At 46.0% G+C, this 71,855-nt stretch overlaps 1 protein-coding gene across 5 annotated transcripts; it reads right to left on the bottom strand.

Moving 5' to 3' along the window:
* Positions 1 to 46,424: 46,424 nt before the first annotated feature.
* On the bottom strand, positions 46,425 to 66,262 carry VEZF1 (vascular endothelial zinc finger 1). Of its 5 annotated transcripts, none has more exons than XM_049771785.1 (6): positions 66,121 to 66,262; positions 60,088 to 60,782; positions 59,300 to 59,363; positions 57,613 to 57,814; positions 55,337 to 55,471; positions 46,425 to 49,112 (listed from the first exon to the last, which is right to left on the bottom strand). In XM_049771785.1, the coding sequence occupies exons 1-6, from the start codon at positions 66,151 to 66,153 to the stop codon at positions 48,685 to 48,687; spliced, it is 1,557 nt and encodes a 518-aa protein (XP_049627742.1). In that variant the 5' UTR covers positions 66,154 to 66,262; the 3' UTR covers positions 46,425 to 48,684. The 5 variants fall into 5 exon arrangements, with proteins under 5 accessions (XP_049627742.1, XP_049627748.1, XP_049627757.1 ...); XM_049771791.1 differs by having other exon boundaries at positions 55,337 to 55,468; positions 66,121 to 66,261; XM_049771800.1 differs by having other exon boundaries at positions 57,613 to 57,796; positions 66,121 to 66,261.
* Between the last annotated feature and the right edge of the window lie 5,593 nt (positions 66,263 to 71,855).

Genomic DNA, 71,855 nt, shown 5'->3' with positions numbered 1-71,855 from the left:
AAGAAGCAGCTCAGAAGCCTTGCAAACAGTCGAAGGAATTCTACCTTGTGTCTAGCAGAGGAGGATTTCTGAGTAACATACTTCCTCAAGGGCTCTGCAACGGAAACTTGGAAGTGATACTGGAAGAATTACTACACACATGCTCAAAAGCACAGTTTTGTTTTATGTTGTTTTGAGGAAATACTTGGTGGTGCTCAGAGGCTACTCCCAGCTCAGAGCTTGAGACTCACTCACTCCTGGTGATGTTCCAGGGACTACACAGTGTTGGACACCCTGAGCCTCCTGTATGCCAAGCATGTGCTCCAGCCCACCAAACTGTGTCTTGGGCCTGTACACATTCTATTTTGTTTTTGTTTTGGGGTCATACTTGGCAGTGCTCAGGGATTACTCCTGGCTCTGCGCTCAGAAATCGCTCCTGGCTGGCACATGAACCATATGGAATGCAGGGATTCGAACCAACATCCATCCTGGATCGGCTGTGTGCAAGGCAAACGCCCTACCGCTGTGCTATCTCTTCAGCCTCACATTCCAAATTTTTGGTTTGTTTTTGGGCCACATCCACCAGAGATTACTCCTGGCTCTACTCAGGAATCACTCCTCATGGAGTTCAAGAACTATTATAGCATGCCGGGGATTGAACCTGGGTCAGGAGCATGCAAGGCAAATGCCCTACCCACTGTACTATCTCTCTGTTTTTTGTCTTTTTCTTTTGTTTGGTTTGGTTTGGTTTTTTGGATCACACCCAGCAGCGCTCAGGGGTTACTCCTAGCTTTATGCTCAGAAATCGCTCCTGGCAGGCTCGGGAGACCATATGGGATGCCGGGATTCGAACCTCCATCCTTCTGCATGCAAGGCAAATGCTTTACCTCCATGTTATCTCTCTGGCCCCCCCACTCTACTTTTTAATGAGGGACACTGATGGGCCAAAGAGAGAGCTCAATGAGCTGGAGCGTTTGCCTGGCATGTACAGTACATGTACATGTACATGTACAGTACATGTATAATTTTAGCTGTTGGCATCACATGGAACCCTGAGCTCCACAGGGGATAGCTCTGGTGACCCCTACTTCTACTGGACCTGCAAAGCACAGCCTGGCTGACCAAGTACCAAACCATGGGGAGAGCCCGGGGCGTTGATTAGAAGACGCCACAAAAGGACAGTCATGTGTGTCGAGAACACTAAGAAATCTAATTAAGAACTGGAAGCCTCAGAGGAAGGAGAGTAATATGGGTCACCCCAGGAGGGTAGAAATGGCCCCACTGAGGCCACTCCTGCTATCAGAAAGGGCCTGAGCAGCTCAATTCCCAGTGGGGGAGGGGTCTCCACCTCTCTCATATTCCCAGTCTGACTCCTTGGAAATTCTTTTTTGTTTTTTTCTTTAGGTTTTGTTTGGGGGCCTACTCAGCAGTGCTCAGGGATTACTACTGGTGGGGCTTGTAGGACCCTATGGGGTGTCAGGAATGAAACTTGGGTTGGCCTTGTGCAAGGCAAGAACCCTACCCACTGTACCATCTCTCTGGCCTGCTTGATTGTTCAATATTTAAGACATAAATAAAACTCAGTTCTGCCATTAAATCTAATAATCTGGGGCCAGAGAGATAGCATGGAGGTAAAGGGTTTGCCTTGCATGCAGAAGGATGGTTGTTTCAATCCCAGCATCCCATAAGGTCCCCCATGCCTGCCAGGAGCGATTTTCTGAGCATAGAGCCAGGAGTAACCCCTGAGCACTGCCGAGTGTGACCCAAAAACCAAAAACCTAAACCAAAAAAAAAAAAAATCTAATAATTTCTCAATAAGCTTGAATTCTGTCTTTTTGTATCCTCTCGCCACAATGCTCCAGACAGTGCTCTTATGCGGTTCCTTCTATTTCAGACTAATCAGAAAAATGTAGAACCTGGGGCTGGAGCAATATAGAGAAGCTAGGGGCACTTGCTTTGCATGTGGCAGGCCCAGGTTCAATCCCTTGCAATCCACTTGGTCTCCTGAGCCCATCTGAGTGATTCCTTATGCAGAACCAGAAGCAGAACCAATGTGTGTGCCCTACCTCCAAAAAAAGTAGAATCTTTTTTTTTTTTTTTGGTTTTTAGGCCACACCTGGCGTTGCTCAGGGGTTACTCCTGGCTGTCTGCTCAGAAATAGCTCCTGGCAGGCATGGGGGACCCTATGGGACACCGGGATTCGAACCAACCACCTTAGGTCCTGGATTGGCTGCTTGCAAGGCAAACGCTGCTGTGATCTCTCTGGGCCCAAAAAGTAGAATCTTAATAGCCTCCCCACCTCCTCTTCAAATAAAGAAGCCACTCCCATCTCCCCCCAGTTCAGCAGCACAGAAGAAAGAAGAATGTACTACTTTCCTAGACCTTCAGAGGCAGGATCAGAAGAGATCCATAACAATCAAGCCACCAGATTTCTTCCCAGTGTCTGGCCTCTGCTTGAAGAGTTTCATGGGCTAGAGAGGAAGCTCAATGAACAGAGAATTCAGGAGACCTAAGCTCAATTCTCAGTACCACATGGATCTCTGCACAAAGTGAGCCAGGAATAATCCCTGAGCATCACTTTTCCTAAAAATAAAACAAACAGGGGGCCGGAGAGATAGCATGGAGGTAAGACGTTTGCCTTTCATGCAGGAGGTCATTGGTTCGAATCCCGGTGCCCCATATGGTCCCCCGTGCCTGCCAGGAGCAATTTCTGAGCCTGGAGCCAGGAATAATCCCTGAGCACTGCCGGGAGTGACCCAAAAACCACAATAAATAAATAAATAAATAAATAAATAAATAAATAAATAAATAAAACAAACAGGGGCTGGAGTGATAGCACAGTGGTAGGGCGTTTGCCTTGCATTTGGCCGACCTGGGAGAGACCCAGTTCGACTCTAGGCATCTCAGATGGTTTCCCAGCCTACTAAGGGTGATTTCTGAGTGCAGAACCAGGAGTAAACCATGAGTGCCGCTGGGTGTGGCCCAAAAAACAATCAATCAATCAATCAATAAAGTTAAATTTTTTATTATTTATTAATAAATTATTTATTATTTAGTCTCTAGGTCATGCATGCAGTGCTCAAGGCTAACTCCTGGCTCTGCACTCAAGGTTCATTCCTGGCAGGCTCTGGGAACCAACCATATGCGGTACAGAGGATTGAACCAGGGTAATCCACATGCAAGACAAAAGCCCTACCCACTGTACTATCTTTCCAGCCTCAAAGGCAAAAAAAAAATTTTTTTTTTTGTTTTTGGGCCACACCCAGCGTTGCTCAGGGGTTACTCCTGACTGTCTGCTCATAAATAGCTCCTGGCAGGCACGGGGGACCATATGGGACACCAGGATTCGAACCAACCACCTTTGGTCCTGGATTGGCTGCTTGCAAGGCAAACGCCGCTGTGCTATCTCTCTGGGCCCCCCCCCAAAATTTTTTTAATGAAGACAAATACATTAGTAAAATATAAATGGTTCATCACAAATATACAGATAATATCTTTTTTTATTTTTCTGGTTTTGGAACAATACCTGACAGGACAGGTAGGTGGGGCCTGTACAATGCTTGAGGCAAGGATTTCTCCCAGCAATGTTGAGGGGATCAAACTCATGGCTCCAACATGCAAAGCCAATGCTCTAGCCCTCTGAACCATCACCCCACACACACCCTTATACATCTTACAAAGAATCTAGGTGTTTAGAAAGCAGACATCCTGCTCTTCCTGATAATTCCACTTGCATGCATTAGCTTCAAGACAAAATGATGAGAGGGAAATCCAGGGACTAAGTTCCCCCAAAGGCAACAAAAGCTATTAAGCCCCCAAGATCAGGTTTCTCAATAAAATCCACTAAGACTAGAGAATGCAAATTGCCAGTGTGGATACGCTGCATTTAATGAATGATTCAGTGTTTCCTCTGAGATTATACTTATTCAACATTCATTGCCAAAGGATGAGCAAGCCTTGAAGGGGTGCTGGGGGGAAGGGACTGAGAGAGGGGGACTGTGGGGAGGCCCTGGCCAGCTAGCTGAAACAGGGCAGCCGAGCCTCCTGTTCCAGGCAGTGGCCTGAAAGGGATTTTTTTTTTCCAAGCTCCCTTACCTCCCCTCCATGACAAGCAGACACTACACACACACACACCCTGTTGCCTGGAGACAAAACACATTCCTCAAACTCCTGTCTTTTCATTCTCCAGAAGCAGGAGCTCTGGAAACAGGGCCTCCAGGAAACCTGGGGGGTGTGGGGTGTGAGGAGAGGGAAGAAAGAGTGACATTTCCTCACCCACAGCCCTCCTCCTCCCTGCTGCCCTCCCTTCCTCTCCAGGTCTGAAAGGGCGCTGCAGGCGGGCAAAGGCTTCCACAGGGAACAAGGCCCCTTTGAAAGCCTGTGTTTACCGCAGCCCAGGCCAAGGGTTGCTATGACCACAGTCCACGTAGGCGCCCCTGCAGGCCTTTGGGCCTGGATATTGGCCCTGATCCCCTTCTAGGGGATCCTACTGGCTCTCCTGAGCCCACTCCCCTCTTAGGGACCTCAACACCCTTTGCCCAGCTCTGAGTCACAGGTTGTAAACAGAATCTGATGGGAATGAAAAGGCTCTAGCCGATCTCCCCTGGGGGCTCTGGGGAGAAAGGCCACAGCACAGACCAGACCACTGGGCTGGCCCAAGGGAGACAGCTGGGCCCACCACACCAGCCTCCAGCCTAGGGTGTGGCCTGCTCTGGCTGGCCAACAGCCTGCTAATGGGGATGACTTATTTATGTAATTCATTATCGCCATCCCTGAGCCAAGCAAGACCGGGCAGGGAGGAGGCAGGAGGAAGGGGGGAGAGGCCTTCTCCAGGCCCAGCCTGAACCTGCCTGCACCCGTCTGCCTGCCACTGCTGCCCAGAACAAAAAGGACAGTGGAGGGGGAGGGGGGTGTTGCTGGCCTGCTTGGGCCCAGGCCCTAGTCCTGCCAAAGCCAAGCCTGGGAACTTCCACATTTCCCTTACCCAAGACAAGTCAGAGGGAACAGTCTCTAAATAATTCAGCCTTCAAACTGCACTGTGATCAGACAATTCTGCAATTCTTTTCTTTTTATTTATTGGTTTCGGGGCCACACCCAGTAGTGTTCCAGGCTTACTCCTGGCTCTGCTCCAAGGAATCACTCCTGGTTCTGCACCCAGGAATCACTCCTGGCGGGATTCAGAGGACCATATGGGGTAACTGCTGGGGACCAAGCTTTATAAGCACACACACACACACACACACACACACACACACACACACACACACACACATACACAACAGGCTGCATACAGAGCAACTGCCTTCCCCGCTGTGCTATCCCTCTGACTCCTGTGCCTTTCTTTTCAGACTGACTTTCCAGGATACAGTTTCACAAGGGGAAAGCACTTTTCCCTCTGCAGTCTGGACCTGCTTCTATTTCAAGCCCACACAGACACGGGAGCCACTGAAGATCTTGCATTCTGCAGAATCACCCCCAAGTCAGCCAATAGAGGGTCCTGGCTACTGTAACTGGGAAGTAGATAGAGCAACAATGGGAGGAAGGGGAGCTTCAGGGTTTGAAACCCCATGTGGGGACCCTCCAGTGCTAGAAGAACGGGAATGAATAGAAAGACCTGCACGGCAGCCTGGAGCATCAGCATCTGCCAGCAGACTCCAGCCTCCTGTCCTCCCTCATAATCCTCCTCCCTGCAACCTCACAGCCCCATAGTGCTCTGCAGGCCCGTTTGAATGCCTATGGGCCATGGTTCCTGGGCATTGCCCAACTTTGGTTTCTATTCATATTAGTTGGTACTTGATGGTGCACTCATTTCACATATTCCTCACAATAATTAGATGAAGTAGTTTCATTATGTGAAATAATTTTGATTCACCAGTGATGAAGTCAAGATTTGAGGAGGTTAAGGAATTTCTCCCAGGACATACAAGTAAAAGACAAGGATTCAAATGCTAACTCCAAACTCCATGCCTGAACTCACACCTCCTACACACACACACACACACACACACACACACACACACACACACACACACACACACACCTCTGCATGCAATATGCTACATATAACAGAACCAAAAAAGCTGGGTGACATGTTGAGAGTCACACTGTGAGCGAGGTGAGTCATCTGAGCTAACATACTTCCAATGTCATATAGTTTCAACTACAGAGGCAAACTTATTTACACAGGTAAGAAAGAATACACTTTCCACTGCTCCAATATCTGCTCCACAATCTTACAACTGACAGCACCAAGTCTTCTCATTTCTTGTCTCATAATCCATCATCTGTCCATCACGCTCAGGCACTGCACTCACCAAGATTTCTAGTGAGCCGCACAAACTCCAAAACTCCTAGGAAGAAATCCCACTGCACTAGGTTGTCTCACATTAGTTCAGAACCTTTTGGTTCTCAAGGCATTTGACAGGCACTATCCTACCAACTCAATCAGCAGTGAGCAGGGGCACTTATTTGTTTGCTTGTTTGCTGTTAGATTTTGGGCCACACCCAGTGGTGCTCAGGGCTTATTGCTAGTCCTGTGCTTAGGGTGATAATGGTGGGGAACAATATATTGTACTAGATCAAACCTGGGTTGAAGGAGAAGGCAAGCATCCTACCCACTGTATTATCTCATTGGCCCATGGGCACTGTTTTTGAGGAATGACTTCACTCCATTTATAGAAAAAGACCCTAACATCAAATGATACAATACAACCCAGGACAGAAGTGAAGGAAACAGGGCCGGAGAGATAGCATGGAGGTGGGGTGTTTGTGTTGCATGCAGAACAAGAGTGGTTCAAATTCCGGCATCCCATATGGTCCCCCAAGCCTCCCAGGAGGGATTTCTGAGTATAGAGCCAGGGATAATCCCTGAGCACTGCTGGGTATGACCCAAAAACAAAAAAAAAAAGAGAGAGAGAGAAGTGAAGGAAGCACTAAACAAATAACACACACACACACACACACACACACACACACACTCCCCTCCTACTTCCAGGCTGGTGTCCTAAAAGTCAGCTGACACACATGGAACATTCAGATTCTTTTTGAGTCAAGGGTGTGAGACAAAGTTGTATCTGTTGATCACTGAAATAAGGATAGGTAGGGCATCTGCATGCATGCCGCCAACCCAGGATGAACGGTGGCTAGAATCCCAGCCATCTGGTCCCTCAAGCCTGCCAGGAGCAACTTCTGAGCACAGAGCTAGGAGTAACCCCTAAGTGTCACTGGGTGTGACCCAAAAACCAAAAAAAAAAAAAAGAAAAAGAAAGAAATAAGGATAGGTAAAATTGGGAGCTGTGGCATCTGTTGCATATCCATGGCAGCAGCTTCAGGCACTGAAGAACAGATATAGTTCCTGTCTTTGATTCTGCCTTTTCCCTGTGACTTCAAACAGCTCACCTTGATTTTTGTTACTTGCAACCAGCAGTGTCTGAACTAAGAGATGCTCTGGATTATGCAATTCTCCTTTTTCTAATGGAAAAGAAGACCCACAGAGATAAAGTGATGAGGTGAACATCACAGGATCAACATATACAAAAGGAGAGGTTAAGAGCTGGAGAGATAGCACAGAAGGTAGCATGTTTGCCTTGCATGTGCTGCCCTACATTTGACCCCCAGTACCACAAATCAGTCCCCAAGCATCACCAGGAGTGATCCCTGAGTGCAGAGGGAAGTAAAGCCTGAGCACAGCTGGGTGTTGGCCCAAACCAAACAGAGAGGTTAAAATCCTTGTTCTGGGACTTGGGAGCTGGTACAGGGTTCAATTCACAGCACCACATACTTCCTGCCCAGCCCAGCACCACAGGGTCATAACACCAAACCACAGACCCTGTTGGCTAAGTGTCACCAGAAATAGTTCATGGGTTCCTTGAGCACTTCTTTGGAGGCCCAAATCCTCACCAGAAACCCCCCCCCCCAAATTTTGTGTCTGTTTTTGGACAACACACTATGTTGCTCAGGGCTTACTCCTAGCTCTGTGATCAGGAATCAGTCCTGGTGGGTTCAGGAGACCATATGGGATGCTGGAGGATCAATACTGGGTCAGTTGTGTGCAAGGCAAGTACCTTACTCACTGTACTGTATCTCTGGCTCCCAGTGACTTTTGATATGGTCTCCCTCCTGGGGTTAACGGAAGTGATGGGTGCTCTGTTCTTGTCAGTGTGAAAAATAAGTAACTGAGAAAACACTGATGGACACACTGATGGACTCAAGTCTCAGAGGAGAGACACAAAATCCTCTCCTGGCAACCATGAAGACAGCCTTTTGCCCTTCAACATTTCCCAGCCTCCCTTGCAGAAAGCAGAAGCCACATGACTGCTTCTAGTCCACAAAAAGTGAATGTGAGTAACAGGGGTCAGCTCCTTGATAAGACAGTTGACAGCTGGGGACTGCCTTCCTCTCTCCCCTTCCTGTGCTAAATGACAGGAGGCCCATCTTCCAGACTGTGGAGCCACAGATGGGCAAGAACTATCTATCCCACATCACAACCAAATCAAACTCAGATTAGGTCAAGTTCCTCAAAAATAAAATAATTTAATTATTCTTTTTATTTGGAGGGGGTACCCCACTCATCTTGTGCTCAGGGCTTACTCCTGGTGCTGCTCAGGGACCCTATGTGGTGCCGAATATCAAACTGGGCTCAGCTGCATGCAAAGTAAGTGCCTTAAATCTCCTACTATATTTCTCTAGTCCAGTTTGATCATCCATATCAACCTTTTTATTTTTTTCTCCAGTGTCAGAAGATTTAACTCTGGTCTCATTTGTGCCAGGCATGCTAAGTCCCAAACACAAACATCCGTCACTGTGAGACCTTCAGCACATTCCTCTGGCTGCAGGAGCTATTTGTGTTGATTTAAAGGATTTGTGGAGCCAGCTGCAGTTGTGGGTACAGCCAAGAGCACAGTCACAAAGAAGACCCAGTCTCTGCCCTGTGAAAGTTCTGTCTCTGCTGGCCCTCAGGTCTCACTTGAGAAAGAAAAAAAACCATCCTATAGGACTGAGACTTACACTGAGCCTGAGACAAGGGAGAGGCTTGGAGGCAGAGCAGCCTATCCCAGGCAGCAAGATGGAGAATTCACAACAGGTTTTACACCCTCATGGTCAGTCAAAGACCACACATGTCGTGTCCTGAACACAGACCAGAAGGGAAAGGACGTGAGAGGCACTTGTGTCACTGGGTCAGGTGACCACAAGAGACAAAACTCATCAGCCTTCACCTTCCTTTGCAGCAGAAGTTTCACTTCTGGAACTCACAAACCTGTCTGACAGCTTCTAGTCTGAATGTCTCTGACAATGCTGCATCTCCTTCTGTTCTGGCCCAGCCCCTTCATGCAGCCAAAGACTCCAAAGTTCTGGCTTTGCTGGAACTGGTGTCAGGCTACTGCTTTCTTTCTCTAAGTGAAAAGACAGGTGGGAGGTACAGTAGGCAGAACCATCAGGTACAGTTGTGCAGGCTGCTTACTGCAAAGTGCCATCTGGGGCCAGAGAGCACAGTGGGTAAGGCGTTTGCCTTGCACGTGGCTGACCCGGTTTGATCCCTGGCATCCTATCTGGTCTCTCAAGCCTGCCAGAAGTGATTTCTGAATGCAGAGCCAGGAGTAACCTCTGAGCGTCGCCAGGTATGGTTCAAAAACAAACAAGTAAACCCCACAAAATGCTCTTCTGAAAGAAGAAACAGGGACTAGCATCTACTAGACTGTACTCTACAGTGAACAGAGCTGCTTTCCTGTACTCCAGGTTCCTCCTGATTTACACAAGGGTGTGAGTAGTCTGCCAGCTCTGGGGCGGGCTCTTCTCTAGAAGGCCTTGATGATGGGTATCTAGTCTGCAGTCTCTCCTCTTTGAGAATACTTGAAATTTTTCAGTTAATGGTTAAAACAAAAAGAAAAACTGGCATTCCAAAGTACTTGGATTACTCAGGTTTCTCTACCCTTTAGCCCTCAGCTCAATTTCTTTCTTTTGTTTTTGTTTTTGGGCCATACCAGATGCACTCAGAAACTGCCCCTGGCATGTTCGGGGAACCATATGGGATACTAAAGATTGAACCTGGGTCTGACCCAAGTTGGCCGTGTGGAAGGCAAACACCCTACCACTGTGCTATCACTCCGGCCCCTCTCAGCTCAATTTCCACATTCATTTATTTTTCTTTTAAGGTTTTGGGATCATATCCAGAGGTGCTCAGAGCTTACTCTTGGCTCAATGCTCAGGGGTCACTCCTGGTAGTGTTTTAGGGGACCATATGGGATACTGAAGACTGAACCCAGGACAGCTATGTATAAGGCAGGTGGCCAATCTTCTGTACTATCTCTCTGGCCCCCATTTCCCACTTTTAATAAAGATAATATTCCCTGACTCATAAGGTTGTTATAAAGGCAACATTAAAATACTTAAGTGAGTGGGCAGGAGCAATGGTACAGCAGGAAGGGTAGTAGCCTTGCATGCAGCTGATCCAGGTTCGATTCCTACCATCCCATATGGTCCTCAGGAGAATTGCCAGGAGCAATTCCTGAGTGCAGAGCATCAGCAGGTGTGGCCCAAAAGCAAACAATAATAATGAATTATTTAAGTGAAATGCTTGACACAAAGTAAGTCCTCTTATAAGTGAGAGCTAATAATAACAGAAGCTAGTGTGGCAGGTGGAAGAATGAACAGGGGAAAACAAGGTACAACAGGGCAGGGGGACACCAGAGTGTAGAGGGGTGTACACTCTGTAGGGAGTGTAGAGGGGGGATGGGACTGGAAATCAGCCACCCTATTCATGTTCCAAAACAAGGCATCCAAAAAGCCAGGGATGAGACTTAGTGGTGGAGTACCTGTTGTGTATGTAAATATTTTAGGAGATTATTATGTTACTGACCCTACCCTGATCCGGTGATTGTACCCTACCCTAGGGTGTGACCTGGCATTCTGCCCCCACCCTAGGTACCTGATTCTGCTTCCACCATTGGGTGGTATCTGATCCCACCATTGGGTGGTACCTGATTCTGGGGGATAAAAAGAAGGGTCTGTGGAAGGCGAGGGGTGGTTGGCTGGAACTGAGGCTGAGACCTTAGACTTCAGTCTTGTCCACCAAATAAAGCTAATACTTCCACAAGCCTGGCTGTCTGCGAGCTGTTTACCTGCCGTTTCACCTCAGAACCGTCAGCTGGACAGGGTGGCAGATGCGTGCTCCGAGCTGGAGGGGAAAGACCTCATCCTCCATCCCTCCATCAGTCAACCTCTTCAGGGGCTGACTTGCAACAGTACCTGCCTTGGATGTGCGAGGCCCTGAATTCAAACCACAACACCAGCAAAAATTTAAAGAAAAAAAAAAAAAAAAAAAAGAATGGAATAATCAGAGGGCTTCTGGAACCCCAGGACTGAGGCAGGCTTCACATCCCCACGGAGATCTACATATGGTGCAGAATTCACATGTAGGCTCCAAGATGTCACTGTACAGAGTGCAGAGATAGGTATTCATTCTCTCCAACTGCCTGTCAAATTCAGACAAGGGCAGGAAGGCTGGTGAGGGATCTGGGGATACAGGAAGTACCCACCCCTAAAAAGCTCCTCTCTGGAGTCCTAGAAGAGAACAAGCAGTCCCCAAAGATGTCCCAGTGGCTTAGGTATTAGCACAGAGAATAACACTAGTTATTTGCAGCCCTAAAGGTCAGGAGCTATTTTTGAAATCTCAGTCTTCCGAGCTATCATTGCTGAGTGTGAGTTCCACCAGCAGTTTGCCCCTTAGAAACAGATACATCGCTAGTCATTTATCTCCAGGACCTGTTCATTCCTCCAGTCTCACAGGGATTGGGGAAGGGTGAGGGTGGCAGGGACAGGAAGCCAGCAGCCCCGAAGGGACTTCACCCTGGAGCGTACCACCCAGGCCCTGCGTGTCAGAGTCAGGCCCCAGCTCTGGGCAGCCAGCCCAGAAGGCTTCTGGTTTCTGTCAAATGCCATCTCTCTCCCACCAATCTTCTCCTTTGCCCTTTTCTGGTCCAGGTTGAAAGTTAATAGCACCATTCATTATCTTATTAAGTCAACACATGAGAAAAAGGGAAATCACCCCAATTCCCAATCATCTCTCTACTGAATACAAAAAACTGCATGGAAAAGTACTCCCAAAGTGAGGTTCCCCATGCCTGCCACCAAAGCAAATACTTCACCTTGTCTTTTCACTGTCGAGGATTCATTATCAGGACCAGAGAGAATATATAGCAGATACATCTGACCTGGGTTAGAACCCTGGCATCCCAGATGGTCCCCCTGAGCACTGCCAGGAGTGATCCCTAAGCATAGAGCCAGGAGTAACCCTTGAGCACCACCACTAGGTATGGCACAAAAGCAAAAAATCCACTATTCTTGCTAGTTTCCTATGCTTGAGATTGAACTTAAAGGCAGGTTTCCAAATACAGTGAGATGTTAGGGGTCAGAGACACACAGTTCTTAAACCCACAGATGGTATGATTCCTCTTGGCAGAGACTGAAACCGCACCCAGAGCATGTCCTCTTTGGTCCCAAACTTAGAAACAGCTGCTTCCCTCTAACTCTCAAAACAGTTCTCATATGCCCTGGCTTTTCATTCTTTCCAGCACTGTGATCTGTACACTTAATCTGCCTCCAGGTTCAGCTTGTCACCTAGGAAGCAGAGGCCCAATACACCCTTCCTAAAGCCCTCTTGTAAACATCTTGGGTAGACTCAGCAGTCCAGCTTACTGTGCAGATGTCAGCTTCTCAGCCAACTAACTACGTAACCCTGGGCAAGCCGATCTAAGCATTTGGCCCCAGCATCCTCCAGGGTGGATGACACTGACCTCATGCAGGCTATGTCCGGGAATATCATTCTCCAATGCGCAGGAAGGGGCTGATGCACATGCAGGAGGTGAAAACAGATTACATCAATGAGACAGAGCTGTATGGCAGAGTTTTTCTTACAAATTGTTCAGTAGTCATTTGTAATCATGGGGTACAAGAATTGATTAAAACATGAAACCAGGGGCTGGAGAGATAGCACGGAGATGGGGCATTTGCCTTGCATGCAGAAGGACGGTGGTTCAAATCCCAGCATTCCATATGGTCCCCTGAGCCTGCCAGAAAGAAAGAGAAAGAAAGAAAAAGGGAAAAAAACATGAAACTAAAGGCTGAAGAGATCACAGACAGAGTAAGGTTTTAGTGGGAGAGACAAAATCTGACTCTGCTCAAGGCTTACTCCTACCTGGTCCTGTGCTCAGGGATTATTCCTCGCAGGACCATAAGTGGGAGACCATATGTGGTACTAGGGATTGAACCCAGGTCAGCTACATGCAAGGCAAGTGCCTTACTCTACTGTACTGCACTATTTCTCCAGCCTCCAGAGAACAAGCTTTGCAGGCAGAGGTCTTAGCAGATTGCACGATCTCTTAAGCATCACTACAAGTAATCCCTGAGTACAGAGCTGGGGCATGGGTAGTCTCCAAGCACCATTAACTTTCCCCAAAACAACAAAAAATGAACAAAATACAAATTAAATAGCATAGAAGTCTATTAGAAATTAAGAAATAGGGCCCGGAGAGATAGCACAGCGGCATTTGCCTTGCAAGCAGCTGATCCAGGACCAAAGGTGGTTGGTTCAAATCCCAGTGTCCCATAGGTCCCCCGTGCCTGCCAGGAGCTATTTCTGAGCAGACAGACAGGAGTAACCCCTGAGCAACACTGGGTGTGGCCCAAAAACCAAAAAAAAAAAAAAAAAAAAGAAAGAAAGAAAGAAAGAAAGAAAGAAATTAAGAAATAAAGTGGGAAGGTCTAGTGTATGCCTGGCTAAGGCTGGATCTCCAGACTTGGACTCCAAATCACACACACACAAGTTTCGCACAGTAACACATTCCCTCGGCAGGGCAGGAAATGTGACAGGCACTGGAGATCAGCGTCAACAACAGCTTTCAATTCTGTAACCTCCACAGAGCAACAGGCTCTCGAGGGAATCCAGCCAGATTTGCCAAACAAAATTCATTTCCACTTGTTTTCATGTTCCAAGCAAAAAAGAGCAGAGCTGCCTCAGAAGAGCGGTTCCGCCCTTCCATGGTGCCACAGACCCCTACAGGATCGTCAGCTCTCGATGGGGCTCCTTGAGGAGGTTCTTCAGCTGTCAGCAACACGCAAGAAAAGGTCAGTGCGAAGCATTAGGAAGCACATTTTTGCAGGCCTGGCCTAAGACACTTCTGTGGACTTCTGCCAAGCCCATATTTTTTCTTAAAAACATGCACTGTCTTCACCCTTGATAAACAGCCAGATGACAGGAAAAGTTCCATTATACCCCAAACTGTGCATGCCATAATTCACTGAAATGACTGTTAACAAATTGACAGGAAATCTCACCCCCACCCACCCCATAACAGCTAAAAACATCCCAACCAAAAATAAATAAATAAAAATAATAGCCTTTGGCGGTTTCCTATAAAAAGGGCCAGGGATGAAGCTCAGTGGTATGTAAATTTAAGGTGCTGATTTCATCCCTGGTGCTTCAAAACAAAGCAAAACACCTTTCCAACAAAAGTAATCCAGGTTTTTGAGAAACCTCTAAACACTAGTCAGCACTATACGTTCTATTAATTATTTGATAAACACATACCCTCACACCTAATGCCATCATTATTAAATGAATCACACCCATTTCTTCTAGCCCTGACAAGAATATTTATTAGAATTTTGTTATAAAGCAGGTTCATAAACTCTCTTCAGATACTTTGAGATTGTGAAGAAGTCAGCTGGTTGGAAAGAACTAGAAATAAGAAGTTTAGCATAAGAGCCCTGGATTGTCCTGTAACTAGCCCATAAACTAGGAGGAGGATAATAATGATATCAAGAGCATTGCAAACAGCAGCAGTTAGAGTTTATTGAGAACCTACAGAAAGTCAAGCCTATGATCAATGTCTGATCTCTGTTAGCAGCCATTTGGAAGTAAGTCTTCCGCCCACTGTATGGATCAAGAAACCAAGACAGGGCCGGAGTGGTAGCGCTAGGTAAGGTGTCTGCCTTGCAAGCGCTAGCCTAGGACGGACCACAGTTCGATCCCCCAGCGTCCCATATGGTTCCCCCAAGCCAGGATTTCTCAGCACATAGCCAGGAGTAACCCCTGAGCATCAACGGGTGTGCCCCCCCCAATAGTAGAAACGAAGACATAGAGATTGAGTAATTCGCCCCAAGAACACAGCCGCAACTCACAGGGGGAGGCCGACTCTGCCCTTCACCACATACCATAGGTCTCTTCAAGGTGCTTAACCCAGGACCACAAATTCCTCTAAGAGCAGAGCGGATGATCTTCGAAATCCTTTTCAGCCTTAAGACTCAACCATTCTTTCAGAGATAAAATGAATTTATGACTCAGAGAAATGAAATGCCAAGATGCTCGAGCCCTGCTAATATGAATGAAGGTCTGCACGCCGAGGCAGAAGACTGTAAATCCTCGAGGATAATGACCCCTTCCGCAGCTACTGGCCCAGACCAGCTTGAGAAACAATGACAGCATGAAGTTCTCAGGGGTGGGTGCACCAACAAGCATAGGTCTGCAAGTTCACAACTAGCAGCTGCCAAACTTTAATTTCACTTAAAAAAAAAAAAAAAAGTAAGGAGTCAAATGCAAACACATTCAGCACCGGGAAGGCTGGTTTTAAGGGTGCCAAAGTGACATGCACATGGCTTTCCTCTCAAGCCTGCACGGGTTCGAGCAAGATGCATCGTACCAGATGGCCTAGGCTTCAGAGTTCAAGAGACCTGGAATGGCAGGGGAAGGGGAAAGTCTTATATCTCCCTCCCTCATCCTCACTCTGACCCTCACCAGGCAGACACTCCATGGTTGCCTTTCTGGCTCTGGCTCCAACTCAGCTCCCTAACCACCCACCTTGCTACCAACCAATACAGCCAACAGGAAAACCTTGCTTTTTGAGCTTTTTGAGGGATCACTGCCAGTGCTTTTGTGTCCATGTGTCTCCCTCCATTCCTCTCTCTCTCTCACTCACTCTTTTTCCCCTCCCCTCTCTTTCGTTCAGCTCCTGGTACAGCCTGAAACCGAAACTAATCTCAGAAGGAAGACAGTGAAATCATTTCCTCCACCCCCATCACGCTATCTGGCCACAGAAAAGCTTCAACACGGCGGCCCCAGCTTGCTGGGTACTGAAGAAAACAGAGCTCGAAGTTCCTCCTGAAAAACTCCTGCTTTCTTATTGCAGAGAGGGAATGGAAGAGAAGAGAAAGGGTTCATGCCCCCCCCCCCCCCACTGTTTTCTGCTACTGCTTCTCTATAATTTGCACAAGTCAATTTAAATTCACTCCAAGAACAAAAGTTCATCACCCTGTATAGTAAACTCATTTTCAAACATGAGCTCATATTTGATTCATTCTTTTTGCTTTGGGGCCAGACTCGGCAACACTCAAGGCTACTCCCTGGCTTAGTACTTAGGGGATGTTCTTGGCGGTTCTGGGGGAACATGAGGTGCTGAGGATCACACTCAGGGGTCCTGCGTGCAAAGCTTGCACTCTAGCTCTTTGAGCCATCTACTGATCCTTGATTCATTATTTTTAATTTGTGTTTGTTTTTGTTTTTGAAACACTTCGCCAGTGCTCAGGGCTTACTCGTGGCTCTGTGCTCAAGAATCACTGTGGTAGGGCTCAGAGGACCATATAAGATGCTGGAGATGAACCTGGTGCAAGACAAATGCTCTATCACTACTGTACTGGTCCCAAAGTTAATTTTTTGTTTGTTTGTTTGTTTGTTTGTTTGTTTGTTTTTGGGCCACACCCGGCGGTGCTCAGGGGTTACTCGTGGCTGTCTGCTCAGAAATAGCTCCTGGCAGGCACGGGGGACCATATGGGAGACCGGGATTCGAACCAACCACCTTAGGTCCTGGATCGGCTGCTTGCAAGGCAAACGCCGCTGTGCTATCTCTCCGGGCCCCCCAAAGTTAATTTTTTATTTGGGGTACCACCCCCATCAATGGGCAGGAGTTGCTCCCCTCAGTGCCGTATCGAACACAAATCTCCTGTAGTATGTAAAGAGTGCTCAGCTCACTGAACTATTTCTTGAGTTCCCTTGGTCTGTCTGAATCAGATTCTCTTCTGAAAACAAACTTTGTTCTCCTCATAAATCTTTGTGGTCTTCTTGCTGAGTACAGCTTAAATTGCTGTTCTGTATACTTCTCCTAAATTTGAAAAATATAGCCTTGACTTTTGTGCTAGGAGCAACAAGTGGAATAAGCAAACAAAAGAAGCCACAGTTGTTCAAGATGAACTCAACAGCCGTCCTCGGTGTTTTTTTTTACACGGGTTATATATTTAGAGAAATATCCTGAACTGTGTCTACCCATACTCCTTGCTTCCAGTACACTCCATCTTTATCACAGATTGGGACATCTGTATCATGACATTCCTGTGGGCTTAGAGATATGGCCATACACCCAGAGAGCACAGCTTTTGTATTTGCTACTATTTACTCTTCACTCAACTAAGGTCACCAAGGGCCTCCTACGTGCACGCGAATCTCTTCTTAGTGCTGGCCAGGGGGCTAAAAGGGGCCCCAGTGGGCCCATCACACTGAGAAATCTCTGCAGAGTAGGAGTTCTAGACAAAAGGTCAATTGCTTCCAACTTTCAATGGCTTCTTCCCAGCCAACTCCACATTGTAAGGCTGTGGGGCGCTCCCAGAACATCCCAACCCGACAAAACTGTAGGGACATGTGTCCCAGCTGGTGGCAGATGTGGATGAGTCTCTCAGTTGGTTCTTTAGTTGCAACCATGGTCAAGAGAGGGGTTGGGCCAGACTTAAGCAACCATCCAGCTCAAAAATGTTAGCTCCAAATTGTCTCTCCCCACCACTGAGCTGCCACAGACGTCAGGGGGCCTCTGTTTCATCTTCCTGTCTCCACATGAAACCTCTTAAACCACAAAGACAAATGCAACATGTTCCCGTTGCTAAAGCCTTCCATTCCCCACATTTCCCAGGAGTCTCCTGTTCTCCGTCTCCTGTCCTATCTGGAAATGCTCCCTTAGACCTCATGCCTGTCCCTCCTCCGCAGCTGACACATCTTTGCCCACAATCTGGAGATCCCAGAATAAATCACGGTATTCTATGCCATAGCTCTGAGATGTTCGTTTCTTCTTGAGCACGCTCACTGCAGGATGACAGCAACTATTGAAAACCACCAAGGCTTCACGGAAGCCAACCACTTCCCAGTTCCCGCCTCACCCTGCTCAAGAGCCAGAAAAACATGACCCTTGCTTCTACTCAGAGTTCAGAGAGTTCCTAGTCTGTGGAGCAGAGGCTGTTCTCCACAGCCACAGACTTCCTCTTTCAAGAAGCCTTCTTTGCCCCAACAACTCTACAGATGGGCAGAACACCCCCTTTTTTAGCATTCTGTCTCATGCCAGCACTTGCTATGGCCTTGGAGTTCTAGTTTGCCTCCTCTCCTAGACCACAGCATCACACAGAGAACTCTGCACTCTATCTGTATCAGGTCCTAGGAGAGTGACTGACCCCAGGTCAGTGATTCTCAGCAGACAGACCAGGTAGGATCCTATTGCCTTGGCAGCTTTTGGAGAAGAGCATAAAACCATTCCAAATCCAACATCTGCCTACCCTATCCCACCATCATTCCCTTCAGCCCATTCCCTAGTTCAAGGTGGGACAAGGTGGATTATCTCCTTAAAATTTAGTATTTCCTTGGAATTTTTCTAAGGCTTCTTGGCCTACAGATCCTGGCCCTGCCCCTTTCCATCTCTTTCCCACACTGAATGACGGAGGTAAGCTCCAGGGTCTTGTGAGGAAGGAATGAGCTAAACCATGGGAGGTATTTAGCATATGTTCTGACCCATAACAAGGACACAGGAAGTGTTGAAATCGAAGTTTCCCAAGTCTTTTCCCTCACAGAATTGCCCCTGCCAGTGTTTCCTATATATTGGGGCTGTCCCCCATGTCCCCCTAAATAAAAACACATTTCTCCAGGGCAAAAAACTAACTTAAAAAGTGGTTCAACTGGGGCCGGAGAGATAGCATGGAGGTAAGGTGTTTGCCTTTCATGCAGAAGGTCGGTGGTTCTAATCCCGGCATCCCATATGGTCCCCCAAACCTGCCAGGAGCAATTTCTGAGCATAGAGCCAAGAGTAACCCCTGAGCGCTGTCGGGTGTGACCTAAAAACGAGAAGAAAGAAAAAAAAAAAAAGGTGGTTCAACTTGAGCCAGAGCAATAGCACGGTGCATAGAGCATTTGCCTTGCACATGGCCAACCTGGGTTCAATCCCCAACATCCTACATCCTCTGAGCCTGCCAAGAGTGATTCCTTATGCAGAGCCAGGAGGAACCCCTGAGCACCACCAAGTGTGGCCCTAAAACAAAAAAAAAATTAAAAAACAAAACAAACAAAAAAAAAAAACTTGTTCAACACTTAGAAGTCAGACAGACGGGCCCGGAGAGATAGCACAGTGGCATTTGCCTTGCAAGCAGCCAATCCAGGACCAAAGGTGGTTGGTTCAAATCCCGGTGTCCCATATGGACCCCGTGCCTGCCAGGAGCTATTTCTGAGCAGACAGCCAGGAGTAACCCCTGAGCACCGCCGGGTGTGGCCCAAAAAAAAAAAAAAAAAAAAAAGAAGTCAGACAGACGCCTCACCTAGCAGTCAAAGGAGTAACTGGCATACATAGGTAAGGAGCTAAATCCCTAATGCTGCATATTCACAAAGCTGGACAGGGTGTAGGCCTGGAGGTGCCCAGTGCCAGCAGACACCACAAGATCCACATAATTCTGCTGTCATGGTCCACAAATTGGTTCATTGCCCCCATTGACTGAGTTGTGTTTGTTTTTGTTTTTTTGGGGTCACACCCAGCAGTGCTCAGAAATCGTTCCTGGAGGGGCCAGAGAGATAGCATGGAGGTAGACATTTGCCTTTCATGTAGAAGGATGGTGGTTTGATTCCTGGCATCCCATATGGTCCCCCGAGCCTGCCAGGAGCGATTTCTGAGTGTAGAGCCAGGAGTAACCCCTGAGCACTGCCAGGTGTGACCCAAAAACCAAAAAAAAAAAAAGAAGAAGAAGAAAGAAAGAAATTGTTTCACAGGGGACCATATGGGATGCCAGGATTCGAACCACCATCCGTTCTGGATCAGCTGTGTGCAAGGCAAACGCCCTACCGCTGTGCTATCTCTCTGGCCCCCATTGACTGAGTTTTGCCAGGAGTGATCCCCCAGACCCTTGGCTCTTCTTGGGAGTGCCCACACACCCACAAAAAAGCCAATCAACACCCTTCCTTGGTTATGATTCCCACCCCATGCTTATAGGGCCCATGGCTTATAAGGCCATGCTGGGCCTTGCTGGGTCATGCTGCATCCCAAAATGCTTCTGACTTTTCAGCCTCCCCCCACTGCCCACTCTGTGGTCCCTCTACTTAAAACCAAAAGCCTTCCCTGCCCCATCTTGCCTCTTTACAAGCCAGTCTTGGGTTTCATCAGACTTTCTTTCTTTTTTTTTTTAATCAGACTTTCTTAACAATATAGAATTTCAAATACCAGCACTCTTGCAGAAATAAAACAATAATAATAATGCTACTTGTTACATGTTAGTCCCCTTTAACTTGATACTGCTAAGGAGTTGAGGAACTTAGAAAGGAAGTGGAGGGCCCGGAGAGACAGCACAGGGGCGTTTGCCTTGCAAGCAGCCGATTCAGGACCAAAGGTGGTTGGTTTGAATCCCGGTGTCCCATATGGTCCCCTGTGCCTGCCAGGAGCTATTTCTGAGCAGACAGCCAGGAGTAACCCCTGAGCACCGCCGGGTGTGGCCCAAAAACCAAAAACCAAAAAAAAAAAAAAAAAAAAAAAAAAGAAAGAAAGAAAGAAAGAAAGGAAATGGAAATCTGGAATTCTTTTTTCTCTTTCTCTCGTTTTTTTTGTTTTGTTTTGTTTTGTTTTTGAGGGCTACACCCATTTTGCTCAGGGCTTGTTCCTGGCTCTACACTCAGGAATCACTCCTGAGTGCTCAGGAAATCATATGGGATGTCAGGGAGTCAAACCTGGATTGTTTATGTGCAAGGCAACGTGCAATATGCAAGCCCTACCTGCTGTATTATTTCTCAGCCCCATGGATTTTGTACCACACCCAGATATGCTCAGAGAAATTCCTGGCAGGGCTCAGGGTACTGGAGATTGAGCCTGGGTCAGCTTGTACAAGGTAAGCACTTTACCCAGTGTACGATCTCTCTAGCCAAACCTGAGATTTTAACTGGCAGATATAACCTTGGATTCTACACCATAATGAAACTGGCAGATATAACCTTGGATTCTACACCATAACGAATATGGACTCAGTGGCCAGATTGCTCGCAGGCAAGTAGAGGAGGTTGGAACTTTGTTAATGCCACACCAGGTTGTATTAAGGGCCCATTACTAGTTCTGTGCTCCAGGTAATTTCTGGTGGTGTTAGGGGACTATGCAGTGCTGGAGATTGAGTCTGGGCACCCAGCATGTAAAGCAGATACTCAACCTGTTGAGGTCTCTCTCTGGCCCCAGGAATATTTCTTCATTGACTATTCAGTCAGTAAATGCTTATCAGTTACTGCATTCACGGAATTAATGCTCAAACATATGTCATTACACTAAGGAAAATGAAATGGTCACATTTCTTTTGTTTTTGTTTTTATTTTTGTTTTTGGGGCCACACCCATTTGATGCTCAGGGGTTACTCCTGGCTAAGAGCTCAGAAATTGCCCCTGGCTTGGGGGGACTATATGGGAGGCCAGGGGATCAAACCTCGGTCCTTTGTGGCTAGCGCTTGCAAGGCAGACACCTTACCTCTAGCACCACCTCACAGGCCCCCATTTCTTTTTTTTGGGGGTGGGGTCACAACCGGCAGCGCTCAGGGGTTACTCCTGGCTCTACGCTCAGAAATCGCTCCTGGCAGGCACAGGGGACCATATGGGATGCCAGGATTTGAACCACCAACCTTCTGCATGCAAGGCAAACACCTTACCTCCAAGCTATCTCTCCGGTCCCACATTTCTTTTTCTTTCCATTTTTTTCTTTTAATTTTTTGACTACACCTGGTGATGCTCAGAGTTTACTCCTGGCGATGCACTCAGAAATCACTCCTAGTTTGGGGTACGACATGGGACGCTGAGGGATCGAACTGCAGTCCATCCTGGGTAAGCCACGTACAAGGCAAACACTCTACCACTGCGCCATCATCACTCCAGCCCAGAAATGGTCACATTTCATGAAAAGTTTCAAACAATGTTATGGTAGTTTATTACATGTTACACAGACATGTAATGGCTGCTTTTCAGGAGGCTTCATGCTCCTGTGACCAGAGGTGCTTCTGATCTAGGAGCTAGGAGCAGAGGGAATCAGAGAAGCACTAAGTAAAGCACCAAAATCAGTATTTACACTCACCTACCAGGACAGACAGATAAGTCCTGGCTACTGAGGACCTAACCCTTTAGTCACTGCCCTTACAATCAACCAGGACAACATCTAAGGCTCAAGTAGGGATCATGGATATTGGACAGAGTCTCCAAGGCCTTTTACGGTTCTTACTGCCTGGAGTAAGTACCAGAAAATCCAGTAAGGGACACACCTCGAGTGGGGAGCACATGATCTGGTGCATTAAGCCCTGGATTGGTGCCCCAGCATGACACAGTCCCCTGTGTGGTCCTGGGAAGCCTCCAAACACCACACCAGGACTGGTCCCACAAGTAAAAAAAAAAAAAAAAAAAAAAAAAAAAAGAGGGGCTGGAGAGATAGCACAGCGGTGTTTGCCTTGCAAGCAGCCGATCCAGGACCAAAGGTGGTTGGTTCGAATCCTGACATCCCATGTGGTCCCCCGTGCATGCCAGGAGCTATTCTGAGCAGACAGCCAGGAGTAAACCCTGAGCACCGCCATGTGTGGCCCAAAAACCAAAAAATAAATAAATAAATAAAAATAAAATAAAATAAAAATAAATAAAAACAAAAAAGAGAGAGAACCAGCTGAAGGAAGATGTCACATCCTATATAGTAAGTGGTTAGCCTGTTTGCCTCCAAGGTGCTAGAACATTCCTGCCTGGACTGCCTATGGCCAGGGTGGAAAATCCAGGAGGAAGGAAGCATTCCAACACACCAGACATCATGCCCATTCAATGAACAAAGTAAGAATCCCCACACGCTGCCATTATTAGGGATCTGGAGCCAGCAAAGTTATCTCTATTTCAGGGGCAGAAAAGTTGCCAATACACGTGAACAGTCTCAATATATATTAAAACAACAGGACTGATACCACAAAGCTCTGGGCAACAGTTTTGGGCACTGTGAGTTACTCTCAACCACTAAGAAAAGAAGGAGGGGGCAGGATAGATAGTACAGTGAGTAGGGTGCTATAAGCCTTAGCACTCCAAAAGGTTCACCAAGCACTTCTAGGAGTAATTCCTGAGCACAGAGCCAGGAGCCACCCTGAGCACTGCCAGGTATAGCCTAGAAATGGAAAGAGGAAAGGAAAGGGAAAGGAAGGGAAGGGAAGAGAAAAGGAAAAAGAAATAAAAGGAGGAAGCAATGAAATAAGAAAGAAAGAAAGGGGCCCGGAGAGATAGCACAGCGGCGTTTGCCTTGCAAGCAGCTGATCCAGGACCAAAGGTGGTTGGTTCGAATCCCGGTGTCCCATATGGTCCCCCGGTCCTGCCAGGAGCTATTTCTGAGCAGACAGCCAGGAGTAACCCCTGAGCACCGCTGGGGTGTGGCCCAAAAACCAAAAAAAAAAAAAAAAAAAAAAAAAGAAAGAAAGAAAGAAAGAAAGAAAGAAAGAAAGAAAGAAAGAAAGAATGAAAGAAAGAAGAAAAGAAAGAAAGAAAGAAAGAAGAAAGAAAGAAAGAAAGAAAGAAAGAAAGAAAGAAAGAAAGAAAGAGGGGCCGGAGAGATAGCATGGAGGGTAAGGCGTTTGCCTTTCATGCAGGAGGTCATCGGTTCGAATCCCAGCGTCCCATATGGTCCCCCGTGCCTGCCAGGAACAATTTCTGAGCCTGGAGCAGGAATAATCTCTGAGCACTGCGGTGTGTGACCCAAAAACCACAAAAAAAAAAGAAAGAAAGAAAGAAAGAAAGAAAGAAAGAAAGAAAGACAGAAAGAGAAAGAAAGAAAGAAAGAAAGAAAGAAAGAAAGAAAGAAGAAAGAAAGAAAGAAAGAAGAAAGGAAAGAAAGAAAGAAAGAAAGAAAGAAAGAAAGAGAAAGAAAAGAAAAAGAAAGAAAGGGGGCTGGAGCTATAGCACAGCAGTAGGGCATTTGCTTTGCACATGGCCAACCCAGGACAGACCCAGGTTTGATCCCCAGCATTCCCTATGGTCTCCCAAGTCTGCCAGGAGCGATTTCTGAGTGGAGAGCCAGGAGTAACCCTGAGCACCACTGGTTGTGGTCTAAAAAGCTAAAAAATAAAATAATAAAACATAAAGGTCAGTTCTTCAACACCCATATTCCTAGAATTGACTCACTGACTGCGCGCAAAAGGCCCTCTCCTGGGACTGGAGCTTTTACAATGGTTAAGCTTGGGCCTAGTATGCATCCAATCTGGGTTCGATCCATGGCACCATACAGTACCCTTAGCATTACGGGGGTGCAACACCACTGGGGTAGCCTGGTGACTTCTCACACCGCGAAGCCAAAGCAGCATAACATCTTTGGGTACATGAACTAATCCACCACTGGGGGAAAACCTAGGGCCCAGAAGCACCCCACAAAAACAAAACGAGATCTGATCGGCATGCCCTAATTTGAACAACAAACTCCAGATCATGGGTCTGCCCACGGGTCCCAGATCCAAGATACTGCAACACCTGCATGTTTAGAGGAGGGGGAAAGCAATTTATAGCCTACAGCCACTCTCACAGGGGCACAGAATTCCACTCTCTGACCCTCAGTTGTCCCCTCAACATCCCACCCCATGCCATCATTATATCCCACCCATAGCATCTCACCCATTCCCACCCAGCCCCCTTCCCAACTGTCCTAAGTCTCCTCTTCCGCCAAGACCTGCCCGCTCTTCACACACACACCCATTCACAGTGGTGCACACCCACCAACAGGACTCCACAACAGAGTCCCATTCCCATTCTGTGTGGTGGCACAGAGCCCCCTTGGCACCTTGAGGTTCTGTCACTCAGCAGTGACAAAACCAGGTAGGGCATGGTCTGAAGGGAAGGAGGGAAGTGGAAGAGGCACGGAGGGAACAAGACATGGGCCTGATGCTACTAATGCCCAGAGTCAGGCAGCAGAAGAGAGGAGAAAAGTCTTCTGGGGGCCAGTCCAACTTCTACAACACCCTGTTGCTTTTTGTTTTGCTTGGGGAGGAGGGGATCCCTCCTGGTGGTGCTGATGGCCCTGGGATCCAGGACACAGAGCTACAAAGCATGTGCTCCAGCCCTTTGAGCAAGCATTCTGGCCCACATCCTATTTCTAAACTCCCAGTCATGAAAGAGAGAGAAAAAGAGAGAGAAAGAGAGAGCTTGCAAAACCTCCCTAAAACTAGTTCCTCCCCAGGAAACTGTATATGGTTATATTCCTTAGAGCTAAAACTTCTTATAAAGGGAAGAGAGACGAAGCCCAGCGCTTGGAGCAAAGGCGGGCCAGAGAGGGCTAGAGAGCTTGAAACTCCGACGCCCCAGCGGCCCCCCGGAGCTCAGCGCCCAGAGCCCGGGACGCCCCAACCGAGGGGCGGGGAGCAGGGGCGGGGGACAGCGCGTGCACATCTTGGCCCCGCGGCTGCGAGATGCAGGTCTCCAGGGGACCGGGTGGCACCGGGAAAGCCTGAGACGACCGGTGACATCGGCCAGGGCAGGAAGCGAACCTTCCTTCCTCCTCCAAGGAGCCTCCTCCTCCTGCAGGCACCCCCCCCTGAACCCCAATCCCGGCCCTCGGTGGCAACCCAGCAGCGCCCCCCCAACCCTCGCCAGCACCCCCAGCCTGGGGAGGGGCGCCCACACAAAAGGGGGAGCGAGCCTGCAAGGAGCCGGGGGTGGGGGTGGGGGGCTGTGGCCCGGCCCCGGAGGACTTGCGTCCCTCCCCAAAGCAGGCCTGCCCGCGACCACCCCACCACCCACCCATTCCCCTTGTGTCTGCACCCGACCCCCGAAACCGGGCACCCCCCAGGGGAGGGTGGGTTGGGCAGCCAGGGGGGGAAAGGGACCGCCGGGGCTCCCGGGACTCAACTCGCGCCCGGGCGTGGGGCTCGGCGATCGGCGCCCGGGAAGGTGGGGCCGGGCCCGGGCGGGGCTCCGCGGGCGGTCCGGGGTGCGGGGCCGGAGGAAGGGTTCTTACCGAGCGGCCTCCACGCGTTGTTCGCGTCCCACGGCCGGTGGGGCCGGGGCTGGGGGGGGGGAGGCGATCCGCGGCGGCGGCGGCGGCGGCGGCGCGATCGGGGCGCGGGGGGCGGAGGAAAGCGAGGCGCGGCCCGTTTCCTAGCGGCGGGCCCGGCCGGGAAATGCAGCGGGGCTGCCAGCGAGCTGGGCTGGGGCGCGGGGGGCTGCACCCCCAAACCCGCTCCCCCGCGGAGGATCGCCAAGCGGAAGAGGCCCCGGCAGCCCGGCGGGTTCTGGGGGGAGGATCCCGGTCTGTCTGTCTGTCAGTCCGTCTGTCCGTCTGTCTGTCTGTCGCGCTGCACCCGCCCAAGGCCCACGCGGGGGCCCGTGGACAGGCGGTCTTGCACCGGGAGCTCCGGCTTCTCCAGCAGCGATCGGGGGGTCGATGGAGGATGCGGGGGTAGGGGAGGCCCTGGACCTCTCACCCCTACCCCCCCCCAAGAGGGTGCAAAAGGGAGCTCGCAGCTGGGTTTGGGGAGCACCCGGGTGTTTGGGTCTGCTGGAGGGGAGCCGTTTGGCGTGTGCTCAGCTTGGGGGATGGCGGGGATAGTGGGGGTAAACCTCAGGGAATCAATCAAAGAGAGCGGCCTGAAGAACCTCCTGGCTCTTCTCTCTCTCTCCTCTCCCCAGCTTCTCCCCAGCCTTCGCCTCTGAAGGGGGAGATATGAGCTTTTCCGCTTTTCTTTTTTTTCTTTTTTCTTTTTTTTTTTTTAGGCCCTGGTTCCATAACCGGGGAAGTCAACTTGGCTGCTTTTTGCCACGTGCTTTGGGTTCAGACTCCCACGCCGGGTGGAGCAGCTGCTCTGAAAGGGAGGATTTAGGGAATGAGAAGGAGGGTGGTTGGGATGGGGTGCATCCCAGCTGGGCCCCCCCCCCACCCAACCCCGGACTGTTTGCAGAGGTTCTTTACCCTCCTTCTCCTCCTCCTCAGAAAGCCTTAGAGCCCTGCTGGCATTCCTGATCCTAGATCTTCAAGAAGCGAGCGGGCACAAAGTCAGTCTCCCTGGCCCGCCTGCTGCGCCGATCGTGCGCTCCCCGGGCCTGGCTGAGACTAATCAAAGTGCTCAGCCGCAGAGACATCTGAGGGTGCAAACCACAAACCAGGGCGCCCCGACACGGAGGTGTTGCCATTATTTGCATGTGGGGTGAGTTTTTTTATTCTGCAAGTTGGGAACTGACAAGGGGGAGAAACCTCAGAACCGCACTCTGCCTGGGGATGGCCCCACTTGGATTAGCATATGAATTAAGTGCCTGGCCTAAGTCTGTCTGCTCACCTCCTCACCCAGGGACACAGGCCATTTCAGGCGGCCTGAGCCTCCCCTGGGTTAAAGATCTTTTGGGGGACTGAACTCTGCCTCCCTGGAATCCTGCCCCCTTCCTGTGCTTGTGGAGAGTTCTGGTTTGTCTCACACTCACTCCCTTTCACTTGCCCAATGCAGCCAGCACCTTCGCCTAGTCCCTGCTGACCAGACAGATGATCCCTCTGCAGATCCTGGCGTTTGGGGACCTGCAAAGTGCATCTGCAATCTTGGAGTTTGCTGCCCTGTTTGCATGCACCTCTGAGCATGCAATATGTTAATAATTTATTATTTTCAATATATTATTAACCCAGTCATTAGTAGAGTGTTCTCCTAGAAAGGAGAACTTCCATGCTGCTTAAGTATGTACCCCCAGTTTCCTTTTTACATCAATGATTGTGGCAAGGGACTGGGGAGATGGGACAAGTGTTTAGAGCACATGTCAAGCACACATGAGGCACTACATGGATTCTCAATCTTTCTCCCCCTACATGTCAGTCTCTTAGGCCCAGCAGGCCTGGTTTATTCAGGTCAAACATCCCTAAGAGTGGTCTTGCAACCCCTAAGCCTCCAATGGGAGTGGCCCCAATTTAAAGGAGAATAAGGTCTGGAGAAATAATACAGAAGTTAAAGTTACTTACCAACACGTGACCAACCCCAAGTTGGGTATAATACTCTAAGCACTGCTGGGAATGATTCCCTCAACACAGCCAGGGAAAATTAACAAAGCACACCACCTGTTGTGACCAATAAATAAATAAATATGTAGGGGCCGGAGTGGTGGCGCAAGGGGGTAAAGCCGTCGTCTGCCTAGCCCATGCTAGCCTAGGATGGACTATGGTTTGATCCCCCAGTGTCCCATATGGTCTCCCAAGCCAGTTGCGATTTCTGAGCACATAGCCAGGATTAACCCTGAGTGTCACCGGGTTGTGGCCCCAAAAAACAAAATAAAATAAAATAAGAAAAGTAGAAAGAAGGTGGTTGTGAGAATTCCACTCCCATGAATAGTGCCAGTGAAGCTAAGTAGTGCCTGCCAATGGCACTGAAGAGGGAGCATGCGTGCCTCTGTTGGCCTGGGGTCCTCTCCCAGCTCCTATGTGGTCAGCTGTCAATGAATGAGAAGTCCCCCTTTACCTTTAGTGAAGACTAGACTCCTTCATAACTACATCTGCCTTTACTAGAACTCTCCATCCTGGAGAATATTTGCAGGAGCCAGCAGAGTCCCGTGCTGCCTTCCTCCTCCCCCACATTCAAATTCCAGGTTTTGGGTTTGTTTTTGGTTTTTTGGTGTTTTTTTTCTTTGTGGGAGGGGTCACACCCAGCAGTGCTCAGGGGTTACTTCTGGCTCTGCTCTCAGAAATCGCTCCTGGCAGGCTCAGGGGACCATATGGGACATCGGAATTCAAACCACCATCCATCCTGAGTTGGCTGCATGCAAGGCAAACGTCCTACAGCCTATGGCCGTGCTATCTCTCTGGCCCCAAATCCTGGTTTTAAAGTCAGGGCTGTTCCTCTTAGAAGTCTCCGGGATCTGCCTCTTCTCCATTCCTACATCTCAACCCTAGCCCCTCTTTTCACTCCATCCTTTTCTCGGTGCTTGCAGAAGCTGTTCTGAAGTTCTCAGGCACACCAGAATGATGAATGAGCTTTGTTCAGGAAGAGCAATACACAAACCTCTGGGAGCCCTACCAACTGGCCCTTGCCCCCACTCTCCTAATCTCAACCCATCCGCTATTTGTTTCCACCAAGTATACTAAGAGAACCAGAAAGGAGTCTATTTCCAGGCCTCTGACATATTCAACAGAGAAATGGTGCTTTTGCCTGAGTCTTCCTTTGTGGTGAAGATTAGGCTGGCTGGGATGGCCCCGAGGAAACAGAAATTTTCCTCTCAGAATTTTTGCCAGCTTCAGATATGCATGGTGGGTGAGGAGAGATAGCTTTGGCTGTGACAGGGATCCTCAAACTTTTTAAACAGGGGGCCAATTCACTGTCCCTCAGACCATTGGAGGGTCTGACTATAGTAAAAACAAAACTTATGAACGAATTCTTATGCACACTGCATATATCTTATTTTGCAATGAAGAAACAAAACAGATACAAATACAATATGTGGCCCGCGGGACATATATGTTTGAGGACCACTGGCTGTGACTGTGGGCCAGCACAGTCCAGCTACCAGGAGCCCTTTTGCTCTTCTTCTAGCTATTAAAAGTAGTTTAACAAGGCCCAAGATGGAAACTGAAGTAAAGGACATCTGATATCATGAGTAGCCCTCCCTCTCTTCCCCTCTTCATTGATTTAGCTGAGAAATTGGGGGCAATTTGTTTTAGTTTTCAGCTTTTAGGCATACTAGACAATGCTTAGGGCTAACTCCTAGATGTGCACCTTATCCACTGTTCTATTACTCCAGCCCCTTACTTAAGATTTTTGAAAAGAAAACATGGGCGAGGGACTGGAGAGATAGCATGGAGGTAAGGCGTTTTTGCCTTGCATGCAGAAGGTCGGTTGTTTGAATCCTGGCATCCCATATGGTCCCCTGAGCCTGCCAAGAGCGATTTCTGAGCATAGAGCCAGGAGTAACCCCTGAGCACTGCCGGATGTGACCCAAAAACCAAAAACCAAAAAAAAAAAGAAAGAAAAAGAAAAACATGGGTGATGCACAGAAGCAGGGACCACAAAATTGAGTTGATGCAAGCCAAGTGATGGCTCAAAGGACTGGAGCAGCGTATGCTTTGCATGCAAAAGGTCCTAGTTTTATCTCCAGCACTGCATTGTTCCCAGTACCACTAGGAATATCTCCTCAAGCACTAAACATGGAATGCTCTTGTGTACCATCCTCCAAAGATGAGTAGACAACTGGCTTCTGGGGTAATAAATAGAAGGTCTTTATGAGGTCCCAACCTCTCTCTCCTCTGTGATAAGGCTTCCCAGGGACCCTGGCTCATTTCTGAGTGCCAGTATAGTCATTCCTGTGGCACATCCCTGACAGCACTGCCTGCCACTGTCTCCACCCTGCCCTGCTGCTGTCTAGACTGAGCATATAGAACTGGATTTGTCTTTGTGGGTCCTCCAGTAGGGAGAGGTGTCTTCTGCCCCAGTGCCCTTACCTCTGAGAGCAAGGCCTAGCCAGCTTCAGGAATAAGCAAATATTTACCAGAGGACTGAATTCTTTTTTTTTTTTTTTTTTTTTTGATTTTTGGGTCACACCCGGCAGTGCTCAGGGGTTACTCCTGCCTGTCTATTCAGAAATAGCTCCTGGCAGGCATGGGGGACCATATGGGACACCGGGATTCGAACCAACCACCTTTGGTCCTGGATCGGCTGCTTGCAAGGCAAATGCCACTGTGCTATCTCTCCGGGCCCAGAAGACTGAATTCTAATGGGTGACCTGCCTTCACACCAGCCATCAGTCTCCACTGGGATCAGCTCCTTCTTCTGCAAAGAGGCTGCGAGATGGTCTGCTACGAAAGGTCGGGTGCCAGTGAGACTTAGATAATGAAACCTCTTGTAACTATTTAAACTGATGTTTTGGGCCCAGAGAAATATGACAGCAGGTAAAGGCCTTACCTTGCATGCAGCTAACCCAGGTTCAGTCCTGGCAATTAGTACAGTTAGTTCCTGGCACCTGATATGGTCTCTGGAAACTTGTCAGGAGTAATGCCAGCACATATTGAAAGGAATAAGCCCTGAGCACATCCAGGTATGACCATCAAGCAATAATTAACTAAATATTTATGTATTTTTAAATGGGCCCGGAGAGATAGGACAGTGGCGTTTGGCTTGCAAGCAGCCGCTTGCAAGGTGGTTGGTTCGAATCCCAGTGTCCCATATGGTCCCCTGTGCCTGCCAGGAGCTATTTCTGAGCAGACAGCCAGGAGTAACCCCTGAGCACCGCCGGGTGTGGGCCCCCTCAAAAAAATATCATGGGAACTGGTGGGATAGTACAGTGGTAGGGCATTTGCTTTGTATGCAGCCAACTCGGGAGGGACCCTGTTTGATTCCTGGCATCCTATATGGCCCCCCAGCCTGCCAGGGGTGATTTCTGAGTGCAGAGCCAGGAGTAACTCATGAGTGCCACTGGGTGTGGCCCAGAAACAAATCAATCAATCAATTAATAAATAAAGTTTAAAAAATAAATAAAAAATATCATGTTGGGGGTCATAGCAAGTGGAGTTCCAACACAGGTGTCAAACATGCAAGTATGTGCTTTTCTATTTGTGCTACATCCCAGCCCCTATTATGGTTTGATCTGGCTTGGTGTGGGGACTACATACAGCGATGTTCAGAAGCTAGATCCATTCTGCTCAGGGGACCAGGTAGTATCAGAAATGCACTCAGCCTACTGAATTAACTCAACTTTCTAAAATAAGTTTTAATGAATATTTAATAACTATTAAAATGTTCACAATATGGGGCTAGAGAGATAGTAAAGCTGCAGGAGCTTATCTTGTTGACTGAGGTTTGATCTCCAACAATCCATAGGAGCCAGGAGAGAACCATATCACTGGGTGGGGCCCCAAAACAAAACAACAAAAAAATCACAATGTGTCAGGAGAAATGGAATTCAAGCAGTATATGCAATATGAACCAAACTATTTATTTCTATTTAGTTCCTCTTGTTTTGTGTGGAAATGGGACATATCTGGCAAAGTTATGCCTGGCTCTGCATTCAGGAATTATTCCTGGTGTTGGTACTCAGGGACCATATGGGATGCCAGGAATTGAGCCCAGGTTGGCTATGAGCAAGGCAAATATCTTACCCACTGTATTATCTTTCTGGTTCTTATTTAATTCTTTTGTTTGTTTTGCTTTGGCGCCATATCCATCAACACTCAGGAGTTACTACTGGCTCTGTGCTTAGAAATTACTCCTGGCCCTGGGGGAGGGGTGCAATGGTGGGGGGATATGGGTTGCAGGAAGGTAACGGGGATGGGGGGGAGGACAAATTTGGTGATGGGTATTCCCCTGATTCAATGTTAATATGTACCTAAAATACTACTGTGAAAGATATGTAAGCCACCATAATCAAAATAAAATTAAAAAGAAAAAAAGAGAAATTACTCCTGGCAGGCTCAGGGGACCATATGGGATGCTGGGGATCAAACCTGGATTGGTCACATGCAAGGCAAATGCCCTACCAGCTGTGCTATCTCTTCTAGCCCCTATTTAGTTCTTTTTGTTTTGTTTTGTTTTGGGTTATATCCGGCAGTGCTAAGGGGTTACTCCTGGCTCTGTGCTCATAAATTGCTCCTGACAGGCTTGGGGACCATATCGGATGTCAGGATTTGAACCATCATCTGTCCTGGATCAGCTGCGTGCAAAGCAAACACTCTACTGTTGTGCTATCTCTCCAACCCCCTATTTTTTTGGGGGGGTCACACCCAGCAGCACTCAGGGGTTACTCCTGGCTCTATGCTCAGAAATCGCTTTTGGCAGGCACGGGGGTACCATATGGGATGCCGGGATTTGAACCACCATTGTTCTGCATCTAAGGCAAACGCCCTACCACAGTGTTATCTCTCTGGCCCCTCGATGCCCTATTTAGTTCATTTTAAATACAGAAGGAAACTTGCAGTGGTCCTCAAACTACGGCCCATAGGCCACATATTGTATTTGTTCCCATTTTGTTTCTTCACTTCAAAATAAGATATATGCAATGTGCATAGGAATTTGTTCATAGTTTTTGTTTTTACTATAGTCTGGCCTTCCAACGGTCTGAGGGACAGTGAACTGGCCCCCTGTTTAAAAAGTTTGAGGACCACTGGTCAAAGTCTAGAATATGTCAACATGTTGACAGTTGTTGGCTGAGAATTTTATAGATTAATTTTGTTATTAATACTCTTCCAAATGTACTACATTTAACATACGTTCCTCTATAATTATCTTCATGATAGCTAGCTAGATACACTTGTGCCTATATTTAGCCATCAAGATCATTATGATCTTGGAAGGATAAAAGTTAAACAACATTGACTCTCCTTCATAATTATGTTTAGCTTAGGTTTATTTCAGTTCAGCTCCATGACCGTTTTTGTTTATTTCCCATGTTTGGAATTTGAGACTCCAAAGAGAAACAGAGGATAGTCCCTCCCCTTCAAGTCTCAGGCAGAGATAGATGTGGGGCAGCTGGTAGGCAGAGTGTGGCACTGATATTAAGGTGTATGTGGAGGGGCTCCAGGGCAGCCGGGAAGGGGAACAGCTTTTTCTGTTGGGGGAAAAGGTCCAAGAAGGTCCCTGAGATGAGCTGGCTTTGGAGCTGTGCCTTGAGAAATGAGATGATTATAACTGGGATAAGGACATGCCATCTGGCGACAGGCATAAGCCAAGGCAGGGAATGTTGAGAGATATTTGGGTGGGGGTGAGCGGCCACTGTGGCTGAAGCACAGGGCAGATGCCCTAGCAGGCTGGGTGGCGGGTCAATGGCAAGAGGAGACTAAAAAGGTGACTGGAAACCAAACTCAGCATCTGCAGTGGGTGGGAGGAGCTGTTGGAGAAGGGTGTTATGACCTCAGAGTAGGATCTCCTCCTCCTAGTCCTCCTCCTCTTCCTCCCCTTTCACACCCCACAGTTTTTAGGGCTTACTTCTGGCTCTTGCTCAAGAATCATTTCTAGCTCAGGGATCACTCCTGGCTCAGGGGATCCAGATTGGTCACATACAAATCAATCACCCTGCCTGCTGTACTACCCGGCCCCTTAAACTGGGATTTCAAAATAGATTATTAAATTACTTTGACTTTCTTGAAAACATCCAGTTGATGCAGTGAGAGTCCCCAGGCCTGCACCTTCCAGGGAAAGCTGGCTTTGACTTTCTGTTTCAAATTACATATTTGCTACAATTTATTCACAGATGTTTGGTTAGGCTTGAAGCAGCAGATTCTTCCGCCCTTGTCCATAAATCCCCAGACATTGGAGTCGGCCAGACTAAAGTATAAATAAATCCCTTAACATGGCTCACTAACTGGGTGACCTTGGGCTAATTAATTAACTTGAGTCTTAGTTTCCATCTCTAAACTGATGGTCAGAATAACACCTACCTGGGCCAGAGATATAGTATAAGGGAGTCTGTATATGACCAATCTCAGCTGGAACCCCAGTTCTACCAGGACTGACCCTGAGCACAGAGACAGGAGTAAGACCTGAACTGGGTATGACTCAACATTTCCTAATCCCCCAAATTATAATAGTAAATGATAATGTTTTTAGAATGTTTATAATTCTGTCTGGCACTGGTTGAGCATTTTTTACACATTTATATCATTTAATTTTCATAAAAACTATAAGCAAAATGCATTATCATATCTGTTTTGTTTTGGGGACATACCTGGTCTGCTCAGGGTTCACTCCTAGCTCAGGGCTTAGGTGGTGCTCAGAAGATCAGGTAGAAGGTACTGGGGATCAAACTCAGGGCTTCCACATGCCAAGCATACACTCAGTTCATTGAACCATCTCCCCAGTCCCTCTGGGGAGATAGGTAAGGATGTCTGTCCTATCTCTCTTATCTCTATTGAAACTTTTATTTTATTTATTTTATTTTATTTTTGCTTTGGGGTCCTTACCTGTTGTTGTTTAAGGCTTACTCCTGGCACTGTACTCAGGGATCACTCTTGGCAGGACTCAGGGTAGTGCTAGGGATTGAACCCAGATCAAATGTGTACCAGGCAAGCATTGTATAAAACTGCTGTATTGGGCCCGGAGAGATAGCACAGCGGCGTTTGCCTTGCAAGCAGCTGATCCAGGACCAAAGGTGGTTGGTTCGAATCCCGGTGTCCCATATGGTCCCCCATGCCTGCCAGGAGCTATTTTTGAGCAGACAGCCAGGAGTAACCCCTGAGCAATGCCGGGTGTGGCCCAAAACAAACAAACAAAAAAAAACAAAAAAAAAAACAAAACAAAAAACTGCCCCTGGCTCTAAGAGTTTTATACTGTACTTTTATTTTGTTTTGTTTTGTTTTGTGGCCACACCCGGCGGCGCTCAGGGTTACTCTTGGCTCTGTCCTCAGAAATCACTCCTGGCAGGCACAGGAGACCAAATTGGATGTCAGATTTGAACCAACGGCCGTCCTGGGTCAGCTGCTTGCAAGGCAAATGCCCTATTGCTGTGCTATCTCTCTGGCCCTTTTTTACTGTGCATTTTATAGGAACTACATCAGTAGAACTTGGGGCCAGGGCTATACCTGGTGAGGACAGGGCTGGTGGCATGGACCTGATCCTTTGGTGGCAATGCAATGCCACTTGAGAAAGCAAGATCACAAAGCTGTGTGTGTGCCAGGTATCAAAGTCAGGACTCAAAAGTGCTAGAGTGGTGTTCTACCACTTAAGCATTTCCTCAGATCTTTTTTTTGGTTTTTGGGTCACACCCGGCAGTGCTTAGGGGTTACTCCTGGCTCTATGCTCAGAAATCACTCCTGGCAGGCTCGGGGACCATATGGGATGCTGGGATTCAAACCACCGACCTTCTGCATGCGAGGCAAATGCCTTACCTCCATGCTATCTCTCTGGCCCCCTCCTCAGATCTCTTTAAGAGGACAGAGTTTTCTTCTGAGGCACAGCTGAGCTTCTCTAGGAAGATGCTCTAAATTTCTGGGGTATGGGTTAGTAGGTCCTATACTTGAGCCTGCAGGGTCTGTTGCCTTTAGGGAGGATGTGGTGGAGCCCATGGTTCGCTGCAGCTCTGGACCCCTAACCAGAGATGTGTCTGTGACAGCAACTGAACAGAGGGGATGCATAGCAGGTATAAGAGCCTTGATGGCACAGCCTCCATGCCTAGGCTGGCTGACTGAAAGGCTGAATTGAGTTTTAGAGACGAGAATGATGCCACTCCTGTGTTGTGGATTCAAGATTTCCTTTAATAGCTTATAAGGTATTTTTTTTATCATAGCTTATTTTGGTTTTAGATTGGTTATTCTGGATTTGGCTATTTTCTGGATCGTATATATATGATGTATATGATATATATGTATATATATCATATATATATTTGGTTTTTGGGTCACACCCAGCAGCCCTCAGGGGTTACTCCTGGTTCTATGCTCAGAACTTGCTCCTGACAGGCTCGGGGGACCATATGGGATGCCAGGATTTGAACCACCGTCCTTCTGCATGCAAGGCAAATGCCTTACCTCCATGCTATCTCTCCGGCCTCCTGGATCATATTTTATTTTGATTTATTCCCATCTTTTTCTTTGTTTGTTTGATTTTGGGCCAAACCCAGTGACATTTAGGGGTTATTCCTGGTTATGCACTCAGAAGTTGCTCCTGGTTTGGGGGACCATATGGGACACTGGGGATCGAAGCCAGGTCCATCCAGGGTCAGCTGCGTGCAAGACAAACACCCTATTGCTGTGCTATCACTTGGCCCCTGATTTATCCCCATCTTAATGTGTTCCTATCATTACTTTACTACATATTGAGTGTGGGGCGATGGGGGTTATTTGAGCCACACTTGACCATGCTCAGGACTTACTCCTGGCTATGCTCAGGGGTCATTCCTGGCAGTGTTAACTAAACTATATGTGGTGCTAGAGACTGAACCAGGGTGGGCTAAATGCAATGTAAATGCCTTAATCTCTATACTATTGTTCCATCCCCTTGAACAGTCATAAAAATGGTTCTTTCAGGTGTAAAGGGAGTAAATGGAAGTAATGAGATATACTTTGGGTGATTTACATTAATGTCACCCTTGAGGGAGAAAGGGACATCATGTGATTTTGTTTCTTTGTTTTAGGGCCACATACAGATGTGCTCAGGATTTATTCTGTGCTCTGGGATCACTCCTGAGAGACCTGGGGTATCAAGGATCAAACTTGGGTTGGCTTTGGCCCAAAATAGTATAACTTTTTTTGTTTGTTTTGGGCCGCACCCATCGGTGCTCAGAGGTTACTCCTGCTCTGCACTCAGGAATCACTCCTGGCAGGCTCAGGTCACCATTTGGGATACCCAGTTCCATCCTGGGTTGGCCATGTGCGGAGCAAATCCCCAACCGCTGTGCTATTATTCCAGCCCCAAAATAAGATATCTTTTTTTTTTGGGGGGGGTGGTCACACCCGGCAGCGCTCAAGGGGTTACTCCTAGCTCTATGCTCAGAAATCGTTCCTGACAGTCTCGTGAGATCATGTGGGATGCCGGGATTCAAACCACCATCCTTCTGCATGCAAAGCAAACGCCCTTAATTCTTTTTTTTTTTTTTTTTTTTTTTTTTTTGGGTCACACCTGGCAGTGCTCAGGGGTTATTCCTGGCTCCAGGCTCAGAAATTGCTCCTGGCAGGCACAGGGGACCATATGGGGCACCGGGATTCGAACTGATGACCTCCTGCATGAAAGGCAAACGCCTTACCTCCATGCTATCTCTCCGGCCCCCAAATAGGATATCTTAAGAATACATTGTCTTGGGGCCAGAAAGATAGCATGGAGGTACAACGTTTGCCTTGCATGCAGAAGGTTGGTGGTTCAAATCCCGGCATCCCATATGGTCCCCCGTGCCTGCCAGGAGTGATTTCTTAGCGTAGAGCCAGGAATGACCCCTGAGCACTGCTGGGTGTGACACCCCCCCAAAAAAAAAGAATACATCATCTCAGCAGGATTCCTGCAGAAAAAGTATAATCTCAGCTTTAATGATATGTAGACATCAAACACAGAATGAAGAATATTCAAAAGTAAGAGGAGGCCTATAATTAAAGAAAAACAAAACAAACAATGTCAGCCATGTAAATGTCCCAGATTTAAGGAGACTGAAGAGGCACAGCTAAATGTATTCTCTGACTCCAGACTGAATCTCATACTACAGGAGAGAAATGCCAGCAAAAAGATAATTAGATCTACGGACAATATTGAAATATGAATGTAGATTAAATAGAAGTACTAAATATAGGGATGGGAGTGTGACTCAGTTTTTAGGCACATGTCTTCAATGTCTGAGGGCCTAGGTTCAATTCCTGTCATTACATACACAAGAACACTAAATATTAACAAGAAAGTTTCAGAACTTGACTGTGGAGGCAAGGGCTATAGCTTAGTAACAGAGCACTTTGTTGCACATGTGAAGCCCCGAGTTCAATCCTCACACACAGAATATTCCAAGCTGATCTCTACTTTTAGGAAATATATACAAAATTATTTATGGGTAAGGGCTATAATTATGAACCCTGGAATAATTCAGAATAAAACAGAGAGCAGAACTGAAACAAGTGTATTAAATAGAGCATTTGCCTTCCATGCAGTCTATCACTTTATATGCAGCTGATTGGTTTGATCCCAGTACCATCTGTGGTCCTTGAGCCCCTCCAAGAGTGATCCTGAGCACAAAGCTAGGAATAAGCCCTGCATAACACTGGGTATGGCCTAGAAACCAAACCAAACAAACAAACCAGAGTGGAGGCTGGAGCAATAGCACAATGGTAGTATGTTTGCTTGCACATGCCAATCTGGTGTAAACCCCGGTTCGATTCTCAGCATCCCATATGGGTTCGATTCTCAGCATCCCATATCGTCCCCCAAGCCTGCCAGGAGCAGTTTCTGAGTGCAGAGCCAGGAGTAACCCCTGAGAGCCTCTGGGTTGACCCCCCCCCAAAAAAAAGAACCAAAAAAAAAAAAAAAACCTAAGAGCATGTTGATATGTTTGATATATATTAAGCAAAGAACAAAATAAATATGTATATCACATCAAAAACTTAAAAATAGGCATCAGACAGCATTTGCCTTGCTGGGGCTGACTCAGAGACAATAGAGATGAGGGCTGGAAGGACCCGCCCATGATATGAAGCTTACCACAAAGAATGTTGAGTGCAGTTAGAGAAATAACTACACTAACAATTATTGTGACAATGGTAGTGAGTGAAAGAAATAGAAAGCCTGTAAAAAGCCTGTCTCGACTATAGGCAAGGGTGGGAGAGGAGGGAGTTGGGGTGGGAGAGGAGGGAGTTGGGGTGGAGAGGAGGAGGGGGGAGGTGGGGTGGGGAGAGGAGGGAGTTGGTGGTGGGAGAGGAGGGAGTTGGGGTGGGAGAGGAGGGAGTTGGGGCATCGGTGATGGGAATGTTGCACTGGTGAAAAGGGTTTTCTTGTTTTTTTTTTTTTTGTTTTTTTTTTTGGTTTTTGAGTCACACCCAGCAGTGCTCAAGGGTTACTCCTGGCTCTATGTCAGAAATAGCTCCTGGCAGGCTCGGGGTGGGGGTGGGGGGCTATATAGGATATCAGAATTCGAACCGCCGTCCTTCTGCATGCAAGGCAAATTGCCTTACCTCCACGCTATCTCTCCAGCCCCCAGGAGTGATTTCTTATTGCAGAGCCAGGAGTAACCCCTGAACGCCTCTGGGTGTGGACTAGAAACAAAAAATTTCTAGTTTATAGAAATGCTCAAACGATTGATTGGAGAGCATGCTTTACCCGTGAGTCCTTTACCCGTGAGTCCCAGGTTCCATGTCCAGCACCTCTGGAAGTGAGGCCCCAAGACTTACAGGACTTGTAAGAGCAACCAAGCTCTACAGTAAAAGAGACCAAAAAAAAAAAAAAAAAAGTTCTGGCCTCACATTTTGGTTTTTCATACTCAAATCCTACCAATAACTTTTTCTCCATAGGAGTCTAGTGAGAAGCACGATACCACATTAAGAGTAGGCGAAGAAGGAAACCCTGCTAGTATATAGAACAACATGACTGAAAAAAAGCACGGAAACATAAAACAGGAGTGTAGCTGATAGCAGGGAGGTGCTGCAGAAGTGGGCCTTCTGAAAAGCTAGCCCAACAAATAGTACCCACGATCAACCGTGGAGCCTCCTTTACTAGCAAATATTAGGATCCGGGTGTGAGAAACCCGAATAAACAAGACACATTCAGCCATTCTTTTTCTGTTTTGTTTTGTTTGGGGGCCACGCCCTGTGACGCTCAGGGATTGCTCCCGCCTATGCGCTCAGAAGTCGCTCCTGACTTGGAGGGACCATATGGGACGCCGGGGGATCGAACCCACGTCCATCCTGGGTCAACCGCGTGCAAGGCAAAAAATGCCCTATCGCTGCACCATCGCTCCGGCCTCCCATTCTGCCATTCTTCAGGATGAAGTCAACAAACACTCCATTGAGAGCACGGTGTAAGTGGAAGTCACAGAGCCGAATTTTATTATTTACCACGCAGAATGCGTAGGACGATCGCTCAGAGCGTGAAATAGACCAGGCGAGGGGGGAGAAGCCAAGTTGTGCAGCCTCGTAGCCAGGCAGTGTGTGAATGAGCAGCGAGCTTCTTGGCCCGGCCAATCAGGGCTCGGCAGATTGCAGCCAATCCGGGCCCGGCGACCGCTTGGGGCAGGGGCGGGGCGATGGACCCGAGCTCGCTTCCTCCGTGGAGATTCAGATAATGACAGTTGCTGCGGCAGTTTGATCATCACGGACGGTGACCTGATGCCAAAACCTGGCCACACTCACACTTCGGGCTTTTTTCTCCGAGGGGCATGAGTCCAGGAGGCTTCGTGGGCGGCGGAGCTAATGAGGACGGACTCTGGAGCCAGCCAGGTGAAGAAGGTCGGGCTCCTTCCCCCCACCCGAGTGGATGGGGATATGCTGCCTTTCCTCTTGGGAGCAGAGGTTGGGCCTGTGCCGGGCTGGCCCAGCTGGCAGCAAGCCTTAATAAGTGCCAGGGAGTTGAGACTAGCAGAGGGGAGCTGTGCAGGTGCCTCCTCTGAACCGTGTGCTGTGGCAGGGGAGATGGACTGACTGAGCCAGGTCTGCACCTTTGCCAGCTTTGGTGACTCTTCTTGCTTGGGACCAACCTGAACCCTCCTGGTGGCACTCCTGAACACCTGCCAAGAGCTGCTTTTAAAAGAGACAAGTGTTTTCCAGCTAATTTTCTCATTTTTTGTTTTAGTTTTGGGGTCACACCCAGCAGCGCTCAGGGGTTACTCCTGGCTCTACGCTCAGAAATCGGTCCTGGCAGGCTCGGGGGACCATATGGGATGCCGGGATTAGAACCGGGTTGGTAACTGTTGATAGCGTGCAAGGCAAACGCCTTACCGCTGTGCTATCGCTCCGGCCCCTAATTTTCTCATTCTGGGGTTGATCTTGGTTCCCACTACTGGACAGCTAGTATCAAAATCTCTGTATGAGGTGGGGAAGCCTGGATGTGGCTCCTTGACAGGGCTTTCAGAAAATGCAATTAAATGTCTCGGAATGAAATATTTGCTATCACTTATAAATAGGGCTAAGGGGCAGGATACACCTGGATCAAGACCAGAGCTGGGCTTGAATGTATGAGTGCCCTGGGTGAGCCCAGCATGGCAAGAAAGAAAAGAAAAAGATAAGGGGGAAAAAGGGTGGTAAAAGAAAAGGGACCAGAGATGGGGAGCTAGCTTGTGGTAGAGCACATGCCCACAATAAACCTCTAGGTTTGACCCACAATACTGCACCACTATTCCCCTCCCTTGTCATCAGGGGCTTAGCTCCTATAAACATATTTATTAGCTTTGGACTGTATCATCTATACATCAGCCAGAGTTGATTACATACCTTGCTCAAGGTCACGTAACTCCGCGAGGCAGTCCGGATTGATAGCCAGACCTATCTGATTCCAAGCCTCTTCTCAATAGCACCCAGTAGAGAACCTCCCACTGTATCATCTGCCAGGTTTCCCCCTGGAGCCTCAGCCTCACTTATCTGTTACTATTTCTGGCTTGGTGTTTAATTTCTTGTTTCAGGCTTTCAGACCACTGAGACTCATCAATACAAAGGGAAGAGACAAAACCTACCCCCTGCCATGGCCCCACTAATTTGGAACTGGAGATTTAAGGAAAGAGACAGAACATTTGGAAAAGTCAGTTTAAGCATTTAGTGTCTCCCTTCTAGAGGGGCACTAAATTGTCTGTCTTTTTTTTTTTTTTTTTGGTTTTTGGGTCACACCCAGCGGCTCTCAAGGGTTACTCCTGGCTCTGTGCTTAGGAATTGTTCCTGGTGGGCTCAGGGGACCATATGGGATGACAGGATTTGAACCACTGTCTGCCTTGCATGCAAGGCAAATGCTCTACTATCTCTCTGGCCTTTTTTTTTTTTTTAAACAAAATTAGGGCTGGAACAATAGCACAATGGTTAGGGCTCTTGTCTTGCAGATGGATCCAATCCTTAGCATGCCATATGATTTCCTGAACACAAGGTGTAGCCTAAATACCACCACCCCCAAATATTAGGGAGTGGGCTGAGTCACACCTGGTGGTACTGAGAGGTACTCCTGGTAGTGCCTGGGGGACCAGATACGTGAGTGCCAGGGTCTGAACCTGGTTCAGCCAGTTGCAAGGCAAGTGCCTTATCTGTGATACTATCTCTCCAATCCCTGTCTACTTTATTTGGATTATCTTCCAGCTCCTGTCAGATACGGAGTTATAGGGAAAGTTTCAGAGGTAACATTTTGTTTTGTTTTAAAGCCCATATCTGGCAGTGCTAGGCGACCACTCCCAGCACTGTAGGGTGGAGGACCCTGGTGGTACAAGGGATTCAACTGAGCTTCCTGAACAAATGTGAAGCATGGTTTGTTTGTTTGTTTCGTTTTTGGTTTTTGGGCCACACCTGGCATTGCTCAGGGGTTACTCCTGGCTGTCTGCTCAGAAATAGCTCCTGGCAGGCACGGGGGACCATATGGGACACCGGGATTCGAACCAACCACCTTTGGTCCTGGATCGGCTGCTTGCCAGGCAAACGCCGCTGTGCTATCTCTCTGGGCCCAGCATGTTTTTATTAAACTGTTGAGGTGTTGCATATTCACTCTACCAGTCATTGAGGTATCTTGCTGGCCTAGGATAATTTCTTTTTCTTTTTTTTTCTTTTTTTTTTTTTTTTTTTTGGTTTTTGGGTCACACCCGGCAGCGCTCAGGGGTTACTCCTGGCTCTGCACTCAGAAATCGCTCCTAGCAGGCTCAGGGGACCTTATGGGATGCCGGGATTCAAACTACCAACCTGCTGCACGCAAGGCAAACGCCTTACTTCCATGCTATCTCTCTGGCCCCAAGCCTGGGATCATTTCACTGGACTTTGGGGGATACTTAGGGCTTCACTATGGAGAAAATGTGTTGGAAGATTGTAAGAAAAATATTTTAGGCCAAGGGAACAGTGTATTATAGTCTCTTTCTCAGTTTCAAGTAGCTTATGTGACCTCTTTAATTTTAATCACTTGGATCTTTCTTGCCTGTTTCAACTAATCCCCCACCTTTTTTTTTTTTTTTTGCTAAGAGCACAACCTCTTTTTTGCCCATTGACTAAAGTTGAGATGATCACAACTCATTAGTTGATAGGCTAGCCTATCTCAATGTTCTTTGAGTAATCATGTCCAGGCCAAGGCATATTTATGCGAAAAGGTGTCAGGGAAGAAGCTACATCACATGATAAACATGGACTATTTCTTTCCAAAATCTATCCCTTTCCTCAGCCTCTAACCTGCCAAGTCTCCACCCTGTCACACAAATGCATCACTGATTTCTCTCTGGCTTCTCCCACCATTAACAACGCTAGTAAGCATTTGTTTTTTGAAAGGATCTTGGGAATCCCAGCTCTTCAAAGTCAAATCACTAAGTAGATTTAACTGGACTCTAGAGGCCATGGCATTGGTGGCCCCAATTATTCCTAAAACTGACAAAAGCTTCCTTTCTGTATGAACTAGCCCTTCTCTGCATAGGCACATCTGCTCCCAGTCTTAGACCAGAGCACTGCCTGCAGGATGGAGTTGCTGGCTCAGTCACTAAAAGGGCAAGTCCTTCCTAGTGCACTTAGTCTCCTTAATCTCTGGCTGCTGTGCAAAGGAATTGCTCACTGGCAGAACAGAACGTTGTCCTCCAATATCCATCTTTAGCCTAGCAGTTCTTGTTCCAAGCTTTTTATAACATGTTGAGCAAAAATGTGGCATTCAGGTTGAGGGCTGATACAGGCAAATGTAGGTGAACCTCTTTCAAAAAAAAAAAAAAAAACAACTCCATAATGTGAATTCTTCTTGCAGGGTGGGCAGCAGGAAGGCATCCAAAAGGTAATCCTATGCTCCTATTTTATGCCTCCTTTAAAGAAATATTTAAAGGTGGATGCATGCTGGGAACTCAACTTCTGTAAACACACTAGACTTAATTCATGGATCCTTGAGGATACTATAGGGAATTCCTCCACTATACTTTTATATGCTGAACCCTTAGGGAGAAAACAAACTGCAGGGTTTTTTGACAAGGGCAGAGAAACCCAAAAAACCAGAATTAGGAAAATTAGTAACTAATATTCCTACTTTCCAGACAAAAACACCACCACAAGAAACACTTTTCCTGTTTTTCCCAGAATGAATAGTTGGGGAAGTTTGGAAAATCTCAATTCTATATAAAACAGAGACATTCAAAATATTTTCATTGTCAGATTCATCTTGCCATAATGGTGACACTGCCACTTAGGTACTTGTATTCTCTCTTCTTTTTTTTTTTTTTTTGGTTTTTGGGCCACACCCGGCGGTGCTCAGGGGTTACTCCTGGCTATCTGCTCAGAAATAGCTCCTGGCAGGCACGGGGGGACCATATGGGACACCGGGATTCGAACCAACCACCTTTGGTCCTGAATCGGCTGCTTGCAAGGCAAACGCCGCTGTGCTATCTCTCCGGGCCCTTGTTTTCTCTCTTCTAATGCCTCCTTGGAGGTAGTCACCATCTTAATTGCCTTCTCATGTCTAGCAGTGCCTAAGAGTACCTAAAATACAGTTGGTACTAAGGAGACAGGGGATAAAAAAATCTAACTGAACAAAAACAGGTAAGGGACCAGCTTAAAATTAATTTCAAGAAACTAAACCCCAATTTAGGAGGAGCATGAGAAGAAATTCTAAATTCATCTTTCCTTTTACTTAAAGCAGGGGATCAGAACCAGAGTGAAAGTATAGCAGGAAGGGCATTCCCTTTGAGCCCAGTAGACCCAGATCCAATTCCTAACACCCCATAAAACAAAGAGAAAAAAAAAAAAAAAGACAGGGCTTAAGTCTTTGGCAACTGTTCCCAAAGTCTGGCTTCCTGGGTTACATTCAAGATGACTAGTAGGGGTTCATCCCCTCCTGCATTTCCACCCTCCATTCCCTCAGTATCAGTCAGCCTGGCAGTCGTCTGTCTCTCTCTCTCCAGTCTGATATTGAACTGTATACATATACAAAAACAACATTTAAAAATTTTTCTCTATCACAATGAATTGGTGAATCTTTTGCGGTAGTAAGCAATCCATCAATAACATTTGTGACTGGTTAACTTTAATTTGTCAAAATAAATCTGCAGTATTTTGCATGTTAGTAATACAGTGCTGGTATTGACAGGAAAAATCATCATCTGCTTACATAGAAACCTTCATTTAGGAGCATACCTTAGGAGGGAAAATGGATATACAATAAAAGGCAAATGCAGGCCAAGCAGTGAGCCCTACAGCATAACAGGCTGGATGTCAGATTTAAGGATTATCTAATACAACTGTTTAGCTGCCAATCTGATAAAGGGGAAGCTCTCAACTTGGTTACAACCAGAAGGGGAAAACATACTCTGCTTTTTCGTAGTGGTGGCCGTCGTGCCTTCAACACTTAGTTGAATCAGTTCATCAAAATTCAATTCCAGTTCCAAGATACAGGACAGTTTCACCAGGTAACCTACTTAACCCCCCCCCCTTCAGTGGCACCCTGCCACCCCCATTCTGCTAATTCTCTCCCTCCCCAAAGACACGACGTGGCTTTATTATTGCAGATAAGCTTCTTAGGTGAATAAAGAATGCATATAAAATATTATTTTAACTGAAGTCATACAATGAAGTCTCACTCCTGTTTATTATACAATGAGTTGATAAAACAATCATTTCTACTATATATCACTTTCTTTAAAAAAAAAAAAAAAGAACTAATACTTTCAGGGTTCTGATGACCACATACTAGCTTGGGGGTACGTATAGTTTACCCCCAATTCAACTAAGGATTGACTGCTCTTTGAGCCACTGCGGAGGAAGCCAGGGCTGTCTGAACCATGGAAGATAATGATTGCCAGCCAGGGAAAGAGAGATGACATATCCCAGCAGGCAGAGCCACAGCCAGAAGCTGGACTGCCTGTAAAGAAACATGAGCTTCTCCAAATGTGGTCACTGCTTGCCCGATGCAGGCCTCAATAGGGCCATGCATGGGCCTTCCCTACATGCATTCTTCCAGTAGTCCACACATAATGTTCTACATATTGAAACAAACCATCTTGTACTGTGGATAAGAACAGTTGTAACAAAGTCATAGCTACATATTTTCTCTACATTTGTTTATTGAGACAAACTAATTAAAAGGCACAAACATAGGGCATGTTTACATGGACATTATAACAAACATATACATTAAAAGTGTAGGAATGTGTTGCCTTCCTGCTAAACAGAAAGATCCTAAGCTTTTATATATACAAAAGTTGTACAATTTAATGTCCTAAAGTACAAAAGATCATTTATAAAATTATTTTACACTAAGTACTATTTATTTTATTTTTTACTATGTAGTTTAACCCCCTAGAACTGTTTTGTATAATGACACACAGATACCTGTCCCTGATGTAGGAAGTCTGCCTCAGATGCAAGGTATTTTGATGCTTGAACTGACACAGTGGGGTATAAACGGAAGTCATCCAGTTTGATAGTCAGTCCTGCAAACATTCTGCAAGATTAACACAACAAATTTCCATTTCTCTGAACTGCAAGATTAAAAAAAAGAAATCCACAACATATTGCAACTTAAAAAAAAAATCACAGAGTCTTGGTTTTAGTAACATTAAAAAGCAAACAATGCTTTAAAAACATTAATGTGTGGCATGATGGTATAAAGAGTATCTGTTTCCCTAGCTTTTGGTTTCTACTTTATGTACAGAGATAAAATATCCTGCTAAGAAATAAAAGCACATGTCTTAACGTGCACAATCATTGCTGGGTTTCTATAGGGAGCAGGAACAGTTGTCTCCCTAAAAAACACCACAAAGCTGATACAAGTGTTCTCTCAAAGAAAGAAAAAAGTGATGGCCATATTTACAAAGATGAACAAATCTGCACAACACTTGATTAAGAAATGGAAGAGAAAATTAAAAAGGTACACTCTGCTTGTTCTGAAGGGGTATACTACCTAGTTAGTGGTTAGAATAAAAACTGTATACAATTTAATATAAGACATAAACTCTAGTGAGCAACTAACACATCTGTGCCTGTTGTAATATCAACAGGCTCTGATTGGGAGAAGGGCATATCACATCCCAATGCCTCCAGCATCTTCCAATTTAAAGCAATATATTTAAACTGTTCCAAAGATTTTCTTGGCTCCTGAATAGGAGTCCATTAGCCTCCCCTGTTAGGAGTTTGCCGTCCGCATTCTTGACTTCTCTTCTGTCAGTTGCGGTCCTTTCTTACCAAAACTCATTTTGTATTTTTTTAAATTTTTTTTTTAGAAAAGTCAACTACAATGCTATATTCCATCAGGATTAATACGCTGAGCAATATTTACATCTCCAAATATCAGGTCACAATCCCTATTATATGTCGAAGTTAGAATGATAAATTATCATATGCTTTGCATATCAGAGCTGGTATCACCTTTCCCATAGGGAATGCTGCCTGAAATTAACATATTCCCAAAGGTAAAATGCATATTCTCTGAAATGCATTTTATAATGACAATGCATATACTCAAAAACAATAAGCAGACAATTCTACAACTAGCTTTTAATCCATGGATCTAGAGCTTCAGGTTAAAATCAGCAATCCAACTTATATAGGGAGAATTCTGCTAGTGTTTAGAATGATTCCTGGGATTAGAAACAGTAATGCTTTTTTTTTTTTTTTGAAGTGGGTCTTGCTTTTTATGATTGGTTTTAATTCTGACATTTTATCCAACTATCCTGTGTAAGCAATGCTGTCAGCTAAAAAGGATTTATGATTAAACTAAAGTGGTCCAGTGATAAATTACATATACACCCTATTTTGAATCATCCCGGCCAAATTGGAGAAAATGCTGCTACACTATAAACTAATGTAATAAAAATCTCCCAAATTCATGGTTTACTTTTTGCTTTAATAAACTAAATGTAAGTTGCTGGTAAGTAAATATTTACTTTAACCCATATTTTTATAATACTGTTTACCAAGGTGGTGATGTAGGTAAAGCCTGGGGTAAGAAAGGCATGCTTTCTACAGGTCTCATTGCTATATTGAGAGGGGCAGCTAATGTCATAGGAGTGGGCAGGTTCATTGGAGATGTGATTGTGACAGGATGTGCTATGTTTACTGGGGCAGTAACAGGGGTAGGGAGGTTGACTGGGGTGGTAAGTGTTAAAGGAGAGGTCATGGATAATGGACTGGTTATAGTTACAGGGTGCCCTATGTTCATTGGGCTGGTTATATTAACTGCACTTGAAACATTTACTGGACTTCTCATGCTCATTGCAGCTGCCACTGTGACTGGGTTTGACATAGTCCCAGATGACACAGAGGATGTTATATTGAATGGAGTAGTAAGAGTCACAGGTGTCGTAGAGGCCGTGGAGGTTTGACACAGAGAAGCAGCTTCTAAAAAAAGAAGATAAAAGGATCTTTAGAGTTCCAAGACAGTGAAAAAACTTAATGTTCTGAATCAACTTAATTTTAAAAAGACATTTAACCAATTAAATTAGTTTTTTCCAAGTGGTCAACAGGAAGGGAAGATCCTTCTGAGCACATGACTGGGGGTACAAAATTCTTTCCTGAAGCTATACCTCCCACAGGACTTGGGTAATTTGTTTAGCCTGGTCACTTTTGGTTTCAGGTTTAGGTTTACTTACCTACCTCACAGTGATGCTGGGAAGATCAGTTAATTTCTGCAAGGCACTCTGGGGGGCAGAGATATCAAGCAGGGCTAAGTATTCTCACTACCACTTCATTCGGTTCCTCTGAGTTCTAAAGACTTTCCTGGGAAGAGCCAACCACAGGCAGGCCAGGTGAAAAGAGTTTGTTTATAAAGAGCTGGGCCGATGGTTATATAATAACAGATCATCAGAAAAAAACTCATAAATCATACTGTAACTAGCAGAGAAATGTGCATTCTTAATTCTCTGAACTCTTTAGAGTTCTCTTTTTTCCTGAAGTGAAAAACCATATTATTAAGACTTTCAAAAACTTAAGTAGGGTGATAAACCAGCTATTTTAATATCTTCCCCCACTCCCCAGTATTCAAAATTGTAGTTTAAAAACTGTAAATTATCTGTTTCTTAACATATCAAGAAAGGAAAAATAGAGCCAGGGATGCCTTGCATGTGAAGCTCTGGGTTTCATCCCTGGCACAATAAACAAAAGAGGAGAGGGAAAAGGAAGAAAGGAGTGAAGTGGGAAGAGGGAAAAAAGGGGAAGAGAGAAGGGAGGAAAAAAGAAAAGGTACAGGAGAAGTGAATACCTTAGGTTTATTTGCTTATTCCCAATTCCATTCCTTCAAATTATAATGCTGATGTAACCAATGTTTAGTTTTCCTTTAGAATCTTTCTTTAACTGCAAATTCTCCACAGGCCACTAATGTAATACAGACAATACAGGTAACTGCAGTGAGTTGGGGTAGCTACTTAAACCTGGTTATTCTGAAAATCCTCAACTGGTGTTTTTGTTTGTTGTTTTAGGCTCACCCCTGGCTCAGGACCACTTATGGCAGGGCTCAGGAAACCATATGTAGTACCAAGGGTACCCGAGTTGGTTGCATACAAGGCAAGAATCCTATCTCACTGGTGCTATCTCTGGCTCTCAAGTGATCTTAAAAGAAAATTTTCTCAAAAGTGAGACCCATCAACAAAATTCAGTATTGCCAACTGGTATGTCAACAGTAAGAAGATAAGAGGATAGGCAATGACTTAGCTGTTAAAATGGAAAAAAGTAACTGAGACTTAAGATGGAAACATGTCACACATGGGTCAAATCATATCAGGTAGACCCTTCAGTAAATAAGCAGTAGTCTTGCTTCACTATATGTTAGTTTATTCCATACAAAGGATTTCCAAACCTCGATGAAGGACAAAACCATCTATAGCAATCTAATGAGTTTTACTAACCAATAAAACAACAAAAAGGCTTCTCAGGAAATACAGTAATAGTAAGCTTTATTTATTTGGGTCACACTTGGCAGTGCTCAGGGGACCATGAACTAAACTGATCAATTCCAAGTGAAGTGGCCACTGTACTATCTCTCTAGCCCCTTGCTTATTTAGTATTTTAAAAAGATGCTGCTTATTATTTTAAGTTTTCAGATAAGGAGTCTCATCTCCCCTAAAATGTGACATTAACAACTATACTAAGTTTCAGAGAAAGACATACAATTAATGATAATAATAGCATTTCTTTCATGGAAGTTTGAAAATTAACTTAACAATTGAGTCTTATTGAGCAAGCAAACTGAAATACAATATCCAATAGAAGAGTACAGAAAGAAAGAATAGGAGAGGAAAAACTATTACTTTTGCATTTCCAAGCAGTGGCCCAGCGAGCACTCCTAACAAGTCCTGTACTTGTCTCTCTACAAGAGATAGCCCCTACATTTTATTTTCTAGTATTGTCCTTTTACTTTAATTTAAACACTTTCACTACTTCCTTAAATAAGACATCCTGGGCCAGAGGGTGCTTGCATGCAGCAGAACTGGGACCAATCTCCATCCCTGCACTGCATGTAATACCTCAAGCCCCACCCAGAGTGATCCTTGAATAGAGAGAGCAAGGAATAAGCCTTTAGAATCATCATGACTCCAAAATCAAACTAAATAAATGAAACATCCTCTATAATATATATAAATATAGTTTCAGCTCATCAGCCAATTATGATAGCAGATAGATGTTACACTATTTCCTGCTCTCATACGTCTCAATTCACTATTCTTCATACCATAAGATACTTTAATTAAAATGATTACAGGGGCCAGAATGATAGTACACCATGCCTTGCATGTAGCACCCAGGTTTGATTGCCCGCACCCCATGCACTACTACAAGTTATCCCTGATTACAGAGCCAAGACTAACTTCTAAGTATTGCTTTGTATGGCCCAAAAATAAAAAGAAATATCTTCATTTGGAAAATAGAAATAAGTTGTACTTGAAAAAGGATGAAAAAACTATAGAGACTGCTGCAATTTTTTCCTCCACTGCCAGAACATATATGAAAAAGAATGCAGGTCAGGGATGCACCTTAGTAGTAGAGTACTTGCCTTGCGTATGTGAGTGAGGTCCTGAGTTCAATCCCTACCAACACACATGAGCAATAGTTTCTTCTCCCCCTCTCCCCTTTGTGGAGTGCACCAGTTGTGCTCAGGGCTTATTCCTGGCTCTGTGCTCAGGAGTCACTTCAGGCAAGCTAGACCATATGGGGTGCCAGGGATTAAAGCCAGGTCAGCCGTTTGCGAAACAAGTATCTTACTTGCTATACTATCTCTCCACCCCCAGATTCCTTATAAATTTAAATGGAAACAGTAAGATATGGCTGGGTGGGGAGAAAAGAGGAATTTCAAAAATCTGTCCTGTAGTAATAATACACTTATAAAATTGTTATTCTGGTGGGGGGGTTTGGTTATATTCAGGGTTTATTCCTGGTTCTATGCTCAGGGATCACTCCTAGACATGCTCAGGTGATCATATAGGGTGTTGGGATTGAATCTTGGCCATGTGCAGAACAAATGCCCTACCTGAAGTACTATCTAGCCCCATGAAATTATTATTATTATTAATTTTTTTTTTTTTTGGTTTTTGGGCCACACCCGGCGGTGCTCAGGGGTTACTCCTGGCTGTCTGCTCAGAAATAGCTCCTGGCAGGCACGGGGGACCATATGGGACACCCGGATTCGAACCAACCACCTTTGGTCCTGGATTGGCTGCTTGCAAGGCAAACGCCACTGTGCTATCTCTCTGGGTCCTCTCCAGGCCCGAAATAATTATTTTTTGAAAGGGATTGAGAGATAGTCCAAAAGGCAAAGCATTTGCCTTGCATACAGGCAACTGATTAGATAACTGGAATCATCTGTGGTCCCCAGAGTATCACCATGGGTTTGATAAGCACAGAACCAGGAACCGTGGTTCCTGTAGTGCTCAACCAAGTATGGTCCCAAACCTCCCACTTTTCACCAAAAAGATTTATTTTTTTAATAGTTTCACAATATCCAAATACAAAGCTACAACTAGCAAGGTGAGAAAAATTACGCTGAAAACTGAGCCTATATTAGAGTAAAAAAAAAAACTATTCTATTTGTTGTTTTGTTTGGGGCCATTACCTAGCAGTGCTCAGGACTTACTACTCCTGGTTCTATGTTCAGGGATCTTCCTAGCTGACTCAGGGGGTAATATGTGGTAGTAGGGATTGAATCTGTATGGAGTGCAAGTGACCTACCTACTGTACTATGGCTCTGGCCGCGAAGCAAAACATATTTAGTTTTTGGGCTGCACTTGGCGGTACACAGGGCTTATTCTTGGTTCTGCACTCAGAGATCACTTCTGGTAGTGCTCAGAGACAATATGGATGCCAGGGATTAAACCTAGATTGGCATGTAAAAGGCAAACGCCCTGCCTGCTGTATTATTTAACTCCAACCAGTCTTAATTTTCGAAAATGTACCATAAAATCATTAAGACCTGAAGTATGTGCATGTATGTATGTATATATATGAATGTATGTATATGTATATACAATTATTACTAATTAGTCCCATTGACTAGTTAAAGGTGAAATCAAGAGAAATGATGTCAGCATTAACACAGCAGGTTCTCAAATGTCATTTAAAAAACATCTGGCAAGGGGCCAGAGAGATAATACAGCAGATAGGGTGTTTGCCTTTCACATGACTGACCCATGTTCTATCTGCAGCACCCTATATGGTTCTCCATATGGTTTCTGCCAGAAATAATCCCAGAGCACAGAGCCAGGAGTAAACCTTAAGAACAACTAAAAAGTTTGGCCAATATCAATCAGGATTGTTTTTCTCCTTCAAGTTGCATGAACCTGCATGCAATGTAATGACATTATTCAAAGACGTTCCATTACACACTGTTTCCCCTAAAGTCACAGTTTCTAAAGAATCTACCAAAGATATTAAATATGAACTAATATAGTCTGAAATGTAATAAAAACTAATGCAGAAAAAGACACAAAAGAAAATGGGCTATATACACACAAGAAAGAGTTCATTCATCTCTAGAATGGGGCAATTTAAGAAAAAAAGTCCATAATGCATAGAAGTTGACATAAAAATAAAATTTTGGGCCTGAGTGATATAAAGGGTAGGGAGGCTTGCTTTGCAAGTGGCCGACCTGAATTAATTCCCCGGAACCCCATACAGTTAGTTCCCTGAGCACCACCAGGACTGATCCCTGGGTATAGAGTCAGAAGTTCTGAGCACTGCAGGATGTGGCCCAAAAAGTGAGAAACAAAATTAAAAAACCTCCCAATTCTGAGCACACAAAGAAAATGAATATTTGGTTCAAAATTTGGGGGTCTATTTTTTGTTGTTGTTATTTTGGAGCTGTACCCAGTGGTGCTCAGGAGTTACTCCTGCTCTGCACTAAGGAATCACTTCTGGCAGTGCTTGGAGACCATACGGGATGCCAGACATCGAACTCATGTTTACCACATACTACCTCTTTGGCCCCTCGTTCCAAAATTTTTACCAAAAATTAAAAGAAATAATACTGAAGGACAAGGAAAATGGTTCAAAGGACTGAGCATGTGCTTTGCATTTGCAAATCTGAGTTCAACTCCCAATACCATCTGGTCTTCTGAACAACTCATCTGGAGTAGTCTCTGAGCACCACAAAGTGTGGTCGTAAAGTAAAAAGAAAGGAAGAACATTGGAAAGGGTTGGGAGGTAGCTCAACAGTAGAGTACTTGCTTTTTACCTATGAGAGGAGGGATTTGAAAAAAACAAAAACACCATGACCACAAATAAAGAACTTGTACTTTCTGGCTTTAAAACAATATACAACAAACAAAAAAACTGAGCCAAAGAGACAGCTCAAAGGCTGAAATGAATACCTCAGACACTGAGGCCTTGAATTTGAGTCTTCTTTGACAAATGTTACTCTGGTAGCCTCTGAGCACTGGCACAGGTCTGACAGACCCCTGCTTGCTAAATTCTAGCAATGCCAGACAGTAGTCCTGTTGGGCAAGAACATCCCATCCTTCCACAAACAAACTTATCTGAACCTTGGAAATGCTGTAGTAACTTAAATTCGCCATCCATTTCCAACATATGTTTTTTCCATGATTCCATAAAATTAGATTCTCTAAATTGTAGCTTTAATCATTAATGACTAATAAACAATCACTATTATACAAATTTTTAATGAATAATAACCATAAATACTTCTCTAGCTATATTTTTTGGGAGATTTTGCTTTTTGCTTTAGGGCCACACCCAACTGATGCTCAGGGGTTACTCCTGGCTTTGACTCAGAAATTACTCCTGGCAAGCTCAGCAGTAAAACCATATGAGATGCTGGGGATTGAACTTGGACTGAATGCATGCAAGGCAAAGCCCAACCCACTGTGCTATCACTCTGGCCTCCAGTTTTGCTTTTTTGATTTTGGTGTTGGACCAGAACCAGTGGCGCTCAGAAACCACTTTCAGCTTGGTGCTTAAAAAACCATGATGTGCTGGAGATAGAACTTGGGCCTTCCAAAAAAAAAAAAAAGAACTTGGGCCTTCCAAATGAAAAGCTCTAGCCAGAGATGTCTTTTGGACCTCTAGCTATTTCTCTGGCTGTTTAGCTATACTTTTAAGTACTAGAAGCCTCATCTTACCTTTCTTTCTTGCTTTGACTGCTTCTTCCCACAGTCTCAGTGTCTCCACCTGCTTCCCTGGCCAGCTCGTCACATGCTGTTGTTGCTGTTGCTGCTGCTGCTTCTGGTTGCTGGTCTCTTCACTCATGCATGCTACTCCAAAGGTAAACCAGAAAGACTATAGTTACCTTAGAAAAGTATAGCTACTTTTTCTTTTTTTCTTTTTGATTTTTGGACCACACCTGGCAGCGCTCAGAAGTTAGTACTGGCAGGACTGGGGGACCACATGGGATGCTGGGAATCGAACCCAGGTCCATATTGGGTCAGCCCCGTGCAAGGCACATGTATATCTGATATACAGTAAAGGTAAATATTTTTGGAGGGGGGGTCACAGCAGTGCTCAGGGGTTACTCCTGGCTCTGTGTGCTCAGAAATTACTTCTGTGGGGCGGGAGAAATAGCACAGCGGCGTTTGCCTTGCAAGCAGCCAAATCCCGGCGTCCCATATGGTCCCCCGTGTCTGCCAGGAGCTATTTCTGAGCAGATACCAGGAGTAACCCCTGAGCACTGCTGGGTGTGGCCCAAAAAAAATAAAAACAAAAAAAAAGAAAAGAAATTACTCTGGCAGGCTTAGGCGCACCACATGGGATGCTGGGGATGGAACTCAGGTCAGCCAGGTGCAAGACAAACACCCTAACCACTGTGCTATCATCGCTCCAGGCCCCATAAAGGTAAATTTTCATGAAATTAACCAAGTATGACATGCTAGACTTTAAAAAATGTATTTAATAAACAAAAACCAGATGAGGACTGTTTTTATATGCCCTCATAGTACAGACGGTAAAGCACTTGTCTTGTACCATCCAACCTGGGTTCAATCCCCAATGTCCCTTAAGAACTGCTGAAAGTGACTCCTGAGTATAAAACCAGGAGTATCTCCGAGCTTCATTGGGTATGACCCCAAAACAAATAACAACAAAAATTGGATGCAATTAAAAGTGTGTGTGTGTCTGTGTCTGTGTGTGTCTGTGTCTGTGTGTGTCTGTGTCTGTGTGTGTCTGTGCCTGCCGTGGGACTAAACCCAGGGTTTCACACATGCAAGGGAACTCCCAACCCCAGCCATCTATTTTGTGTTTTTTGTTCTCTGAAGAAAAGTACAAATGACAATAGAATACAGAATTAGGAAACATTTTTCTCAAATCATTAAGGAATTGTTAAAGAAAAATCCAGAATATGGGCTGAAGAGAGTATATAGGGTAGAGTGCTTGCCTTGCACGCTTCCAACTCAGGTTCAATCTCCGGCATCCTATATGATCCTGAGTACCACAGGAAGTAATTCCTAGAATAAAGCCAGGAGTAACCCCAGAGCAAGGCCAGGTGTGGGCCAAAAAAAAAGAAAAAGAAAAAAGAAAAATCCTGGATAGATGCAAATAAATACTAATTATCTACAACTTCATAGAACAAACAATATTTAACTCTAACTTTAAGGTAACCAAAACACTTAAATCTTTGAATAGGGGCCTGTGTGATAGTAAAGTGGGTAGGGCATTTGCCTTGCATATAGCCAACCTAAATTCAATCCCCAGCATCCCATATAGTCCTCTGAGCCTGCCAGAAGTAATTTCTGAGGGCAGAGCCAGGAGTGACCCCTGAATGTCACTGGGTGTAGCCCAAAAACAAAAAACAAAAATAATGCAACAACAACAAAAAATCTTCAAATGGACATTCCACTTCTCTACATATTTGGTTTTAAAAAAGCAAATTGCTAACACTGCTTTCAGCTCTAAGTTTACTGATAACATACCAATATGATCAGGAGTTAGAAGACAATGATACTTGAGAATTTTCCTTGCATTAAACAGAAACCATTAAAACTGGCTGGCGTAAGATACAACTTCTTAGTGTGATCTCTGTTGTCCCAGTTCTAACATACTAAAATTTAACATCACTAAACCCTAAAGTAGAGACACATTGAAAAATATCTGTGAAGTTTTTTATCTTACAACAGCATTATTAGAAGAGAAGCAGAGAATTTAAAGCAAAATAGTATATTATCAGTGCTATTTCTCTCTTTTTTTAAATCAGTGCTATTTCTGTACATACATGTGAAGTATATACATTTTCAATACTAATAATGTGCTCTCTTGCGAAGACTTTTTGTACATTCGAATGACAAGAAGAAACATACAGGATGAATATTAATATAGTCCTCAGTGCAAAGAAAAACCTTTGATACAATACAAAAACATTTAGGTTTCAGTAATATGAATGCAAAACAAATGGTATGAAGATACCTACTTTTACTAATGCCTTGTTTGCATGTATTACAGTTGATACTTTGGCTCTGCCCATGTGTCTTTAAGTGGCTGGTGATGTAGGCTGCGCTCAGGAGCTTCCCACAGATGTTACATGATACTTTGCCTTCGTGGCGAACCATGTGTGTCCGTAGTCTGTCTTTGGTGGCAAAGGCAGCAGTGCACGTCTGCATGAGGGAGGAAAACTTTTTTTAAATATAGACTATCCTGTTCTACTCATTTTAAAGTATGTTATATTCTAGGCATTAAACTACCCATGTCATCAAGCAAACTAAATTAGTTGAATTTAATTGCATCTGTTTCCCAGATTCATAAATTAAAAAAAAGGACATGGTGAGTTGGAGAGATTTACAGCATGTAGGCACTTGCCTTGTGGCCAACCCTAGTTTGATCCTTAGCATCCGAAGGTCCCCCAAGTACTGCCAGGGGTAATGCCTGAGTGCAGAGCCAGGAGCAACCCCTGAACAATGCCAGGTATGGCACACAACCAAACCAAAATAAATAAGATATGATAAAACTGAGACACTCATATTTTGAGGCAAATAAAAATATCAAGCCAAAGTAGTGAAAGATGCTTTAAAGTCTATTACATGAAGATTTTAATCCATTAATTCTAAACAGTAGTAACAACATTAAGCAAGTTATCTACTGCACAAAATTACTAATGGATTAAGAAACAGCCTAGTCTTGCAAACAGCAAGTACTCAATAAGATTAGTTTTCTTCTTCTAACTAGATTTTTCTTACAATTCAAATTATTTAATTAACAAAAACAGCCATTAAAAATGTAATTGAAAGGAACAGAGAAAGACTTCTAACAACAAATTAAAATTACTGATGCCTAAAATAATCACTTGACGTAGAAAAATAATTTTTTTTTGTGCCCCACATGGCAGTTCTTGGACTACTCCCAGCATAGTGCTCAAGGGAACCAAGTAGTGCTGGGGATTAGAACTGGGCCTCCTACATGTAAAGCATGCAACACAGCCCTCTGAACTAGTCCCCGGTCACCATGATTCAGCAAGCTCTTCAGATCCTTTTTATTACCATAATACCCTCGGCCCCCATAATTAATATGAATAGATTTCCAAATAAATCAGTAAATCTTCTTATTTGGCAATAAGTAGATAAAAATCCACAAAAGTGGAGGCCGGAGAGAGAGCACAGCGGTAGAGCGTTTGCCTTGCTTGCAGCTGACCCAGGACGAACAATGGTGATCAGGGATCATTCATGGCAAAGCTACATAGGGATATATGGTGCCAGGAATCAAACGTGGGTCAACTGCATGCATGGTAAGCACCCTAACTGCATACTATAACTCTGGCCTCAAAATTTATGTTTATTAAAACTAGAATTCAGGGTCCAGAGCCATAATACATCAGGGAGGACACTTGCCTTGCATATGGCTAACTTAGTTTCCTGGCGCCACAAATGGACACCCAAATCCCACCAGGAATTAATCCATAGTGCAGAACTAAGAGTAAACCCTGAGTACCACTATGTATGGCTCCAAAACAAACAAAAACAACCCAGAATTCAAATGAATCACATTTACTCAAGTCAGGGATTTTTTTTAGACTATTCAAGAACAGTGAGAGATGACTGGCTCAGAACATTCTGGATAATGTGCACTAAGCGCTACATTGAAGATAAGTCACTTTTAACTCTTACTTGGCATTTGAAGGGTCTTTCTGTTGAATGGACATGTTTTACGTGACAGCTTAAGTGGTCAGGCCTGTGAAAGAGAGTTTCAACAGAAGTAATGGAACACACACACAGAAATGCTGTTTACCATGATGTTAATATGCTGGGTAGATTTGGGTGAGGAGCATTTTAAAAACTAGCAGAGACCATCCCCTCCCTCCAGTGCAAGCCTCCTTACCTCTCTTACCATTTAAAAGTCTTTTTTTAAACCTGTTAGTTTTCTCTCCTACTCAACATCAAATCATAATAGGTCTTGATTCTTTATAGTTACAAAATATAGAATTTTAGTGCTAACACTTAACAGAAATGGATATTGCTATGTTAACTTTAAAAGCCTCTAAAAAAAGTTAGTAAAATGTTAGTAACCATGGACAAATAGAAAACGTTCTCTAAGAGTTATTATTAAGAGTATCCAAAGTCATCCTGACTTCTAGGACATGGTTCTTTGATTTGCACGGCCTAATTACACCCCCCCACCCCCACCCCCAAAAGAAAGCTGGTGGCTATACAGTGGTATCACTGGGCCAAATGAAGACCTAAGTCCACCAAGGCTCTTCTTGTATGAAACAATCACTATGTCACCACTTCTCAACCGAACCTAACGAGAATCAGACTTGGACGTATATTGCATTATCTAGAACCAACCTTCTTTAATAACTAAAGCCAGCCTCAATCCTCACATAAACCTAGATCACAAATGCAACACTGAAGTTCACTGATACCACAATGAAAAAAAGCAAAGCAAAATGCAGTACCTCGAGAAGCCTTTCCCACAAACACTGCAAGTATAGGGTTTGGTGATGCCTCCTTCATGAGACCTCACATGGTAAGTCATCCGGTCCTTTCTCTTGAAGCGCTGATTACAAATATGACACTCGAAGGGCTTTTCGTCCGAATGAGAAAGCTTGTGCCGATTGAGGTGGTACACATCTCGGAAGGCCTTCCCACACATCTCACAAGCATGGTTCTTCTTGACAGGCTTACTGGGCTTCTTGACAGACTGGGTCACGGGCATAGCTGTGGTGCTGGCACTACTACTAGGGTTGGTGCCCGAGGAAGATGTAGTGACTGTTGACAAGATGCCTGCAATGGTTGAGACCAACGAAGTTCGGCTGCTGTCCCCACCAATGGTGGAGATGAGGGGAACCACTGTTGTGGGGGTTTTCTTTGACCGGGACACCAACTTGATCCCTGTGTGGCAGGACTCGTGGCGCCTCAAGTGATAGCTGTCCCTGAAAGCTTTACTGCAATAAGTGCACACAAATGAAGTTTTGGGTTTTTCTTTTTTAATCCCAATGGCATCCTTTAATGTTTCTGGAGCAGCCTGAGGTTTCTGAGTTATTGGTATTGGAAGCAACGGTTTCTGATCAGGGGGCTCCACAGCAGAGCTCAGGAGGGGCAGCAAGCTGTTCTGTGCTGCCTGCTGTTGATGATGGGAGGCTTCATGGGCCTAAAACCAAACATTTACACTTCAGAAATTCAGCCTCTCACAATGACCTTCAAAATTCAACACACTCCAGACAATAGAGACCTTAGAAGAAACAATCAAAGAGCCTGCTACCCACTGCAGCAGAGATCCAGCAACCACTAGTTCTCAGAGTTCCCAACACAAAACATTTAAAATCACTGTGCAGACAGAAAACTTCTGCAACTAAGTTGCTGATCGTGATCTTGCAGTCAAACAGCTGACTAAACTACACACAACTCTGGTATAGAAGGAATATATAAACTAGCTGAAAAAAATTAACTCACATTAGTTTGTCAGTGCAGAAACAGTAATATTCCAGACTTAAGTATTTAACAGGATCTTAGGGCAGCAACACACAAACCACACACACACACACACACAGAGTCACTCATTCACACACACAAACATTAATAACATTATCTTGTCTATTACCTACTAGGATAAGACACCCTCTCTCCCTTTCCACCAGAATACTCTTAAAGTCACTGATGAAGAAGACTGTAGTAAGTGATAATAAATCTAGTTCTCTGGTGCATATGGTAGCTGCTAAGTTTACTTTCAAAGTTTTCACATAACAATGATTTGGCTGAAATGAAACCTGCTACTTATCAACCAAGAAGGCAACTGTGAAGGTAGCTAGCTCATAGCAAAACACCCATCAGTTGTATCTCAGTTCATTTAATCCTATCTTAGATGTCTGCATCTTTTTGTAACATGGCTATTCAAACTGTAAACTCTCAAAAGACAGACTAATAAGAGTAAAGAAACTAAAACTTAAATTCCTTTCATCTTCATCTCCTTCCAGCTATGGTACGTTTCATCAAAGTTTTAGGTATCTGCTGTATTTTTTAAAAGGTGGTTCTCTTCAAAGAAGGAGGTATAGTATGAACTTTCTGGAAATTTTCTTTAGCTGCACTGAAATCAAACTTTCATTATAGATCACATTCTTGGTATTTATGAGTAGTTTGTCTCTTGATTGATTCTTTCCAAATTCTCCGTACCTCCATACTGATAAACATTTAGAAAATGAGAGACAAAATTCCTGAAATAGTTCTTCCTAATATGTTGTCTTTTGGAAACTCAAGAGTGAGCTTAAGCTCCTATCTTGAGTTTTGTGATCCTCCAAGGATGCATGTACAGAAAGGTAATAGCTCCAAATATTTTATCCATACAATGTTCTATGAGGGACACACCTCTTCATTTGAGACATTATAGACATTTTCTTTCCTCTCTGAAACTATAATCGTGAGTCTGATAATCAAGGAGAAAAAAACAGACACATATACTCAGTTTCTCTGATTAAAAAAAATCTACTGCGCATTGCACCTTGCTTATTTAATGGTAGTTCAACAGTCTCCTACAAAATAATTAAAAGGTGTGGTGACCAAGCTACCAGTTTCAATTTAATACTAGAGGCAAACACAGAAATTGTATGATTACTTATGAGTATCTTTCTAGACCAGGGGTCTCAAACTAGTGGCCCGTGGGCCATTCGCGGCCCTCTGTACAACATTTTGTGACCCACAGCCGGCCTTCAAATATTGCAGTATTTGCTTACCGAATAATTGCAATAAAAATCGCATTAAACATTCGCATACCCCGAGCAGTTCTGTTCAGGGTATGCAAATGTTTAATGCATTTTTTTGCGATTTTTTTTCTTACTAATGCGATTTTTTATTGTGAATATTCGGTAAGCGAAATCCCTTATGCGGCCCTGCCTCACCCTAACTTACTTTGCCTCCTGTGGCCCCCAGGTAAATTGAGTTTGAGACCCCTGTTCTAGACTTAGCACTAATTTTTTTTTTTTTTTTTTTTGGTTTTTGGGCCACACCCAGTGGTGCTCAGGGGTTACTCCTGGCTGTCTGCTCAGAAATAGCTCCTGGCAGTCACGGGGGACCATATGGGACACCGGATTCGAACCAACCACATTAGGTCCTAGATCGGCTGCTTGGAAGGCAAACACCACCGTGCTATCTCTCTGGGCCCGACTTAGCACTAATTTTGAATAACAGTCTACTTTTGATTCATTTACAGGGCTCCTACAAACTGTTCTAGTGAGATTAGTAGAAACTTTGCATAAATTGGACTCTGATCTACCCCCTGTCCAACATGGCTATAGCATGCCCAAGTTTCCATACAGTTGACAAACAGTTAATAGCTGAAGACAGCTCAAGATATACAATTTCAAAGGCTAACAGATCAGATAATAGAGAATGCAAATCTTCTGGACAAAGTTCAGACTTATAGCATTTAGAGGCATTTTTCAATTCTCAACAACCATTAGATGGATGGAGTACTAAAAGCACTTACTGCCATTTTACCAATTCAGAAGTCTGTGGCAACATAAAGTATTTTTAACAGCACTGCTGAAGCTCACTCTCACAAGAGGGTCACACCGGGTCCCTGCTTCTTGGGTAAAATGCTGTAGACCACGACGGAGAATCACTCTCTAAGGATTCCCAGGATCCCCACACTTCAATAGGAAGCCTTCTAAGAAGGATCTGGGTTCCCAACTTGTTCAGCCTGCCTTCAGCTAAGTGATTTAAAAAAAAAAAAAAAAAAAAAAAAGGCTAAAACTTCTGAAAAGACTTTCATTTGACTAGCATCACCAAACACAAGTTTTAAAATTCATCTTCCAGTTCTTTCACCTGGCGAGAGCCCCCTTTTCAGCCCTAAACTTTTCCCTTTTATCTGAGGCCGGCAAAAACGAAACAGAAATGTTATTTCATCACCCAGGGTGGTAGGATATGGCACCATGAAATCTCCAGTGCCAGAGGGTAAAAGATTTTGTACTGAAACAAATTAGCATCAGTGAGTCATATCTTGAATGTCCTGTTAGGGAGAATCATCCATCAAATATTTTAACTGCCATGGCTTTCACTTTGTACCAGGTTAGCTGGAAAGTAAGCAAGTATTAAGTTGTTTTAAAACATAAATTCAATAGGCTGTTCCAAGAAACAAACAAGAGTTTAATTCTTCATTTCCCCAGTGAAAATTACTTAAAACTGGAACTGATTAAGGCTATTCAGGCCTTTCCATAGAAAAGTGTGAAATATTCTCATTACCCATTCAGTTATCCTTGGCTCTAAATCATAAGCTTTCCAATAATTTTCACAGCATACACTGCCAAGATCAAAATTAGCTTTTACATTTTATTCCATCAGGTGAAAAAATTTTAACAGCTCAAAAAATTAGTAATATAAAATCTAATAAACAATTTATCTGTATATGTTTGGCATTTATTTTATCCAGGAAAAGAGTATCAGAGTATTCCAAAATATTGTTCAAGCCGTTTTACAAAAGTTAGCTATGGGTTTTTTTCTTTAAAGAACTTCCTTCCCCCTCAATTTCCACTAAGTTTAAAGACAGCAGGTTTAGGTAAATCTAAATCATGTTTAAAAAAAAATCACCTCGGCGGTCCATTCACCTCAGAATTTAAAAGGAACATTCGAAAACTCAACTAGAGGAGGATTTGCCACCTTGACACTAACCTGGATGTCAGCTAGTCATGCATCATTTCTTTCCCAACGAATTCTAAAACTGGCTTATCATGTTATGATGCTCATCAACGCTTAATAAAACGGTACTGTCAAAACAAGGAAAGGTGGAGGAGGGAGGCGAGTTTTCCCTAGATTTTACTCTCTTCAATTTTAAGCAGCTCCAAAATACATAGATTCCAAGCACCGCTTCAAAACCAGATTACTCGCACAGTCTGAACAGCAAATACACTACTAGCTCAATAGGGCACAATAGGAAGTGTTTGCATTCTCCAGTTCCCCCCTATTATCTCCACTGGGATGAGTCCAGCGGTTTGGGAAGGTTTTGGGGTTTTTTTGCTTTTTAAAATTCCGCATTCATTCCTGGTTGGTTCTCAAAAGCTCTCAAGCGCCCCAGCTATGCGGCTAGATTTCGAGAAGTTAGTTCTTCGACGAAGGAAGAAGAAAAAAAAAAAAGAAAAAAAGAAAAAAAAAAAGAAAACACTCGGCGAGGCGGGAAGAACCCACTTGCAAGCGACGAGCGTCCTAAGGTCCCCCCCTACCGCCTGCTCGCCCGCCCCTAAGTTTCCTCCTGAGCTCATCCCTTGTGCCCACTAAGTGCCCCGTCTGCAAATCGGAACCCTGCAGGAAAAACAGGGTGCAGCGGCCGAGGACGCGCAAAGCGGCCGCCTCCTATCGCCCCCCACACGCAACACACTCCCCCCCCCCAAAAAGGGGGTGCGCAGGAGAGGCTGCCGGCGGCCCGAGCAAGTTTCTTGCGAGCTTTGGGAGAAAGTGAAGCCCGACACCCCCGCGGGGTGGCTCGAGTGGGGGGGGGCTCTGTGAGCGAGTGGACTTTGTTTGCGCTCGCTCTCCCGTCCTGCTCCCCGCTTTCCGCACGGGCTCGGAGGAAACGGCCGAGGTGCGAGCGGGGCAGGGCTGGGCCAGGGCGAGGTGCGATGCGGGGCGGGGTGCGGTGCGGGTGCAGCCCGGCAGGAGGGGATCCCCCGGCGGGGTGGGGGGGAGAGAGAACTGGGGGGCCCGCGCGGGAAGCAAAAGCAAAAAATATTCCCCGGAGAATCCGTGCAAAGTTTTCGGGGAGGGGGACGCGCAGCAGCCCCCCCAAATCCCCGCCACGACGGGGGTCAAAATCGGGGTTGGGGGGGGGAGCTGGAGCGAGGAGAATACAACGTCGGGTGGGAAGGGTCGGGGGGAGTGTCGGGGATCCCCGCGCGGGTGGGGTGGGGGTGTCACAAAGTCGACACACACACGTACGCACACAGAAACACACACAAAAAGAGAGCGCGGGGTGCGCGGGGGACCCCGATGGGCCTTCCCGGGAGCGATCGATCGCTCGATCGGGGCCCCGCGAGCGCCCTCCTTTCTCCTCTCTCCTCTCTCCTCTCTCCTTTCTCCTTTCTGCTCTCTCCTGTCCTGTCTCCGGGCCCCGCTCGGCCGCGCGGGCGCTGACAGCCTCGGGCCTCTTCCTCCCCGGCTTCCCCTCCGGGGCGGGCGCGAAGGGTGTGTGTGCGTGTGCGCGCGCGTGTGTGTGTGTGTGTGTGTGCGTGCGTGTGTGTGCACTCGGAGTGGGGGGGCCGGGTGCACCCCGAGGCCTGCGCGCCGCCCGGGAGCCCCGCGAGGCCGCGCGCTCTGCACCCCGGCGGCGGCGCCCGGGCCCGGGGCAAAACAAAGGGTGTCGGCGGGCGGCGGGCGCGGGGAGGGGAGGAGCAGCGCCGTCCGCCCGTCCGCCCGCCCGCTCGTCCGCCCGCCGGCGGCCCCGGCCCGGCCCCCCTCGCGCCCCGGCCCCGGCCCCCCCGCGCGGGTCCCCCCCGGGCCGCGAGTACCTGGAAGAGGAACGCGGTCCAGTTGGCCTCCATGGCGGCGGGCGACCCCCTGGCGCCGCCTCCCCCCGCTCGCCGGGCGCCGCCTCAGCGCGACCAGGCGACAACAAAGCGGCGGCGGCGGCGGCGGCGGCAGCGGCGGCAGCGGCGGCTCCTCAACATGGCAGCGCCGAGCGCGGCCACTTCCGGTAACCTCGGGACGCACCACCGCGGCGGCGAGCGCGGGCGGGGGGGAGCCCCGAGCCGCCGCCCGCCGCGCCCCGCGCCCCCGCGGCCCCGCGCGCGCCCCCGCGCCCGCCCCCGCGCCGCCACGCCGCCTCCCCGCGCGGCCCCGGGCCGCCGCCGGGGGGTGGGCGCGCGCGCGGGGGCGCGGGGTGGGGCCGGGGCGGGGATGGGGCGCGGCGTCCCCCCCCGCGGGGCGCTGGTGCTGCGGTCCGCGGCCTGCCTGCCGCCTGCCCGCCTGGCTCGCCCGCCCGCCCGCCCGCCCGCCCGCTCGCTCCAGCCAGCCAGCCTCCGATCCGCTCCGCTCCGCTCCGCTCCGCTCCCCGGCGGCGGGGAACGTGGACGACGCCCGCCGAGCTCTGAGCGCCCGGCCGCGAAGCGAAGGGGCCGCCCGCGTTCACTGCGGCCCCGCGCGCCCCGAACGGAAGCTCTGACAGCCCCGCCGCCGCCGCCGCCGCCGCCGCCCTCGCCGCCCTCGCCTCGCGGCCGGGGAAGCCCTGAGGCGCCGCACCTCGCGCCCACGCCGCGCCCGCGCTGCCCCGGCTGGCCCTGCACCGGGTGGCCTGCCTGCCTCCTGCCCGCCTGCCTTTCTCCCTTTCTCCCGTCCTTCCTTCCTTTCTCCCGTCCTTCTTTCCTTCCTTCCTTCCTTCCTCCTTCCTTCCCTCTTCCCTCCTTCCTTCTTCCTTTCCTTCCTCCTTCCCTTCTCCCTTCCCTCCGTCTTCCCTCTTCCTTCCTCCTTCCTTCTTTCCTTCCCTCCTCCTTTCTCCCTTCTTTCCTTCCTTCCCTCCTTCCTTCCCTCTTCCCTCCTTCCTTCTTCCTTTCCTCCCTTCCTCCTTCTTCCTTTCCTCCTTCCTCCCTCCCTCCCTCCCTTCCTCCCTTCCTTCCTTCCTTCCTTCCTTCCTTCCTTCCTTCCTTCCTTCCTTCCTTCCTTCCTTCCTTCCTTCCTTCCTTCCTTCCTTCCTTCCTTCCAAGGCTCCTCAGAAGCCCTGACGCCCACCCGCCCGCCTCGGGAAGGGAACACTTCCCACGCGCTGGACATGTCATTACTGTGGGGGTCATTCCTGGGTGCAGGGCTGAGCTTTCCTCCCCCCCCCCCCCTCCACAGTCGCCCCTCAGTCCTCAGACTGGAAATTCAGTCCTCTCCCGCCAAAAGGAAAAGGCCAGGGAGGGAAGTGCAAATGATTCTAGCCCTCTAGTTGCATTCTGTCCCCCTCCAAAAAACAAAGCACAAAACTTGTGGTTGCACAGCGTCAGATGTCACAGAGGTGACTGACCCCAGTCTTCAGCCTTCAGGGCGGCACTTGCCACGCTTCACGTGGGCGTCGCCGCTCCTGGCACTTGGCAGGGTGGTTGGTTGGTGGTGGCAGGAAGGGTTTTCTTCTCTCTGCCTGGGAGTCTCTCTCAGACAAGCTGTTATTAAAGGAGTGTTGCCAGTCCCAAAAAGTCTCCTGGGGCTGGAAGTGAGGGTGAGGTGGGGCAGGCCATATCGGCTAATATCATATTTCTATTACTGCTGTTTGAAGAATTCTTCAGGTGGTGACAGTATTTCAAGACTTCAACAGCTTTCATAACCAACTGTCTCTTACCTCTTCCCACTCCGTTAATCCCTCTGCAGATACATTCTAATCAAGTTTAGCATCTCCAACTTCCCCCATACATGCAGGGTGAAAATACAGTTGTAGAATTCTATTGGTAAGAGGAACTTAAGGGGTAGAGTGATTTGGCTGTTTCCTCCTATCCATCCACTACACGAGTCCTCCCCCCTCCCCTCTTTACTTACTTTTCCTTACTCTTCTCTCACAGCCACCTGAGCAAAAGGCTGGAAAACGGATGGCCTGGCTTCTTGTTTGAGTCCACTCTCTATTAGAGCTTGCTTAGAGGTCTTGGGAATTCAGTGAAAAATTCTGCAGTTTGGATCGGTAGCGGAAGCTAGCAACACACTAAGACAGGAGGGAGCAGAAAATGATGAACAATTTCTGATACATTTCTACATTTCTCTGGCAAACTTGCCATAGTGACTTCTATGTTGCTTATGGTTGTCCATTAGTATCTTTTAGAAAGCAAAAATAAAACAGTTCAGGAAACTTAAATTAAAACCTAAGGTATTGGGGGCCGGAGAGAGAGCATGGAGGTAAGGTGTTTGCCTTGCATGCAGAAGGACGGTGGTTCGAATCCCGGCATCCCGAGCCTGCCAGGAGTGATTTCTGAGCGTAGAGCCAGGAGTAATTCCTGAGCGCTGCCAGGTGTGACCCAAAAACAAACAAACAAAAAAAAAACAACCTAAAGTATTAACTGGGTATACCAGAATACCTTTTAGACGGGACATTTGGACACTGCATGCATGGTCTTTTGTTTTACTTATGAACATATGTGCTGCTTTCTTGACTTAAATACAATTACACAAATAAATATATTTATCTCAACTTATCTTAGTTTTTCTCTCCTATACACAGACTCTTGCATCACTGTCTTATAGGTAAAGCTTTGGGATTATAAAAATCAGTATATAAAAGACTAAAATCTTTTGTGGGGGAGAGGGGTGTAATACTTGGAGTGCTCAGGTCTTACTCCCTAACCCTGAGCTCAATATCAATCACTGTGAGGTTGGGTACACCACAGAGGGTACAGAGATCAAACCCAAGTTAGCCACACATGTAAGACAAGCAAGCACCAAACCTGCTATATTCTCTCCATACCACAATGCTGTATCACATACCATGATTTGCCCTCCACCCAGAGTTACGTAGTATAGCAAATAAATTACTTGCTTTGACCATGGCCAATCAAATTTTTACGTGCAGCACTCCATATAGGACACCCTGAGCACAGACAAGAGTGATCACCAAGTACCTCTAGATATGGCTCAAAAACAATAAAAAACTACAAACAGCCCCCCAAAAAACAAAAATTTTCTAGGCTGGAGACAGGTCACCAGAAGGACTTCACATATGTGAAGCATGAGCTCTGAGCACTAAACCACACTCCCAGACAAGGAAGACTGGTTCGGAGCCTCATCAGCAGTGCTCAGGGGTTATTCCTAGGTGTACACTAAGGAATTATTCTTCAAAGAGTTTAGGGGATCATTTAGGCTGTTGAAGATTGAACCTGGGTCAGCTGAGTTGTAAGGCAAGTGCCCTGACCATTATCTTATCATTCTGTCCCTTTCTCTTGAAGGTTTTATCCTAAGATCTAGGAGCCTTTCTCCAGCAATCTTTTTCACAATACCTCTGGGAAGGGGTTTCCCCACTAACAGGAAGTAGAGGTCAAGTAAAAACAGTACAGTTCTCATTACTGAAGAGTCAGAATTCAGAAGTATCACTTTCCTTGATGAAAACAGCTAGTTCTATTTCAATCAATAGGCAAAACTCAGAATTCATGATTGTTCCTCGGATTCTTTAACTTCATAAGTTTTAAAACCCAGATGAAAATTTGGTTGGAAAATAGCCAAGTTTGGAATAAATACTCAAAAACAGCTCCAACTGTTATAAGAATAATGAAACCAATAAAATCAGACTCCATCACCCTAGCGGAACATTTCTACTCTTAAGATTCACGTGTTTAAATAAAGAAAAAAGATAAATAAATAAATAAATAAATAAATAAAACCAAAAAAAAAAAAAAAAGAGAGAGAGAGAGAGAGACCATGTTCTTTTTTTTTGGTATTTAAGCTGTCCCCTGCAGTGATCAGGGGTTACTCCTGGTTCTGAACTCAGATAATCATTCTTGGCAGGGTGCAGGGGACCCTATGGGATTCCAGGGATTAAACCTAGGTCAGCCGTATTTAAGGCAAACATCCTACCTGATGTACTATCTCTCCATGTACAAAATGTCTTAACGTAAATGGCCAAAGAGTTAGTGATACAAGATGGAACAAAGAATATGATGCTTTGCTGGCTTGGGTCCAATCTGCAGTACCACATATGGTTCCCTAAAGCACTGACAGGAGTGATCTGTGAGCAAGGAGCCAGGAATAAGTCCTGAGCACAGCAGAGGGTGGCCCTCCACAAAAATAATCAACTCTGATATTGCCGATTACTTGACCCCAATTAAAACTTTTTCTGCTCAACAAAACAAAACCAAATTAAATACAAACTCTCATTAAAGTTAGAGGTTCCACTTGGCAAGTTAATGAATTAAATTCTTCTTTGCAAAGAAGCTACCACTGACAACAAACTACTAAACCAGAACTGCAATATTTAGAAACACCAAAAACAACAACCAGAGAAATGTTGCCCTTCTTTCCTAGTCTTAATGAAATGCAAAAAAGGAAGCACACTCTCCAGACCAAAGGAAGCACTACCCAGAACCCCCAAATAAAACCAAACAACAACAACAAAAAATCAGGCCTTTCTGGAAAGAAAGCAGAAGTAATCTTCTTGTCCTTGCTTCATTCTATACACACACACACACACACACACACACACACACACACACACACACACACACACACACACACACCCTCCCCACCATACGTACCACTCTAAGGTTTTAAACGCTTGTGGTCAGAAGTTGGGTTTGTGTTTCAATGCTGCCACCTAAAGTGTCAACACTACTCATTTCTGTTTTAACTGGCAGAACGAGGAAGGGGGAACTGAATATTCCCAACACCTCCCCAATACCTTTTAAAAGTCCTTGACAGCTGAAATGTAGTCACGGAGAACAAAAGACGGGGGGAATAATCTACCCATTTTCCTAGTAGGCATTTGTTTCAACTGGTAGTTGAAGGTTCTCAAACAATTTATTGTTTTCTAGGGGTCACACACCTAAGATGCCAAAGCAAGTTGAGACAGAAACACATTCATCAGCATAACTCTACTTGAAAAACAGCCAGAGATCAATGCTAAGTTTATCAGTTCCATCCACAAAACATTTGAGTAGAATTACTAACTTCCATTTACAACTCCTGAATGGCTTACAGAAAGATGAAAAGAAATAGCAAACAAAACAGCATAGGCCACAAGGAGGAAAGAAACTAAAGACAAGTCAAAAATATATTTAGAAATTCAATACAACTGCAACACATAATCTCATGAGCCAACATTTCTCCTTTAGACACCTGTTCCTCCTTGCCCTCAGATGCCCCAAGCTTCAGGTAATGGATGGGGTTTAAAAAACTGATAGTCACAGACACCTGATGGTCTTGAACCAACAACAAAGCTCAACTCAATTATATTATATTAGTAGTCAAAAACATAAAGCCTTCCATTTACAGTTATTCTGGTACAGAGGTACAACTCTTTGCACTGTGCTACATGTACATCTGCATTACTAGAAAAATGTATTAATTTGAAAAAATCTACTATGTTGTATACAAAGACATCCAAGAAATAAATAAGTTTAGCTAGAGAGTTGATAGAGTGGTGGAAAGAGATGATTTAAGGGCTCTTAATTTGAATTACGTGAGCAAGAACACTTTGCTGATGAGGGTTCTATAGTCACTCTTTTGTCTGCCATCTCGCTCTAGGAAGACAATCCAGACTTTGCCCTAGCTCCCTCTTCTCTTCACACACACCCCT

The sequence above is a fragment of the Suncus etruscus genome, chromosome 1 (assembly GCF_024139225.1).
Source record: "Suncus etruscus isolate mSunEtr1 chromosome 1, mSunEtr1.pri.cur, whole genome shotgun sequence".
In the NCBI taxonomy this organism is placed as follows: Eukaryota; Metazoa; Chordata; class Mammalia; order Eulipotyphla; family Soricidae; genus Suncus; species Suncus etruscus.
This window is presented reverse-complemented; position numbering and strand designations above follow the sequence as displayed.

What these genes read in the sequence shown, in the direction of transcription:
- VEZF1 (XM_049771785.1), bottom strand. Translation starts at nt 66,153, where the DNA reads ATGGAGGCCAACTGGACCGCGTTCCTCTTCCAG. An exon ending in GGACCGCGTTCCTCTTCCAG is followed by an intron (nt 60,783 to 66,120) that starts GTACTCGCGGCC and finishes GTTTGGTTTTAG; the next exon opens with GCCCATGAAGCCTCCCATCA. An exon ending in AAAGACCCTTCAAATGCCAA is followed by an intron (nt 57,815 to 59,299) that starts GTAAGAGTTAAA and finishes ATTTAAAAAAAG; the next exon opens with TTTTCCTCCCTCATGCAGAC.